Source organism: Nicotiana tomentosiformis, chromosome 7, assembly GCF_000390325.3.
Source record: "Nicotiana tomentosiformis chromosome 7, ASM39032v3, whole genome shotgun sequence".
NCBI lineage: Eukaryota > Viridiplantae > Streptophyta > Magnoliopsida > Solanales > Solanaceae > Nicotiana > Nicotiana tomentosiformis.
This window is the reverse complement of record NC_090818.1, coordinates 50,886,882-50,958,970: the sequence shown is the minus strand read 5'-3', so window position 1 is coordinate 50,958,970 and position 72,089 is coordinate 50,886,882. Positions and strand designations below refer to the sequence as shown.

Genomic DNA, 72,089 nt, shown 5'->3' with positions numbered 1-72,089 from the left:
CCAAGGCTGGGAATGCAGGTGCAAAGAATTGGCCGCATCTGCGAGCCCGCAGGTGCGAGGCCTTGAGCGTAGATGCGGAGATGAGGCGTTTGGACTGGTTTCGCAGATGCGCACCTGGGACCGCAGATGCGACTCCGTAGGTGTGAGGAAGGGGTTCGCAGATGCAAAATCTGTGTGATTAAGTGAGTTGCGCAGGTCGCACCGGTGTCCGCAGATGCGGAAGTACAGGTGCGAGAAAATGGCCGCAGGTGCGAAAAACCCTGGGTAGAATCCTTAAATAGAACCCTTAGCGAATTTTGGTCATTCTTCACAATTTCAACTCGGTTTTTGGAGCTTTTGGAGGGGTTTGAAGAGGGAATCAAGGGGATTTCGTTGAGGTAAGTTACTTGAGACCTAATACTTGTATATATGGCGAATTCCCGTTGTTTTAATCATGGTAATTAGTAAAAATGAGGGGTTAGGGCTTGGAAATTTTGGAAAAGTAATTTAAGGAGTTGAAGGACCAAACGATGTCGGATTTTGATGAATTTGGTATGGTTAGACTCGTGAGTGAATGAGCTTTCTAGTTTTGTAAAATTTGTTGGATTTTGAGATGTGGGCCCGGGGGTCGGGTTTGAGCCAATTTCGGATTTTGGTTTAATTTTTGTAGTTTTTCTTGTGGAATTCATTCCATTAGCGCGTATTGATGGTATTGTACTGATTGTGAATAGATTCGGAGCATTAGGAGGCCAAGTCCAGAGGCAAGAGCATTGCGGGTTAGAGATTTGACCGGTTTGAGGTAAGTAACGATTGTAAATCTAGTCCTGAGGGTATGAAACCCCGGATTTCGTATCATTCTATTATTTTGAAGTGACGCACATGCTAGGTGACGGGCGTGTGGGCGTGCACTGTTGGGGAGTTGTGACTTGGTCCGTCTCGTAGCAACTGTAAAGTTGCATACTTTGTTGAAACCATTTGATACTTATATGTTTTAGAAAGAATTTTTGTAAATTGGGTTGAATGCCATGTTTGGGCCTTGCGCCAATGCTGTTTGGACCCTTAGGGGTTGTTTCTTACCATCCTCTTATTATTTTTGATTGAAAATTCTATACTCAGTCATGTTTATACTTGTTTACTGCATAACTCAGTTTTATGGACTCTATTTTGATGCATATAAATGTTTTGGGCCGAATGCCCTGTTTTACTGAAATGCAGAAGTGGATTGATTTGTGAGGATGAGTGTGGATCGAGGTTGCCCGCCTGTAGCATACTTATGACTGAGTGAGGCCGAGAGCCTAATTTGTGAGGATGAGTGTGGATTGGGGTTGCCCGCCTGCAGCATACTTTATTATTATCGTACGTGAGTTGTCCGTACAGATTATAGCATTTGGGCTGAAGGAGCCCCTCCGGAGTCTGTACACACCCCCAGAGCATAGGTACCTACTGAGTGCGAGTACCGAGTGCCGAGTGCTGAGTGACTGGGAGGCATGAGTGATTGTGAGGTATGCCCGAGTGGCAAGAGTGATTGTGAGGTATGCCCGAGTGGCACGAATGACTGTGAGGTTTGCCCGAGGGGCTGTATATGAGTGATGTTTTGCCCGATGGGCTGTTTATGATTTTATCATTTTTGCTCACCTTTGCATTGAACCTTTGTTTGAAAAACTATTGGAAAAATATCTTTAAATGATTTTTACTAGAACTGGGTTTAAACGAGATGTTTGATTCAAATCTTGATTTTAAAAGCATGTGTTATTTTACTGAGATTTCCTGATATGAACGTTATATGCTTTATTGCTCGCCATTACTGCTCAGTCTTTATTTATTGTTGTTACTTACTGAGTTGGCGTACTCACGTTACTCCCTGCACCTTGTGTACAGATTCAGGTATAGCTAGATACGGTAGCGGTTATTGAGTGTTCTGGTTGCAGATTTTCTTGGAGATAGCAAGGTAGCTGTTTGGCGATCGCAACCCCTGCTCTTCTCCCTCTTATCTTCCTCTAGTTGTATTTAGCTATTTTCCGGGATGAGTTAGCCTTGATATTGTTAGACAGATTGTAGTATATGCTCATGACTAGTGACACCCCGATGTCGGGCTTTTCTTTTCCGCACTTCTGTTTTTCTTTTGATTTGAACTCTTTAAATGGAGGTTTTATGTTAAATAACCTTGAAATTATCTTCAAAATAAAAATATCGGTATGTGTTGGAAATGAGTCGGCTTGCCTAGTTCCACGATAGGCACCATCACGACAGGAGTTAGTTTTGGATCGTGACAGTTCTGCGGACCGCATATCAGTCATATAATTGGTGTCTAAAATGACCAAAAATCTACCTAAATCTGCGGTCACTATGCGGTCCATATAACTATTCTGCGGTCGCATAGTACACCGCATAACAGTTATGCGGTCGCATAGTCGACCGCATAATTGCTTCCAACTGACCCAATTAACTGCCTCACTCTATGGCCATTATGCGGTCCGCAGAGTGATTCTTCGATCGGAAAATGGATCGCAGAAATGCACTTTTCCGTCAAAAAATTTCCTTTACTTTTCCGTGCATTGTTCAACCCAAAAGGTCCGAGCCGCGGCGATATATATATATATATATATATATATATATATATATATATATATATATATATATGTATGTATGTCTTTTGGGCATATTTTTCCACGTATGTTGTTCATATGAATCAGTAGTTTATTTCCAGACATTAGGCATGACCTACACTTATTTTATGCTTATACCTTAGACATATGCTTCGGGGTGTTCGATAGGTAGCACTCGGGCACTCGTCACAGCCCCTCGGTTTGGGTCGTGAGATATAACCTCTCAAGCCATAAAATAATATCAAGAATAGTCGGGTTTCGAGTATTATCACGCATAATTTATGTCGAGGTCGTACGACCCGATCCAAAATACCGTGTGCACTGCCGATTGTCGAACGATACGAACTATAGATGCATCTATTATACTACCGAGGCGATCGGCCCGCTCCTATGAGAGTAGAGAAGTTTACCTCGCTCGCGGAAGTACTTACGAAGCGAGTGGACATAGATTTCTCAGAGTTATTATGTATTCCTCAATTCATCCCAAAAAATAAGAAATCTAAATTGAAAATTTGCAGCTTTAAAATCCCTAGTCTCAGCTCTATTTAAGACAATTAATATGCATAACAAACATAACAACACAATTAAAGCATGATGTGGATCTAAGACTATCCGGACATCTCATGGAATATAGCTATGCATGGACTCTCGTCACCTAGTGCGTACATAGCTCCCCACACAAGTAATACACATCAAAATACACCTAAGGGGATGAGTTCCCTCTTGCAAGGTTAAGCAAGAGACTTACCACGTTCTCAAGCTCACTTCCGGTCCACAAATCAGCTCTAAATCCACAACTTGGTGCCAAACAACCCGAAACTAGCCAAATATTATATAAATTAATCAATATATACTCAAAAGTTCATAATTTAACTATTAGGATAATTACCCAACCCAAATTGAAAGATTCCTAAAATTTACCCCCAGGCCCACGTGCCCGGACTCTGGAAATTTTCGAAGATAAATGTTACCATAACCTCACGAACTCAAATATATAATTTTTACCCAATTCCATTAACATTTTCGTGGTTAAATACCATTTTTATCAAAACCTAGGTTTTTTAACTAAACCCAAAAATTTTCATAATTTTACATGTTAAAATCTACCCACAATCTATGTATTAAATTTACATTGGGTATGAATTACTTACCTTCAATAGCTAGGTGAAAACCCCTCTTCAAAGAGCTCCAAAATCGGCCAAGGAAATGAAAAATGAGAGGAAATGGCCTAAGTCCCGTTTTTAAAACAAGACACTACCCAGGAATTCCTTCTTTGCGATCGCGGAAGAGGCCTCGCGATCGCGAAGGCAAATAGCCCAGGCTCCAAAAAATTACCCATCGCAAACGCGGAGGCTTGGCTGGCCTACCCTACGCGAACGCGTGGGCTTCTTTGCGAACGTGAACAATAACAATGGCCACCCAGCTCCAGCCTCCTCTACGCGAACGTATACCACTTCACACGAACGTGAAGGCCACAGGTCCCAGACCTTCGCAAACGTGGGCTGGCTATCACGAACGCGTAGCAAAATTTCTAGTCCCCTTCCTTCTTCGCTAACACGAAGGAAACCAGAAACAGTAGTGACAATATTTTGGACTTAGCTCCGGGCGGTCCGAAACTCACCCGAGCCACCCGGGGCCCCGTCCAAATGTATCAACAAATCCATAAACATGATACGGACCTGCTTGAACTCTCGAAGTGCATAAAACAACATCAAAACTAAGAATCGCATCCCGAAACCAAATTGAATCAAATTATGAACATCAAGTTTTCAACTTGCTCTGAACGTGCCGAATCGTACTTAGACTACTCCAAATGACACCAAATTTTACGTGCAAGTCTTAAATCACCATATGGAACTATTCCCAGACTTGGAATCCCAAACAGACCTCGATAAAATCAAAACCTACTCCAAACCAAACTTAAAAAACTTTAAAACCTTCAATGCTCCAGCTTTCAATATTAAGCTCTGAAATGCTCCTGGGTTATCCGAAACCTGATCCAAACATAAGACCAAGTTCAAAATCATCATACGATACCTATTGGGACCGTCAAATTCCGGTTCCGAGGTCGTTTACTCAAAATATTGGCTCATGTCAAACTTAATCATTTTAAGCCAATATTAAGGAACTAAGTATTCCGTTTTCAACCCGAATCCTTCCAAACCTGAACTAACCCTCCCCTCAAGTCTTAAAACAGTAAAAGCACATATGGGGAGTCTTATTTTGGGAAATGGGGATCTAGAAAGTAAAATGATCGGTCGGGTCGTTACAAGAATCATGGGGGTGTGGGCAGAGATACGTGGAGGGGGTGAGATATGTACGTTAGATACGTTATTATTTGTTATTAATTTTGTAATTTATTTGTCTGCAATGTATTACTATCTTTCTGGCTGCAGATAAAGTGTGGCAGAATTATTATTATTTTGTTTTCTTATCTCAAGCACCTCTCCTAAAAACCCATAAAGTTAGTCTTTCCATCTGAAAATGATTCCATGGTTTTATATCTTCATTATGTTTTCTTCCTTCTTCTACTTCAAATCAATTGATGAGCTCATAACTTCTCTTCCTGTACAGCCTCCAAATATTTTCATCAAACAATACTCTGGTTATATTGTTACAAATGCTCAACAGGGTAGAGCTCTATTTTGTTACTTTGTCGAAGCAGATTCAGAAAATGCAACATCACTTCCCCTTACTATGTGGCTCAATGGAGGTACATTTCTCTATTGACCTTGGTTTTTTGTTTGAAGAATTGAACAAAAAAGTTATTAATTTGATTGAATCCAAAACCTTAGGCCCTGGTTGTTCATATGTGGGTTATGGTGCTTTTATGGAGCATGGTCCTTTTAGGCCAGGGATTGATGGGAGTCTTATAAAAAACATATATTCCTGGAATTTGGGTAATGGTTCTTGTTTCATGAATGATCATATTGAAAAGGTTTTACACCCCAAAATCTGATAACAAAGATCGATTTTGATTGCTAAACATGAAACATAATCGAACATGCTATACGTGGACTCCCCTATTGGAGTAGGATTTTCATACTCAAATACAAGCTGAGACAACATAAATTGGGATGATATTGCAACTGGTACAACAGTTTTCCTGAAATAGCCAATAATATTGATAAGTCAATGCTACAAGATATCTTTGGTTTAATAAAGTTCAAACATATGAATTGCTCGACTCCTTCTTTCTCGGTTATTTCAAACTAGCTTTGTCACGACCCAAAATCACCTAAAGGCCGTGGTGGCGCCCAACGTCGCTGTCAGGCAAGCCAACAGTGAATTATCGACTTAATTACTCATCTTAAAAATTTTGAAATCATAAATCCCATTAAATAAATAAAATAAACATCGAATACTCGTAGGAGCCCGTGAATTCTCTTTATAAATTTCCGTATAAGTATAAATTACAAGGTAAAATGATAATAATTACTTGAACTACAATAATGAACATTCAGTAGGAACCCCCAAAACCCGGTGTCACAAGTGCATGAGCATCTACCGAGAAATATAATAAAATACAACATATGTCTGGAATACAAGTTAGACATGAGAATATAAATAACTCTGATGGAGACTCTATATGCGTAACATGGAATGTAGCTCACCATAAAGGCCCCGCAAAATCCGCGCCTCTATGCCCAAAAAACCACCAGAAAATAAAGAAATATATATATATATATATCTATATATATATATATACACACACACACACATGCACAAAAAGTGCAGCAAGTATAGCATGAGTACGTAAATCAACGCGTACCCAATAAGTACCTAGACTAACCACAAAAAGTACAGCAAGTGTAGTATGAGTGTGTAAATCCTCCTCTGAACAGTAAACACAAGCCCTCAATTATCGGCCACCTCCTCAACCGGAGTACGTATGAAAAATAGTCCCCACCAGATAGACCGTCACAACTCAAATCAGGAAAACTCATGGATACAGTGGCATCTTGCCAAATATCACACATGACGCTGCCGAGGTGAACGGCCCGATCCTATATTAGAATTTATAGAAATGCTGAGGCGAACGTACCGATCCTATAATAATGTGTGCACTGCCGAGGGTCGAACGGCATGAACCATAGATACATTTATTATACTGTCGTGGAGAACGGCCCGATCCCATGAGAATATGATACTGCCCAGGCGAACGGCCCGATCCTATGAGAATAAGAAGCTTTAATGGGTCCTTGACCCCACTCACGAAGATACGTATGAGTTATGAAATTTAGAGAAGTTTTTTAATGAAAAAGCACAACGCGAGAGGAATTCATAAGGGAAGCACAAATTATTCTGCGGATTATCAAGTAGCTCATCACATCTCTACAATAGCGAGTTTGTCATCCTATGCAAGTCTAATCTCAAGTCATAACGAGAAATAAAGGAATTAGACGAGCAAAGATAACTCAAATAGTACAATTATACCATGGCGTGAGCCTAAGTCTACCCGGACATAATCAGGAATTCTAGCATATGCACGGACACTTGTCACCTTATACGTGCGTAGCTCCCACAACATGTAGCACACAAGAATATAACACCTACGAGGTAAATTCCCCCTCACAGGGGTAGATAGGAGACTTACCTCGCTCTGAAGTTCCATAACCGGCTCCAACGCCTCTCTAACACCTCAAACCAAATGGCCATTGATCTGAAACTAGTCAAACAATCATGAAAACTAATAAAAATATGCCCCAACCTCGTAATTAATTAATTTATAACAATTCACAACTCCGTTCGAAGAGTCAACAAACCCTCCAGGCCCACATGCCCGGATTTTGAAACTTTTCTAAGATAAACTTTACCCATAACCTCACGAACTCAAATATATGATTTACTCCTAATTACATTTCCAAAATCGTGGTTAAAATCGAAAAATACCAATTTCTAGATTTTCTCTTGAAATCCCATAATTTCCATAATTTTTCATGTATTTACAATCCCAAATCCGTATATTTAACTCACAACTTGTAGAAATTACTTACCTCATGAATGACGATGAAAATGGTGCTTCGAAATCGCTCCAAGGCCGACTCCCATGGAAGAAACGAAATAAAAATGAGCCAAACCCACGTACTTAACAAGGCCCTCTGCCCAGCGATCATCGCACCTACAGACAAATTTGCGCGCCAGTGAGCTCGCTTTTGCGAGAAAAATCTCGCTCCTACGGAAGTCCATTACTAGCAGCCCATCGTACCTACAGAAATTCTTTCGCTCTTGCGCAATTGAAGGTGCGACAATGCCTCGCGCATCTGCGCATTTCCCCGCACCTACGGTAGTGGCGTCGCTTCTGCAAGCACACGCCCAGCTCACCCAAGTCCGAAATCATCATACGAACCTATTGGAACCTTCAAATCATGATTCCGATGTCGTTTACGTAGAAGTCAAACCTTGGTCAACTATTCCAACTTAAAGCTTCCGAATTTAGAATTTTCTTTCCAAATCAATTCTGAACTTCCCGAAATTCAATTCCGACCACACGTACAAGTCATAATACCTTAAGTGAAGCTACTTAAGGCCTCAAACTGCTAAACGACGCGTTAGAGCTCAAAACGACCAGTCGGGTCGTTACATTCTCCCCCTCTTAAACATACCTTCATCCTCGAACGTGCCAAGAACTATTATGGAGTTGTCCAAAATCAATGTTTAACACCTCGTGCACCTACCCGTGCCACCACAACCCATGTGGGCACATTAGCTCGAGCCAGACTGAAGATCCTCCCTTTTATTTAGTTAATAAGCCTTAGAACCAAATTCCAACATCCGGAATTCTCTGCAAGACCTGATTCTAACAAAAAACACATATCAATCCCTACACACTGTACCAAAACCTAATCATGCACCTATGCTGAGATCACACCATGCACCGCATAAGTCGTCTTCCCATAATGACATCCTCCGACCACAATAGCTGCAATTTCACGAATCTGATGCTCGCAATACACCTCACAACATATAAGCCATGTTCCAACTCTCACAATACTACCACGACGAAAGAGATACGTAGAAACTCATAACCACCCGTTAAATCAATAACTCACGAGTTCATCCGCTCGACAAGAACCACCACCTCATTATGAACTGAATAGTGACATTTTCCCTTTAATATACCTTTCATAAATTCGATCGCACCAATTTCAGGTCCAATAACCTCGTCTCACCCAGTACAAGTTACTCAGGCAGTAAGCCACCTCAAACACTGACCAAGATCTCATATAATGCCATGAATGCGCCAACAAGCTACAACCCGAATAAGACATATAAGGGAGAAAAAAATCTGGAAAAAGAACTACCCGACCCATGTAACGAATAAAACAGTTGAAGAGATGCTATGAACCTTTCTCAGAGAATGAGAAACAAATACACAAAAAATAAGTATAGGGAACTGTACTCAACATATCACTATTGCGGCGTGCAATCCGATCCACACATGATATCGTTGTAGCGTGCAACCCGATCCAAACAGCATACCTATGGCGGCGTGCCACCCGATCCACTCATAACAATCAATAAGGAAATACTCATCGAGCTAAAATGCCCATACCTACGGAATACCCGAATATCGGCCACAAGCACGCCAAGTGCATAAATACGACTCTGGGGAGATGGATAGCGCTATGCTCCACAAAACTCGAGCTTGACTATGGTGCAATAACGACAAGCTACACAAAACCACAACACACACGCGAATAATCAATCTGTCTCACAACCCACATGGCATAATTGAGTATTACAGAGAATAGTTGATGACAGGAATAACACCCAACACTCGAAGACTCCTCCATAAGCAGTACTATGCTGAATGAACACATCTTATCTGATGTAAATCTAATAACGGACCTCAAGCCGATTCCTCTTATCCCATACTGGCTAATAACCTTCCAAGGATCCACAATAACCCTATTCATGACACATATAAGTGGCCGTCCAATCCAGAACAAACTCCCACAGTCCACAACCAAAGGAATAGAGCTCATTTCAGGCATAAACTCTCACATTAGTGATAGTACCAGAATCTCCATACTTGGTTTCAATCCTTAACAATCAAGTGACTAACATGTCATACTTATAAAAAATTCCCCGTGGGGCACGCTCTCACGACCTTTCGCACCAGGTAGCAAAGTCTGCACCTCCATACCACGTACCGTACTAATTCTGTAACGCAAATCAAGAATCCGCAAATCAATACACAAAGCCTCTTACACAGGACATCGTTCATAGGTGACACTAAAGAAAATGTCAGCTTACTTTGAAGTCTTCCCCCCGCTCCTACGAGCTCGTGACATTCTTATCAGCACCAAACCTCGACCTTGGTCCTCAACTTCCAAATTTCCATACCGCCTGCTGCATTTACCATGCCGCTACACGAGAGTACAAGAATTCATCATAACCCCTGAACTATTAGTATAATAAATACTTCATTGGCTTAAAACCATTTACTTAACTCATTTCAGAAGAACCATTGCAGCACGCAACTGAATTCCCATAGCCGCATAAAATACAAACCCCAAATCGTGGTCTAAACCGACATAACTCTTCCGGGATCCAATTACACATAACAAGGCCATTTGAATCAAATACCTCCCCAAATCAATCAAATTATGGTGGTTGTCAAGCCCACACGTACAACCATAAACCACTTGTAAGCTTAACACGCCGAAGGAGCTGATCATTGTCACAATCATGCTGATTCAAACCATTACTAACCGACCCAACTTCTTCCCATTTAATCTTGACTTGCCTTAGAAATAATAATGGCTTCATTCAAAAACATAACAGACTCAATCAGCACTCATCCTGAGTGACTTGAATCACGAGACTACATCGTCTCAGTACCCATGAACCATCGCATACCCTCCTCTCCAACTGGTACACCCATTCTGAAAGACCTTCCGCGAATCCGAAATGGTTTCTCCCATTTCTCCAACACTGCCCCGCAAACCCGATGATAACATAGAAAATTCTCCAAGTATTCTTCACACTCTGCTGCAAAACCAGTCCTCAACCACATAATGAACCCAAAATCATTAAACACCGCACTTTAATTCTTGCACCCTCTAGAGCCATTATTGAGAGTCACCCATTCTGACATAGTCCCGAATATAATCAAACTCCATCGCTCCGTTAGCACATGAACAATCCTGAAGAAGCAACCAAATAAATTTCTTTCCTTGTACAACACATCCACAAGAAGCATAAACTCTGAGCCTTTCTAAAACCTGCAGCTGAATCGATAAGGCAAAATATAGCACACATTCATTAAGTCCTTTTCCCGAATTACCCCTGAGGTTTTCTTTTCTTAGTCATAAATAATCTACCAATGCACCGATAACCAGAAACCGCACAAGTAGACAACCACACGACCCAATCGTAAACGGTGGGCTCCCCCACTTAGCTTTAAGCTACCATCACATAAATGTAGAACCCACAAAGAATCCTCCTTCTCACTTACCATGATCTCGCACCGTTAACCTGCCAAATTTCTCTTAGTCTCTTGTTAAACTTTTCATGAACATTCCGAACTATCAGCCACAATCGCATATTCGACCTTCTACCGGGTAGTAAATAGAGCTCTTCGTAGAAACTTCATCGAAATCACGCAACCGCTACCTGCTCACAGTAGATAACCCACCTGTGGAATTCCATTTTGACATCTTCCAATGACTCTGCACTGGGTAAAACTACCACGAAGTCAGTAAACCCTCCTGAGCCCATGCTCGTCCACCAGCTGAACAAGTCTGTTCATTCCCATTGACATCAATTGAAAGTCCGACAATACATTCCAAACTCGAAGTCATGTTGCATCCCAAAAACGATAATCAAGTTTTCACACCCCTCTTCATTTCAAGCCAACTTTTTTTCAATCATTTAAAATCTTCCTCAGTATAGTAGCCACCGTCCCAAATGAAATTTATAAACTAAGTCATTGTCCACCATGATTCTCAAATCGCTTTAAACTTTTCTCAAGGCATGTGTCTATCCTACCACAGAATCCATATGATACTCTGCCACTCTCACTTCGGTTAAACCTTCTCCTTTAAGAAACTTTTCGACCTCTACTTTTCATACTTGACCTGCTAGCAATTCAACCACCGCGAGAGACCTCCTTCCATGTCCTTCCTCATCCTTCGCTGCCCAAATATTGCATCAAATCAAAATCCATCCCTGTAGCACCTGAACTAATAAATTGCTTCCCACTCTAAGCCTCCTCGAAGGTCATCTTTCTCGAGCCATCAGAATTCGAAACACCGATTTGATTCCGAAACCGCTACACACCACCATCTCTGACTATCGCCTCTTAAACACAATTTCACCGCACCCTGCCCCGAAGGTAAATCAAGAAGACCATAACACCGGCGAGCCTTAATGCGTTCAACAAAGACGACGACACCACATCACAATCGAGAATCCCACCACACTTGAAAATATCAAGTCTCGTTACTCTATCAACCAAATCCTGAACATCCATAGTCTGATTGCCTCTTCTCCGCTGGAATTAAATGCCGAACTTCTAAACCATAAACTGAAAAATCCTTCTTCCGAGTCATTCACTGTCTCGACACATAAATAAGCACCCTACCATCACACCAACACTGTGCGATAACCACTCATGAACATCATAGAAATCCTTGCATAGCCTCAAACCCATAGGCAATACTAATACAGGGCTAAAACGACAGAACACCCTTCCACAGGACGACGACAATAGCTCATTCAATACACAGGGAGATACATCATGCACTACATCTTTAGTACCACTGCAACTTTTTGATGCCCCATTGATAACAAGCGCTCAACATCGTGTAAGAGTGAGTGGGAAGGAAATTAAGACATAAGCCTCGATGTAGTCAAATCGCACGACGAGGAATCAAGAAGGGAAGTGCTCCTAACAGCCATGTAGCCTCTCGAAGATAAGTACAGACGTCTCCGTACTGATCCGCAAGACTCTACTAGACTTGCTCATGACTCGTGATACCCACGTGAACCTAGAACTCTGATACCAAGCTGTCACGACCCAAAATTTCATAAACGTTGTGGTGGCACCTAACGTCGTTGTCAGGCAAGACAACGGCGAATTATCGACTTAATTACTCATCTTAAAAAATTTGAAATCATAAATCCCATTAAATAAATAAATAAAATATCGGGTACTCGTAGGAGCCCATGAATTCTCTTTATAAACTTCCGTATAAGTATAAATTACAAGGTAAAATGATAATAATTACGTGAACTACAATAATGAACATCCAATAGGAATCCCCAAAATCCGGTGTCACAAGTGCATGAGCATCTACCGAGAAATATAATAAAATACAATATCTGTATGGAATACAAGTTAGACAGGAGAATGTAAATAACTCTGATGAAAACTCTATATGGAATGCAGCTCACCATAAAGTCCCCACAATAGCCGCGCCTCTGCGCCCAAAAAACCACCATATATATACACACATGCACAAAAGTGCAACAAGTGTAACATGAGTACGTAAATCAACGCATACCCAGTAAGCATCTAGCCTAACTCCGGAGAATTAGTGACGAGGGGTCGACATCGACACTTACTAGTGGTCCAATAAATCAAGTACAATAGGAAGTAAGCAAGTGTGAGGCCTGGTAAAACAATGTAAATAAATTTAAGCACGTGGTACGATCCTCCTCTTAACAGTAAACGCAAGCCATCAATTATTGGTCACCTCCTCTACCAAAGTGTATATGGAAAATGGTCCCCACCAGATAGATCGTCACAACTCAAATCAGAAAAAATCACGGATATGGTGGCTTCTTGCCAAATATTACGCACAACGCTGCCGAGACGAACGACCCGATCCCATAAGAATATTTATAAAAATGCTGAGGCGTACGACCCGATCCCACAATAATGTGTGTGCCGCCGAGAGTCGAACGACACGAACCATAGATGCATATATTATACTACCATGGAGAATGGTCTGCTCCCATGAGAACATGATACTACCGAGGCGAACGACCCGATCCCATTAGAATAAGAAGTTTTAACGGGTCCTTGACCCTACTCATGAAGATACGTGTGAGTTATGAAATTTAGAGAAGCTTTTTAATGAAAACGCATAACACGAGAGGAATTCATAAGGGAGGCACAAATTATTCCGCGGATTATCAAGTAGCTCGTCACATCTCTACAATAGCGAGTCTGTCACACTATGCAAGTCTAATCTCAAGTCATAACGCGAAATAAAGGAATTAGAGGAGCAAAGATAACTCAAATAGTACAATTATAGCATGGCGTGAACCTAAGTCTACCCGGACATAATAAGGAATTCTAGCATACGCGCGGACACCCGTCACCTCATAGTGCGTAGCTCCCACAACATGTAACACATAAGAATATAATACCTACGTGGTAAATTTTCCCTTACAGGGTTAGCTAAGAGGCTTACCTAGCCCGAAGTTCCATAATTGGCTCCAATGCCTCTCTAACACCTCAAACCAAATGCTCATCGATACAAAACTAGTCAAACAGTAATGAAAACCAATAAAAATATGCCCCAACCTCTTAATTAATTAATTTATAACAATTTTCAACTCTACTCGAAGAGTTAACAAAGCCAACCCTCGGGCTCGCATGCCCGGATTTCGAAATATTTTGAAGATAAACTTTACTCATGACCTCACAAACTCAAATATATGATTTACTCCTAATTCCATTTTCAAAACCGTGGTTAAAATTCAAAAATATCAATTTCTAGGTTTTTTCTTGAAATCACACAATTTTTCCAATTTTTCATGTATTTACAAGCCCAAATCCGTATATTTAACTCACAACTTGTAGAAATTACTTACCTCATGAATGGCGATGAAAATGACGCTTCAAAATCGCTCCAAGACCGACTCCCATGGAAGAAACGAAATAAAAATGAGAACCTGAACCTGAACCTGGGTACAATTAACTTTGCTTCTCATGGGTACAGGAGAACAGATTGCAGAAGTTTAAGCTGCCAGAACCTGAACCTGTTCTTTGCATTGGTGAAATCCTACCAATGGAGCTCTTAGACAGAGTTCAAAGAAAAGAAATATATGGTCTATATTATATTATATATGGTCAGTAGTTCCCTCTTTTGGTTTATTGACCTCAGAAAATGACGTTTATTTCCTGCTATTACGACAATCATAGTCTACCATATGGTAGTCGTATATCTAAATGAGGACATGGGTTCAAAGGGGAATTAAATTTTAATATATGATTTTGGTGTTTCTAAGATAATATAATCTTTATTGATTCCCCTTTTCATAGTGTGTTACGTACGTTCAAGTTATTGGAAGACCATTCTTGCCTTTCAGATACTCGATGAATCCGGGAAGGGGACCCTAAAGTATTACCCAGAAGAAAACCTGTGTCAGTCACGTACCAAATTTTCTTAAGGAGAGTCAAGTAGTCCTCGGCTTCATAGTTTCGGTGCAAACTTCACTTGTCCTCGGCTTCATGTTACAGAAGTGAGTAACATTTAAAAACAATATTAACAACGATACTAAATAATTGTTGGGCCCGGGCTTAGCCCCGGCTAACCTTCACTAGTATATGAATATAGAGAGAGAAGATTTGTTGGCAATGGTAAAAAACACCAATATTTTTGCAAACACAAATATCCAAAACTTAACATCAGATTGATTTTTTATACTTGAAAATATAATTCTAGTTAAATATTTAAAACTTGTGATGAGTTATATTAATAATTTTAATTTAACCAAAATTAAATTATTCCTTTTAATTGAAGACAAATATTAAGTTTTTGAATTAACAAATTAAGAAATGAATCAAATTCAATTTCTTTTCAAATTCATCATATAAGTAAACTTCTTTTTCAGTTGACAAAATTTTTATATACACAAATTAGATTTTCTTTTTATAGGAAGACCATTGGTGGTGAAAACAAATCATAAAATAATGCAAAATCGACTATATATAGTACTAAACATCAAATGCAAAATCCTTTAATCTCTCGAATAAATTCATAAATACAATTTCATATATGAAAAGGTAAAAACAAAAAAGGTAGATCAATTAAGATGTAGCGGTTGAATTTTCCTTTTTTTTCGATAGTAATTTATTTTTTTTAACTGTTAAAAATAATTCTATGTCATTTCTTAGCGATTAAAGAAATAGAAGAAATTACATTTTGCTCGTGAGCAAAAACAAGACGTCTTGTGTCAGTTGAATGAAATGATTAAGAACTTATATGAGATAAAATTTCTTTCTTTATTGAGTTAGTTAAATATGATCAACAACTATTATTTTTAAAAAGTTATATTTTTTAATTTTAACTTTTATTTTATAGCTCAACCACAATTTTAATATAATATTATGTAAATTTTGAAAATATTATATTTATTGGAATAGGGTAACACGTGTATACTAAGACTATGTTCATATCAACAATGCATGCAAACATCTAAAATACCAAACATGGATCTAAAATCAAGTCAAAAAAATGCTTCTGGAAAAAAAACTATTTTTTTCTACTTCTTCAAACCGCTTCTGTTTCTACTCAAAAATATTTTTTTTCTTTTAAAAGTTTGGCAAAATACTTCAACTTTGAAAAACAAACATATTTTTTTGGATAAAAATGCTTATATTTTTGGAGAAACTTGGCCAAACATGTTATTTAACTCTTAAGGACCAACAATAATTTTTTATCTTACGACGTCGGTTAAATTAAGTAAGGGCAAAATTGGAATTGAAAATAGCAGCTAGGGTTTTGAGCTATAGGCTGATAAAACCCAGTAAGGTTACATTTCTCAGCCGCTTGCAAGAGCCCTCCATTTTTTGTTCGTCGCATTTGGGAAAACCTAAACCCTAGGGCCCTCCATCGCCGGCAACAATGGGTAAATGAAATCAATTTTTTCACTCCCTTACAATTCATCTTATTTCTTCAATGTTTTTTTAAGGAGCAATTTATTATGGTATTATATAGGTATCTCTCGTGATTCTATGCACAAGAGACGGGCCACTGGAGGCAAGAAGAAGGCTTGGAGGAAGAAGAGAAAGTATGTACCCCTAACTATCTTATTTATTCAATGTGCTTTTTATTTTTATTTTATATGAGTAATTAATGTGCTAAAATTGATGATTACCTTGTGATCTGCAAATTTTGGCATGTTTAAGGATTTAGCGTTTATCGGCAGATTGTAGCAATACCTCACCTAGTGCTTTGTTACTGCGTTTTGGATTGAATATATGAAAATTCTATATGCATCCGATTGTCGAGTTTAGGCTAATGGGGTTTCCCTGTTTTTGTCATTACAAGGATTTAGTCTAATTTATAGGCTTAACCAAGAGCAAGGTGGGGAGATCTTGGAGAGAAGGATGCCGAGGGTCATTTGGAAACAGCCTCTCAACCCCAGGGTAGGGGTAAGGTCTGCGTACACACTACCCTCCCCAGACCCCACTAGTGGGATTATACTGGGTTGTTGTTGTTGTTGTTGTTGTATAGGCTTAACCAAGAAGAAAAAAATGTGGAACAGGAAGTTTAAAATAAAGAAAAAAAAGGTAATGTAAATGAAGAAGAGAAGGAAAAACGTGGAAAAGGTGATGAATTGATCCATGCCTTACCAGGATGAGTCTAACTGAAAATGAGAATGAAGGAGAGCGAAGCTGCTCACTTTCTCCGGCTAATAACGTGTGATAACTAATTAGCTAACATTAAGGATATGACTGAAACATGAATGACTGATGTGTACTATTGGTCATGTACAACCAAAAATTTCAGTGTACTTCCATTGGTCTATTCTAAGTCTCTCTCTCGACCCCAACTCCATTTGATTTTTGATTTACATGATTGATATATATGACGAAATTATGTTTTTTGCTGTTACTTTTTTTAGATTGACTTTGTATCTCTTGTTCCTGTGAAGGTACGAGCTTGGCAGACAGCCAGCAAATACAAAGTTGGTTCCTAATGCTAAGACTGTTAGAAGAATAAGAGTCCGAGGAGGTAATGTGAAGTGGCGTGCTTTGAGGTTGGATACTGGGAATTACTCTTGGGGAAGTGAGGCTATTACAAGGAAGACTCGTCTATTGGATGTGGTGTATAATGCTTCTAACAATGAGTTGGTTAGGACTCAAACCCTGGTGAAGAGTGCGATTGTTCAGGTTGATGCAGCTCCATTTAAACAGTGGTATCTCCAGCACTATGGAGTTGATATTGGTCGCAAGAAGAAGACTGCTGCTTCCAAGAAGGAAGGAGAGGTATTTGAATGTCTTTTCTCAACTTTAGCACTCTCCTAATCTATGTGCTATTTTTTTACTCAATGATTGCATAATCAGTTTTTGCTGCTTTATTTGTCTTGAGTATATTATGTATGGACATTCTAATTGTTAAGAGGGTTGTGTCTTTGCTTTTGGCGTTTAACTGTTTGTGCTGTAGGTGGTTCTGATAAAGGATTTCTTGAACTTGTATTTGTTATCATTAGATTGCAGCTTTAGCTACGCAAGTTTCAACATAAGTCTTTCTCTGTTTTGATTATTTCTATTTGATTGATTTACAGGAGGCCGAGGCTGTTCCAGAGGAGAAGAAGAGTAACCATGTCCAAAGAAAGCTGCAAAAGCGGCAACAGGATCGCAAGATTGACCCACATATTGAGGAACAATTTGCTAGTGGGCGTCTATTGGCTGCAATCTCATCACGACCTGGCCAGTGTGGTCGTGCCGATGGGTAAGAACTCTCTTCTGATTCGGTGTGATATTTAGGTGAAAATAGCCAATTCCAAATGAATGATAACGTCCCGGTAAATTGTATTAGCTACTCTTAGCTTTGGAATGAGAGGAATAGGAGATGTTTTGATGGATTAGCAACTCTAAACCACTTCCTTAAGGCTAAATGTCTTTTGCTTTTGTACAGTTGGAGTACCTTAACACCTGTAAACTCCCATGACAATTTTTTGGACTTTGTTAATTCTTTAATAGGACTCTTTGTACTGGAGCTAACAAATCTTTTGTATCTATATTTCTGCATCTTCTTGATGCCATTTATAATCTCTTACTTTATCAAAAAAAGATTTACTATAACATCTGCCCAATGAGGTTCATGATTATTTCTGTTTTCCAGAAGGAATTAGATGGTGCTAGAAGGATTATTTCCGTTTACCAGGAAGATTTATACTTTTTCTTCATTGAACTTTGACAGTTACATCTTGGAGGGTAAGGAACTTGAGTTTTACATGAAGAAACTCCAGAGAAAGAAAGGAAAGGGTGCCAGTGGTGCTGCTTAGAGTTGCACCTCCATTTTTTCATATTATGATAAGTTCAGAACAAATTAGATTGGTCGTTATTCCCTATTCATTGGAAGGGAATGATAACTTCTTGTATCGGATTTAGATTCAAGTTTCTTTTGCATATGGCTATCTAAAAATTTTGAGAACTGCCTACTTTATCAAAAGAAGAAATTTGAGAACAGCCTTCTCACTCGATGACCGTTTTTTCTAATGGCATCATTTAACTGTTTCTGTACTTTCAATCCTTTGATGATTTTGTTTATTGTACTTTCAATCCTTATCTCTCGCATTAAATACCTACCTTCAAAAAGGTTATGGGGATCGCAGGGTTTCCTATGGTCTAAAGTTCAGTTTTTTCTCATCTAAAGTCATTTTTGAGTTGATTTCATGACCGGACTGAAATCATCGTGCCGTGCCATCACAAATTTGTAGGCTTTCATATTCCAGAGTTAGCGTAGCTGTCTTTTAATTTTATCTGGAAGGGAAAAATATTCCTTGAGAATAAAGTGTGGTAGCTGATGTTCTCGGACATAAGTAGTGATGACAAAATGGTTAAAAGAAAACGGTTGTTAACCCCTATTATTCATTAAAAAATGGGTTGGATAATGAATTTTTTAAAACAGGTTCAGATATGGATAACAATCATATTATCCACTCGAAAATGGATAAATAATGAGTTTTAACTTTTACATTTGTAAAGTTTCAAATGGATGGTTTCTCAAGTTTATGAGATTAGGAATTCTCTCAAAAGTGATTATATTTAAAAAGTCATGGATAATATGGATATCCATATTATATGTTGGTTAATTCATTTTTTATCCGTATTAAATATGTATCGGATAATTTATCCGTTTTTGCATTACCTGTTTTTGACCCACCTATATCCGACCCAACCCGTCCGTTGCCATCCCTAGACATGAGCATGCTAAAACGAGCATTGATGTACTTCTCATACGTGATGCAGTATAAGCAAAAACAAGATACCACGTAAGGCAAATAGCAGAATCCCTACTCCAAATATGTTAACAAATGGAGTAAGAATATTTAAGTCCATACTCGAATGGGTTCTTCAACATACCATGATGGCATGATGTAGTTCATCTTTTCAATTACAACATCTCTCATTTGTAGTTTGTTAGGGCATAAATCTAGAACAATTGTCTCAACTTAGACAAAAAGCAGCAAACGACGAATATTCTTCCACAGGTAGGAGGGGTATGACAATTCAACCAAAGCGTGGTGGTCAATTTGATCAATTAAAAATTTACACATACATCAAGTCTGAATATGTTCTTAACCCCCCCCCCCCCCCCCCGGTCTTTAGTTTAGTCGGAATGGATTAACCTAATAGGTGAAGTAAGACACATGTTTTTTATATGTATATTTATCACTTAATTATGAATAAACACTACTAGAAAACTGTCAAAAAACGTCCAGGAATACCGACTGAAATTGGTTGGAATCGGAGAAAAACCGACTGATTTCCGACCGACTTTAATTCGTCGAAAAAACAGTGGTTGCTAACGTGTGGCGACCGAAGACGGTCACAATTTCTGACCAAAGGCAGTCGGTTAATTCAACCAAAGTTTGACCACTTTATCTGACAAATTTTGTTGAAAAGATAAATATATTGATCGATATCGGTCGGTAATTCTTAAATTATTTTTTATTTAATTTTTAAAATAGCGACCGATATCGGTCGGAATTATTATAACCAAATAATTTTACAATTATTTTTAAATTTTACTATACCGACCGATATCGGTCGGAATTGTTAAAATATAAGTAAATAAAAAATACTATTTCCGACCGAAGTCGGTCGGTAATTTTAATTTTTTGCAGATTGCATATTGAAATTACCGATCAAAGTCGGTCAGTAATTATGATTTTCTGGATTTTTAATATGAGCATTCTGACCGAAATCGATCGGTTTTCTAAAAATAAATGGTATAATATGGCTGTTTTTAAGCTACACCACCTGACAATTACAACCAATAACCATCCTATAATGGCAGCATTACATTGTTGCCATTTAAGCACAATTAAACGCTATAATAACGCCAACAACAACAATAATTAAACAACAATGCCAACAATAACAATAATTAAACAACGCCAACAACAACAACAATTAACCACCAACGCCAACAACAACAATACAAATGTTCAATAATAACACAATATCAACAATACAATATCAACAATACAATCATCATTCAAAACTATTCCAACTAAATATTCGCAAGTTAAAGACTTTGTTTAGCAATACACACCATTCAAGGAGTGTTTTGTATTGCATCATCTCTATCTCCACTGCTAGAAGTTTCATCGTCGGCACAGTTCGAAGGATCACGATGAAAAGGATTAGCATCTAGGGAAGACTCACGAGACCGGGGAATCGGGAAAGGGTATTAAATTGCCGGTCATTCTTTTCTAGCTGACCTTGAAGGCTACCAAATTGTTTATCTCTCCTTTTCTTCTCTAGCCTTTGCCTCTTCAAGCTCTTTTGACAACTTTGCTATCTTCTTCTCCATAGCCGAGAGATTCGACCTATCAAGTGTCTCGCCCTGGGCAGAAGTCCTTAAACCTTGCAATCCAACCATGTAGCGCTGAAATGATCTCTCTGGAAGGCCATATGTTATCCCCTTTCTAGGACCACCGATAACATCCAAACAAATCTTTTATGCTTCTTCGTCTGAAATGGAAGATGGGTCGCCCTGCTCATTCGGTAGCAATCTCTGACTGTACTCCTCCACAGTAGTCTTATAGCGACCCTTTATTTAGAAGATAGAAAATTATTAACTCTATAATATTATAAACATTAATTTTACATTATAGTAGTTATGAAACTTACATATGTAGTCTTTATCTGATCCTCGACCCATCTACTTGGATTTGTCAGTGCTTGTCTAACTCTGTGAGAGGAAAACTATCCCTAGGTGATGTATTTTATATGCGCTACTTATTGCGAGGGTTACGTACGCACGAGGTAACGAGAGTCCGTATGTAGCTAGATTCATATTATGTCCGAATAGACTTAGGTTCCCGCCATGCTATAACTGTACTATTTGAGTTGTCCCTTGCCTATTAAATTCCTTTATTTTACGTTACGACTTGAGAGTAGACTTGCGTAGGGTGATAGACTTGCTATTGTAGAGATTTGGCGAGCTTCATGATTAGCCGCGAAATAATTGTGTTCCTCTTACGAATTTCTCCCGCGCTATGCGTTTTAATCGAAAGATTTTCCTTAAAATTTATAACTCACACGTTTATTCGTGAGTGAGGTCAAGGACCCGTTAAAGCTCTTTATTCTAATGGGATCGGGCCATTCGCCTCGGTAGAATTTTGTACCACACTCTCATGGAAGCAGGTCGTTCGCCTCGGTAATATAATATATGCATTTATGGTTTGTGTCGTTCGACCCTCGGCAGTGCATACATTATGATAGGATCGGTCCGTATGCCTCGACATTTCTATAAAATACTCTTATGGAATCATGCGTAGTATTTGACAAGAAGCCAGTGAATCTGTGAGTTTTCCATATCTGAATTGTGACGACCTATCTAGTGATGTCCATTATATATATATGATCTGGTTGATGAGGTAACTACTAATTGAGAACTTGAGTGTATTGTTGAGAGGAGGATTGTACCACGTATTTATACTTGTTTATTTCGTTTATTTACTCGGCCTCACATCTATATACTTCTTACTGTACATGATTTATTGGACCACTAGTAAGTGTCGATGTCCCCCCTCGTCACTACTTCTCTAGGGTTAGGCTAGATACTTACTGGGTACGCGTTGATTTACGTACTCATGCTGCACTTGCTGCACTTATTGTGCAGGTCTATATATGTTTTCGGTGGTCCTCTAGGTGCAGAGGCGCATCTATTGCAGAGACTTTACGGTAAACTGCATTCCATGTTACGATCCGCAGCATATATAGTCTCCATCAGAGTTATTTATATTCTCCCGTCTAACTTGTATTCTAGACGGATATTGTATTTTATTGTACTCCTTAGTATATGCTCATGCACTTGTGATACCGGGTTTTGGGGGTTCTTACTGGTTGTTTATTATTGTAGTTCATATAAATATCATCATTTTACTCGGTAAATTCTATTTTATACTATTTAATTAATAAAATTATGATTTTAAAAGTAATAAAAATGAGTAATTAAGTTGATCAATCACTGTTGGCTTGCCTGACGGCGGCGTTAGGCGCCATCACGACCTATAGTGGATTTTGGGTCGTGACAACAACTCTCTTCCCGCTGGAAACCCACTTAAAACAAGATTTTTCATAAAATTTACAATTTTCTAAATCTGCATTACCCTTATAATACAACATGCAACCATCTGCACAACAATCGATTCTCATAGACGAGAGTCCTAACTCATAAACCAATCTTTTAGCCTTATAGACATCTTCAGGTATGTTGAAAGTTAGGTCAACTAGTTCACTCATAAGGCCAATGAAAGAATCCATTCCCGCTTGAGAAATATTGGTATTTGATTTGATACTTAATAATCTAACCACAATAGACAACTGAGAGTGCATACTCCCTTCATATAGTGAACGACTATCGGCCTCTAACTGTTCATAAAAATATCTTGCCTCTTCGTTAGGAGCTTGTTCAACACTTTCATGGAGTTCAAACTTGAAGTGCATCCCAAAAGCATCCGCAACTATTTCATGATATCTAGGATGTTGAACGTTATTCCCCACCGACCTACTACTTTCATCAACAACTATATTATGAAATACACCATCACTACCATCAACCTCTCCATGACTAGTCCATACAAAATAATTATCCATAAATCTCTTTCTATAAAGATGAGTCTTAACATCCTCTGATCCCAAAAAATGCAAATACTTGCACTTCAAACAAGGACGCTTAATCATCCCTCCAAACTGAAATGGTTCAAGTGACATTTCATGCCTAATAAATTCATTAACTCCTTCTATAAGTTCCTCCCTAAAAAACCGACGATTAGGATAATTCCTATTATACATTCAACTATGATATTCCATCTACAAGAATAAATAAATTGCATATTATATTAATCAAGTATTCAAATTAATTTATAGTTTAAGTTACATAATAAACTTTAGTAACAATATAGTAAATTTAAATAATTTGAGTGCTTATTAATTTGAATACAATATTATTCTAATCCTATCATTAATTATAACTAGACTCGCTAGAATAATAAATTAGTTAAGTCATTCAATTAGACTAATTCAATTAGACTAACTCAATTAGATTAATTGATATTGTCGTTATAAATTAATTTATACCTTAAATTAATTTATACATTAAATAATTTAAATGCATAAATTTAAGTTCTATTAAGATCCATAAGTTCATAATTTAAGGTTCCCTAAATCCTAGTTTATATAATTTATACACCACAATTAACTAGTTTATATAATTTATACACCACTATTAGTGCATAATCAATTAGAGTTATAATGTAGTTAACTTTAATTATAATGTACTTAATTCTAAATCTAATGTAGTTCAAACCAAAAACCCTAAAAAAAAATATAATTTTAGGTAGTTCAAAACTTAATCTACATCTAATGTAGTCTAAAAATCCTATTTAGTTACATAAATCCTAAATAGATAAAACCCTAAAAAAACTGCATAAAATTATATTCCAAAAATTAAAAAATTAAAAATTAAAAAGTTAATAAGGTAGATTACTAGCCTTGAAAGAGAATGACATTGGTGGTGGAGCCGCGGAAGGGAATGGCAGTGGTGGTGGCGGCGGCTCAAGGTATGGCATTGACGACTGGGGGCGTCAACGTGAGAGAGAAGAGGAGGGGCTTCGATTTTGGGGATGGGTGACTTGATTTTGGGTGGGATTTGGCCGAAAATCAGTGGGGAAGGGAGATGGAAGAGAGAGAGGGAAAAGAGGAAAATGGGAAAGAAACCCATATGGGGTTGTCTAATTAACAGATTACCGACCGACTTCGGTCGAAAATTTTGGTCGGTATTGTTAAGAAAATATTTGACCGTTTGACCTCACAAATACCGACCGAATTGTGTCGGAAACTAATTTTTAAAAAATTTAATAATATTTTTTTATTAAATACTTATCAACATCTTACAAAAGTTGTACCATACAAAAAATTTTGTTCTTAGTATTTTGCACACTCAATATATGCTTTCTTTCTTAATTTGTACCTTAGTCATTTTTTTTTAATTAACTTGCACTCGATGCCGGTTGATTTTTGTGTTCAAATATTTTAATAAAATAATATATAATTAGATTTATAAATAGCACTACATCTTAAGTTTTACCTTAGCATTACATCAATGATACACTTTATAATCTATTTACTTAGACACTAAGTGAATCATAGCATGTTGGATACAAAGACTATATCAATTGCACTCGATCAGTTATATATATATAGTGTTTATCATCCGTGTACTTTCGTATAAATTACACTTCATATTATGTATACGTGTAACATATTATAATAAAGTGTATGATTTTATTTCATTTATGATAATTTACACTTACACATATATGACAAGCGTTGATACTTTATTTTCAACTGTTCATTACATTGCTCGAATGCTTGATCGATGAATAAATAAGAAAAGAAATCTTGAAGTTTAAGTGAACATTTTAAATATTTTATTTATCATGTACCTGCATTATTAATTTTAAGTTTAAGTGACTAGATGCTCCGGTATAATGAGTGACTAGATAATCCAAGATGTGTACAATCGACCGAGTCTTGAATATTTTATTCTCGATCACCTTATTAGTACTTTGCTCGGATACTTCATCAATGGATCAATTGAAAATTAAATTATATTCGATTAAAACTTACTATAACACATTTAAAAATAAAATATACAGTTCTATAAGATGTAGCACTATATTATTACTTAAGTTGCAGCAACAACAACATATACTCGATCAAATCACACGATTGAGGAATATATATGTTGTTGTTGCTACAATTTAAGTATTAATATAGCACTACATCTTATAAAACTACACATTTTATTTTTAATGCGTTATAATAAGTTTTAATTGAATATAATTGAATTTTCAATTGATCCACTGATGAAGTATCCGAGCAAAGTAATAATAAGGTGATCGAGAATAAAACATTCAAGACTCTCTCTATGTGTGTGTGTGTGTGTGTGTGTGTGTGTGTGTGTGTGTGTGTATATATATATATATATATAATTTATAAGTGGTTGACCATTTTTTATCACTAATACCGACCGAAATCGGTCAGTAACTTCATAATAATTTTTAAAAATTATTTTTGTTATGAAAAATAAACAATTGACCTTAGGCGGAAAAAAATAAATTAAAATTTTTTGACCAATTTCGATCGATATACTTGAATTTTTTTAATTAAACTTTTTTTGGTAGATAATATGCAAGTCTGACCTGGTTTTGGTCAAAGATTGACCATTTTTCGATCGACATCGATCGAAATTTTTATATATGTTAGACATAGTAGTATTTCTTTATTGTGGGACAAATTTTTCTGACCGATATTGGTCGTTATCTTTGTGTGAAATTTTTTATTTGACTTTTGCGACCAATTTACATATTTTTCGACCGATGTTGGTCGGTTTCTTCTTCCGACCAATTTTGGTCGGTAGACGTTTTTTGGCAGTTTTCTAGTAGTGAAAAAAGGCAGCAGCCCGATGCACAAACTCAATTATAAATAAATTATATATTTTCTTACTTTAATTTTCAATTGCTAAGGTCAAATTACTTGATTTAATATAAATATCAGGCAGATGCAAATATTTAGATATAGAATATCATAATGGAACCTTGTTTTGTTGGTTTCCTTTTTTTTTTTTTTTTGGGTAATGAGAAATCTCGTTTCCCACTCTTGCTCCCTTACTCCCTCCGTTTTAATTTATGTAAACTTGTTTGGCTGGGCATGTAGTTTAAGAATAAATGAAGACTTTTGGAATTTGTGATCCTAAACAAGTCAAAAAGGGCCCTAGAGTATTTATGTGGTTATAAAAGCTTCTCAAGAAAAAATAAAGACTTTTGAAATTTGTGGTCCTAAACAAGTCAAAAAGAGGCCCAGAGTATTTGTGTGGTTATAAAGCTTCTCATTAAGGGCATAATTGTAAGTTTAAGCAAAATTGTTTCTAAATTTAAAAAGGGGTTATTCTTTTTGGAATGCACCAAAAATTAAATAGATTTACATAAATTGAAACGGAAGGAGCATATTTTACCCAACTTAAAAAATAATGGACTCGGCCCTGTGGTGGGAGCTGAGGAGAAGGCAAAGGGAGTACGGCAGCATCACGATGGTATTGCATCATCATTTGCTAAACTTTGAAAGAAGAAAAGGTGTCCAAAATTCATGTGGAAATTGGACCATAATCTTTGACTAAAACATTTGTAGTAATCCAACTATACATCCAAAATCTGACTAATTAATAATACTAGTCTCCCAAATCCACATTTTACAAGGCTATTATGTGTTCTCGTCATGCTTTTGCTCTTATGACGCCAACTATGAGTGGACCACCCCCTCTTGATATTCAGGAAGAGAACACAAGTATAATTGGTAATGTAGGAAAGAGGCTAATGATCATAACGTACAAGCTTTTATTCTAGTTGATTGGACCCATTTGATTTCCCTAACTGCCATTTTTTTCCCCAAACATTGCAAAAACCTCTTCATTTATCTTTCTTTAATTTTCAAGAAAAATTACTCTCAGCCGAGAGTCTATCAAAAATAGTTTTTCGATCTTCATAAGGTAGGATAAAGTTGCTTACATACTACTCTCTCCATACCTCATTTATAAAATTACACTCGATTAATTGATGTAATTTTGAAGAGAAAAAGGGTGTTGGATGTGGAAATGGGGTAATAGGATGGAAAATATAGGAGATTGTCACATATACACATAAGTCGCTGTTGGTTGGAATGCTCTAAAATTACTCCACTTATATTATAGTTCATAAATTCATTTTCGTAGCATTAATCTCAAATTTCGGTAAATCCATCACCAAGAACATATTTTCGGGGGTCTATTTTAACCCCTTCTTTGGTCTTTTGAATTTAATATATTTGCTTACATCAAGTTACACTTTAATCTGTCAATCTTTTTCAAAAGTCAAGTCCAACAACAACAACAACAACAACATATTCAGTATTATCTCACACTGTGGAATCTGGAGAGGGTAAGTGTGTATATAGACCTTACCTCTATCTTGTGAGGATAGAGATGTTGTTTCAAAAGTCAAGTCCGTCAAAAGAATTTTAAAACGAAGAAAAGAAAGAAAAATGAGTATACATGTCTCACTGAGTTTCTTAATTCTGTGATCTCAGATGAACTCTCCCACACCCATCCAAAAAGTAAATAACGAAATAAAAAAAAGAGATTTAATCACAACTTGGAATTTAGGTTAAATCTAAAGGTGAAATGATAACACTATGTTAAAAGTGTTTTTTTTCTTCAAAAAAGGTGCGCTTTTCCTCAAATTTGAGGTGTTTGGCCAAGCTTGTTTTTTGAAAAAAAAATATTTTTGGCTAGAAGCATAAACAGTTTTGAAGAAGCAGAAAAAAGTAATTTCTCTCCAGAAGCAAAAGCAGAAGCAGTTTTGACTTTTCTTCCTACCAAAAATATCCTTTGCAAAATATTATATATACCAAAATAACCTTACTTAGTTTAAACTATTAAGTAATATAAAATGACTTTTGGGATGAACTTTCATATTTATTGGATGATTTTTTGATATATTTAAATTATCTTGAAAGAATAAGTTCTTTTCAATTTTATTTTTATATTTTACTTAAATAAAATAAAAAACTTAATTATTATCTTTAATAATAAATATTTGTAATTATTTATCTACTTATATAATATTAACTATTAAGCAAATCTTTTCATGTACTTATTTGTAATTTGACACATAAAAATACTTTTTGAAAAGTTTAGCCAAATACAAATTATTGTTCAAAAGTACTTTTTAAATTGATTAGCCAAACACAAACTGTTTTTCTCCAAAAATATTTTTTTTAAAAAGCACTCATCAAAATAAACTGATTTTTCCAATTTAGTCAAACAGGCTATAAGACATTATTGTTTCGGCTTCTAAAATATATTTATGCAACTCACTCTTGTCTTGTGCTTTTGTTGTTTTAATGATAATATAATAGAGTTTACGATTTGTGCGCTTTTATTTAGGTTAAATTGACATACCAAAGTAGATAGCTAATTTTTTCTATTAAATCTAGTATGACATCTTGAAATGTATGAATATTGTTTTAAAGGTTTAAGAGCATCAACCGTAATTTTTACACCATCAGTACCTTATTTTTCAAGTTTTACATACATAATGGAGGAGTCAGAAAATTTGATAATGGATTCCAAAAAATCCAAACATGTCATAGGGAGGATTTAAATATTTATTTCTCTTATGTCAAAGAGATTCAAAATTCTTTTTATGTAAATTTTTTATTTTTACCCCTTAATTGCATGTGGCATCGACTGATCATAATTCATATCTGCTTGTTATAAATAATTATAAAGTATTACAAGTAACTTAACCTGATTAATGTCTAATAATGTTAAATTCTATGTTTGTTGCACTTGCATGCAATTTAAAATGAGTAATAGATAGTATGTTTATTTTGGAATGGAAAGCTGAAAACTGGGGGCGAGCTCATTTCAAGCTTATGAGTTCGATTTTCTAGGCCTTTTAATTATTGATTTATAACTAATTAATAAATTTTGTAAGACGAATATAGAGTTTGAATCCGAGTTACTGGGTTCGCCGAACGATATGTTTGAATAATAGGGAAGTAAAAATGGGACCACTAAAGGATGTGGTGCAGTGGATGGGGATGTTTCTCCCTTAACCAGAGGTCTCGAGTTCGAGCCCTGGGTATGGAAAAATCTTTGGTAGGGAACGTTACCTCCCGAATGGGCCCAGCGCGAATACGGATATAGTCGGACTCCAATGCGGGTACCGGATACCGGATGGGAAACCAAAAAAAAAGGGAAGTAAAAATGGGGAGACATCACGAAAACGCTATGCTGACGTGAGAATCGAATAGAAAAAAGAAAGAAAGAAAGAAAGAAAGAAAGAAAAGCAAAGGGTGCCTGCATCTCAAGTAAAGGAAACTCCCTCTTCCTTTCATATTTTTGACAATTCGCTAACTTGTTATAACGAACGGAACACCTCCTTAAACCATCCCTATAAATTGCTAGCTAGCAAAAACCTCTCCAGAGTCCAGTCACCTCACAAACAAAGACAAGTTTTCTAATTTGCATTTTAGACAAGACAGAGATATGTCATTGGTAAGAGAATCGCGCTCTATTACTAGAAAATTTTTAGCAAGGCCTCAGCAGGAAGGTCTTGGTGCTGTTGTTAGAAGAAGCATTGGAAGGTACTCCGATCGATCCTTTTTGTTATGTTTTTAGACCGAACATATCTAAAGTTCAAACTAGCTTGATTAAGTTCAATCTTTAACATTTTTATACAATACTGGATACAGTTGAATCGTACTGCATTTGCCTTTGAACTTTTCATAGTAATTAACGTATCTTCTATTTCCTCTCTCAGGTTTGAGTTGAGATACTTTGATCCTTTCCTTGTTTTGGATGAATTCTCAGGTATGTTTAAATTCTTCGATTCACTTTTTTTGGCATTTTATCCATACGTTTGTTACCTAAAATCTTTCTCTATTTTTTGTCTAATAATTAAAATTACAGTTTCTGCACCAGCTGGTTTTCCTGATCATCCACACAGAGGTAGCATTCTAATCATTTGTTCTGATTATTTTCTTCAGCCTAAAATTTGCAATTTTTCACGGCAAATTAATGTCTTTGGATTCTCATCACTTTTTTCTCTATTTTTACAGGCTTTGAAACAGTCACCTACATGTTGCAGGTATTTAATTGACAATCTTCTGTATCTTTCTCATTACTTGCTTTTGCCCTTTAATGAAAATAATAATAAAATAATTATATGCGATAACTATGCTATTATAAGTCTCTTTCAAATGCTATTTGTGTACATTGTCAATGGCTGCTCCACTTAAACCATTCAAAGGAAAGGACTATATTAGTTTCCACATCCACATTTTAGAAACGGAGTAGTTGAATAGATGTGATTGTCCAACTTAGAAGAAAGCAACATATGCATATATATATTACATACTTGTTTAGGATTATTGAAAAAATAAATATCTTAATTACTCCCCTGCGCTGCTTATGCACGGTCAAATAAGAAAAAAAGTATTCTTGGTCATGACTAGTGGCTTCAAATTTCATTCTAATTATTAGGCATTTAACTTATATTCATTGTAAGTGTAAATATATTTTGTGGATGTCAATATAATTTAATTAACCTATTGTAATAACTTACTGTCAATGTGACTAGTTCCACAAATTATTGATAGTCTGATAATGAAAAAAACTCTTACATTATCGGCGATAACAATTAGACTCAATGTGTCACTATATGCAAAAAAGAAAGTAGTTACTTTAAACTGTTAAATACAAGCACATGTTTTTTGTTTTTTTGGTGTGTGTGTATCCTAATATTCATGATCTAGACTTATTTAGGTAAACAACTTTTATATGTTAATCATAGTAGTTGAAAAGCAAGTTATTAAAATCTTATTAATACAACAGGGAGCTGTGACGCATGAAGATTTTGAGGGGCGAAAAGGTAGAATAGAAGCAGGTGATTTGCAGTGGATGACTGCTGGAAAGGGAGTTGTTCATTCAGAAATGCCTGCACCTCACGGAACTCAAAAGGGTTTACAATTGTGGATTAATCTCTCCTCCCAACACAAAATGTAAGTGATTTTTTTTTTTCTATTCATTGGAATAGATTGTCATTTTTTGTGATCATTAAAGTAACACAATTTTACCCAACTATAGCATTAAATTCATAAAGTTGTTTTTCAACAAATTAAAATAACTGTACTAACACCAATGACCGGAATATCAAATTCCACCTAAAGAAATTAAATGAGAGAATATAATGAAATCCACTTTGCTAATATTTTGATTATCCATTTTTAATAACAGGATAGAGCCAAGGTATCAAGAGATATCAAGCGAGAACATAGCAGAAGCTGCAAGAGATGGGATAAAAGTGAGAGTTATAGCAGGGGAAGCATTAGGAGTGAAATCAGCTATATACACAAGAACTCCAACAATGTATTTGGATTTCACTCTAAAACCAGGATCCCATCTTCAACAACCAATTCCTAAATCATATAACGCATTTGTATATATCTTAGAAGGTGAAGGTACTTTTGGCCAAGATTCAACAACTTCACCTATATCTGCACATTATTTGCTGCTTCTAAGTGGATTTGGTGATGGACTTGTGGCATGGAATAAGGGCTCAAAAATACTAAGGTTTATATTAGTAGGTGGAGAACCATTGGGTGAACCAGTAGCACAATTGGGACCTTTTGTGATGAATACACAAGAAGAAATTGACCAAACGATTGAAGATTTTGAGAATTATACTAATGGTTTTGAGAAAGCTAAGGACTGGAGATCTGAAGCCAGAATTGAACTTGGTTATTAATTACTACTAGTAGTACACACTACTTTTTATCGTTCATTCTTTTGTTTGTTGTTATCTTCTTTTCCTTGTTTTCATGCATATCTTTAGGTATAAACAAAGTTCTTTTGACATGAGAGGGAAACAGATGGTGTCATGTTGCCTATGTTTCCAAACGAAGAACCCCATGTTTTTTGTGCTAATAATTATGCTCATATTTGCATGTCCCCGATGAACAATAATGCTTATAGAAAGAATTACCTAACGTTTTTCGGCTTTCAAATTTAATCTTTGTTCATACCAAGTTTATTAACTGTTATGTCACGCTCTCGGGTGTTTACAGGTATGTCACTCTTATAATAAGAAATAGATAAACAGATTTAACCAAAAAAAATTTAAAGCAACGTGGGGAAGATTTCTTTTTCTTTTTCATATTAATATTAATAATATTAATGCAACTTACAGCCCCACCTTGCCTCAAAAGGAAAAAAGAATATGAATTAAACATAACGTTCCCAAGTAACAGAGTTATGCACACTTAAATGCTTCTTTGTGGAAAACATTTATTCTACCCAAAGATCATTGATTGATACTTTATGGGAACGTTAATTTATTTGCTCTTTATGAGGCTTGGCACAATCTTAGGTGGACTGGATGGCAAGTGGTATGGTCAGATATTAGCATTACTTTACTCCATTAGCTATAGTCACTATCCCACGACATGCAACTTGAGAATGGGACGGGAATGGCGAAATTTAATGTTTTGACTAAGAGTGTGTTTGGTACAAAGGAGAATATTCTTCATAAAAAATAAATAATTTTTTTACTTATTTGTTAGTGTTTGGTTAATAACAATAAATATTGTCCCAACAGTATTTATATATATGGGACAGGGTGGGTGGGGTTGGATGTCGGGGTTGGAGAATCTAACATTTCTTGAATATGAGTGCATCACTAAAAAAGTAAAAATAAAATATTAAGTGGGAATTGATTCATGTTTATCTAGGTAAATAATCAAATATTCAACCAAGCATACTATTCAGTCTTTTTGGACTATATGAGTCAACAGATAATATTAGACCAATTCTAGAAAATACGTACATAAAATACCTAGTTTGATGGAGAGACTATGATTTCACGTGTCCTATAATTTGGGTTATAAATCCACACCTACTGGAGAGGTTGGGTTGGGGGTGTTGGGTGGGGCCGAGGGAGGGGGCGATGGCGGTGAGGCAGGGCCGAGGATGAGAGGTGGGTCAGGATTCGAGACCCGTGGCTGGATGGGGCGAGTGGTGTCAGGAGTGATGGTGATTCTAGGTGGCGAGTTGATTTTTTTTTTGGGGGGGGGAGGGGGAGGCAAGAGTTTATATAAATACTATTCTTTTTCTTTGTAGGGGAAGGAGAATTATTTTTCTTAAATTGGAGAAAATAAATTCATAAGATAATTATTTTCTCAAATATTTAAGCAAATCAAACATAAGAAAAAGTTTGAAAATATTTTTTGGAAAATCATTTTCTCCGTACCAAATACACCACAAATGGAAAATAAGGTTGTTTGGATAAAACAGAGAAAGAAGGTATTTAACAAACCTCCTTTCTTTGTTTGGTGAGTAGGAAAAGTATAGAAAAAGTTAGATATAAATTTAATTCTAGTCCCACTATTCTATCTTATTTTTCTGATATTTTTTTCTTGTGCGTTTGTTGAGATTAGTGTAAATGGTGTTACATAACACATGTTGGTCAATAGTATTTTAGTTAGTAGTATTAGTTCATTTTTTGTATTGAGCCTCGAAGCTCACTTTGTATTTATTTCGGGGGGAAAAAATATAATTAGTCAATATTCAAGAAAAAATTTCAGAATCCTAGCAGGAATTAGTAATTAACAAACTAGCACCTAATTAATTATAGTTCTGACCAAAACATATAATGCTGGACCAAAAATCAAGTTTTCACATGTGTGAACAGATTCTAATCAAACAAAGGACCGAAAATCAGTCCTATTAATTACCTAAAATTAGTCCTATTAATACACATCTTTACCAAAAAGTTTGATCAGATTATACAGTACAACTCATTTAATTACCTCCAACACACATCTCTCTTCTAAAATTAATGTCACAACCAAAAAGCATATATGTACGAATCCTCCAAAGGAAAGTTTTACTTATTTTAATTTTTTAGTTGTTATTTTCGTATATAGTAATAAAATATAATTAGATTAATGAAATATTATAAGTATTTTATGGATATGTAACTTAAAGTTATTTCCATAGTAAATGTGTTTTGTTTCAATATCCTAATAGTATATTTATACAATTATATGTTATTGTTTGTACATAATGTACATCAACTATAAATTTAAAATATATCACATATACGGAGTATATATTTTAAATGTCAAATATACTTAAAATATATATTGATCTCATCAAGTATATATAATTATACATTAAATATATATAATACATATATTTAATATGTATATTTGTTTATGCGTTATGTATACAAAATTATACGTTGCATTGACATAAAACGAGTTCGGTATAGGCAAATATACATAATATATTCATTACATATGTATATATTTAAAATTATATTGTAAGAAAAATATCATATATGTATATATACACCTTCGAACATGGAATAAAAATGTGAATTTACTTAGACTGTGTTTGATATAATAATGAAAAAGGGGATTCTAAGAGCGAAAACTTTAATAAAAATAGTAAGTATAGATTAATGATGGAAGAGAAATACGGATAAATTAATATGGTTAAAAATTAATTCCTTAAATTGTGGACTATGTTTAAAAATTTGAAGAGTACTAAATGTACATGATTTTGAAAAAATATTGTAATTGTAAATGAATGTGCTCTTTTTGAAATAAAACAAAATTAATGATCTTTATTTAAATATTATTTAATAAGTAACTGACAATGTAAGAAACTCTTTATTCAGATGAATAGTAGTTTAGAGGTGAATTGAGGTTAATAGTTTGGGCCAGACGGGTCCGTATATATATATAGAGAGGCCCACATATGTTGTAAACCGGACGATTATTTTCATTCTAACAAGTAATAAGAAAGCCCCAATTTCTCTCTGAGTTCTCTTAACCCTAACCATGGAATCTTCAATCTCTATCTCGATTATTAGTCTTAACATGGTATCAGAGCTAAGATCCAATTAGGGCTCGTGATTTCCTCTCGTCCGATGTTACCCTCGAGGTTTTTCGTTGGAGTTTTCGTTCCCGATTCTCTTCACTGTGGTTGACCAATTTTTGACGGAATTTTCCACATTTTTCGTCAATTTTTGCATTTTGTTGCTGATTCCTCTCACGTTATGCTTTATCTCATCGACCACACTGTTTTTCTTCAGCTAATTTTGATTTTCCTCAAATTCAAGCCAAAGCTAGGGTTTGGTGGTCGTTATTTCATCAACGGACTATCGAATTTTATTCAATAAACAAGGTTGTTGTTCTTTCCGGTTCGCGAAGAAAATTGGTAACTTTCCTTGCTTGTAGATTGCATGCATAGTATCGGTTGATATTCCTTTCTTTATATTTTGAGAAAATGCCAAACGACAATTCCTCTTCCCCTATCCTGTCTACTTCTAGACCTGCATCTTCTCGCTCTGTTTTCCATGAGGATGACTATACCCATCCTTGTCATTCTCTGTATGTCCATCCTTTTGATGAACTAGGAACCTCTTTAGTCTCAGTGCCATTTGATGGTACTGGGTATGAGAGTTAGAGACACACTATTTTAGTAGCCCTCTTTGTCAGAAACAAACTAGACTTTGTCAATGGAGTCTTTGTTAAACCTCCTTATACTTCTCCCCCGGCGAGACAATGGCAGAGATGCAATGATTTGGTGGTTTCATGGTTAACCGATTCCTTGTCTAAGGACATAGCTCGTAGTGTTGAGTATTATGAGCTTGCCAAGGATATTTGGGGGGGAGTTGGAAGAGAGATATGGTCAAGCTGATGCTGTCAGAATTTTTGAACTTAAAAAGGAGTTAGCCCATATCCCACAAGGCTCTCTTGACATTGCATCCTATTTCAATAAGATCAAGCAACTCTGGGATAAGATTGTTGCATTATCAGTTATTAGAATCAGGACATGTAGTAATTGTGGTGCTAAGTCTGATTATCAGAAGGATGAGGATGTCCAAAAAGTCTACCAGTTTCTGATAGGTTTAAATGATACATACATACATATTAGGAGCAACATTTTCATGATTCAACCATTTCCCTCTATAAGCATTGTTTACAACATCTTACTCTCGGATGAGAAACAGAGACAAGTTTCCAGTTCTCCTCAGTTTCTTCCTAGATCTGCTTCATTTAATGCTGGTGTATCCAAATAAGTCTACCCTTCCAGAGTCAATTTTGATTTCTCTAAGCCCCCAACCTGTAAATACTGCAAGAAACCAGGTCATACTATTGATAAATGCTATAAGTTTTATGGTTATCCTCCCAACTTCAAGTTTACTAAGGGGACTGTGTTACGCCCTATATTTTCGTAAATAAAACTGCATCGTGAGCAAACTAATGTAGGACCCAAAGAAATGAGATCATCTTTGAAAATATATAAAATAAGTTAATCATGTTACCTTGGAAGTTACAAATATTGAAGATCATGAACAACAAGTACAAAGAGGGTTGGAAGGTTTAGAAGCTAAAGGAATTAAAAAATATAATGTTTCGTCGAAAGCCGACAAATTGGGAATGTTATAGCATGTACTTTTGGGATGAGACCAGGGTGTTTTATATGATAAGGAGGTTATGTTACGAGTTATGTTATTTGTATGATAGTCGTGTATTATGTTTTGAAGTCAAGCGAGTGGTGGAACAAAAGTCGATGAAAGTCATCACAAGTTACGTTCATAAGTTTTACTGAAACTTTTGGTCAAATATAACTGAAATTTTCTCCCAATATACTTAGAGTTATGGGGTTTTCCACCTATCACATTAAAGATCTATGAGTCTACTTTCCAACGCATTAAACCGTTTGTCAATACGATATCTGAGTAGGGAGATATGGGTATTTTTGCGAGACAGCGCAGACTGTCACCTACTTGCTTAAACGAGAATCCAAAACTGGGCCTGTTCGGGTCGTCCAAAAATAGGCCTGTCCGGGTCATTCAAAGAGGCCTTTTTAAAGTCCTATCCCCTTCATATATTAGTCTGATAATAGGGCAAAATAACTAGACTCATTCTCTGCAAAACTCCTCCCAAATATTCCCCCCAAACCCCAATTGATTTTCTCCCCCTTTCAAGTTCTAATCGGAGGTAAAGCCTAGAGTTTGAAGAACCAAGATAGGAGTCAAGTGATCCAACAAATAAGGTAAGTTTACTGCTCTCTTTCATCCATTTTTTTTCTGTTGTAGATGTATAGTAAGTCGTTCTATATTTGTAAGAACTCACGGGACGGTGATCGGAAGCCGTGAGTTCGAGTTATTCACTTGTAGCGGACTGTTTTGTGGACTGTTTTGTGGACTGTTTTGTGGTGCTGTTGGGCTGCATGTTTTACTACTGTTTTGTGGAGTTTTGGAGGAGGAAGGGTGTGAAGAAACACCTCATAAATGCAGTATGTTGGGCTGGTCGTTCGTTGTAACATTTTCGGGTTGTTGACACTACTACGGTGGTCGTTTTGTGTATGAAGAGATTGGGGTGTGTTGGGCTGTTTTGTAGTATTGTGTGGTGTGCATAAGGTTGGAAAATAATGTATATATGTTGTTATTGTTGTTTTTGGTGTTGTTGGTGTTATCTTGAATTTGGAAGAAGTAAGGATTATAGGGAAAATGTTGTCCGTTTTAATACAAAATAAGCATGTCGTTCGTTGTGCGATAGTTATACGTTTCATAACTTAATGATAGTATTATTATCGTTGTTGTAGATTAAGGTGAGAAGAGGCAAGTTCAACTTGGTGATTGAAAAGAGTGTGATAAGGTTTGTTAAGGCTAAGCCTTCCTTCATTTTGGCATGATCTCGTAGCTACATGTGTTAGTAATGAGATATTAAGAGAAGTTCGTATTCATGAATTTATTCACATTATTCTAGTCTCATAAGTTATAATATTATTCCTTATAGAGACTCTATATTCAATTTAGTATTGTCTTCTTCCAGTCAAGAGAGCAGCAAGCGTATATATACAGTATTACAGTATTTTCATTACCATCAAGCTATAATCGATGGGCAGGCCCCTATTGGGCAACCTCTGATCAGATGGAAAGTTATATACCGAGCCTACTGTGGCCGAGCGCCTACGAGCGAGCCCAGCATGGTCGAGATACATAGCCTAGTATGGCCGAGCGCCTATGAGCGAGCCTACTACGGCAGAGCAGTTATATATACCGAGCCTTATAATGCCGGACAATTATTTTACTTACTATATTGAAGGAGTTGAGTCAGTATCAACAGGTAAGTATATCTCCAGATCATCTTTGACTCCCAATTACTTTCAATTATTATATTATCAGTTCAGTTTCAACTTTCAGTTATGTTATCGCCTTATATACTCGGTACATTATTTTGTACTGACGTCCCTTTTCTGGGGACGCTGCATTTCATGCATGCAGGTTCAGATAGACAGACGGGTATACCTCCTCAGTAGGTGTTTCCAGAGTTCAGCCTGATCGGTAAGCTCCACATCCTTCGGAGTTATCGGGTCTAGGTTTTCATGTACATCTTCTGTATGTATGTATATATATTATGGGTAGGTCGGGGCCCTATTCCGATCACAATATATCTATCAGTAGAGGCTTGTAGACATATCCTGTCAGTTAGTGCATTATGTTGGGCTTGTAGGCCTGGTATGTATATTTTGGTGGTTTGTCAGTTGTAGTAGTTATGACGGCCTTGTCGGCCCAACTTTATATTGATGTTTAGTCAGCGCTAGTTTCCATTCAGTTTTATATTTTGCTTCGCAAATTGTCTTGCAAGGTGGCCCCTTGGCCAGATTATGACATTATATATAAGAGAGTCCCTTAGTCGCAATTTGGTACACTAGGTTAGTTGAGGCACCGGGTGCCAGTCTCGCTTCCAGGTCGAGGTGTGACAAACTTGGTATCAGAGCAGTTCTATCCTAGGGAGTCTACAAGCCGTGTCTCGTAGGATCTTGTTTATAGATGTGTTGTGCACCACATTATATAAGCAGGGAGCTACAGGGCATTTAGGAGTTGGTTACCCTTTTTTCAAATCTAAATCGTGCCATAGAACTGATTTATAGGAAATTTGAGTTAAACTTACTTGTTCGTGTTTTCATACACAGATGACGGTGACTAGGAAGACTACGGCTAGCCAGAGGGGAGATACAATAACAGGTAAGGGGACCAGCAGGGTACCCCCAGTAGATGGGTCCCAGTCTGAGGCCCAAGGCGAGACCCCTACTCAACCATTACCGGCTCCTCTACCACCTGAGGAGATTCCTAGGGATACCGCACATCCAGTTCCCCCTCCACTTCCACCAGATCAGGACTTGAGGAGTGCGGTGCATTTATTGACACAATTGGTAGCTACCCAGCAACAAGCTAGGGCATCAGCTAGTGTAGGATCTTCTGAGGGGTCTGGGAGTTCAAGGGTCCGAGAGTTTATTGCTTTGAGTCCCCCAGAGTTTACAGGGTCAGATCAGAGGGAGGACCGGCAGGATTTCATAGATAAGCTTCACAGGATCTTTCGGGTTATGCATGCCACAGAGAAAGAAGCAGTTGAGCTAGCAACTTTTCGACTCCGAGATATAGCCATCCTTTGGTACGAGGGATGGGAGAGGTCCAGGGCACGTGATGCACCTCCAACTAGTTGGGAGAATTTTTCAGATGCCTTCCTTGACCAGTACTTACCGCAGGAGATCCGACAGGCTCGGGTCGATCAGTTTCTAGCCCTTAAGCAGGGCAATATGAGTGTTCGAGAGTATAGTCTCCGTTTTGACTCATTAGCCAGATATGCACCATCCATAGTTGCTACTATGCGTGACAGGATCCACAGGTTTATAGCAGGGTTAGCCCCAGAATTGACCGAGGCATGTGCCTCCGCTGCATTGCATGATAATATAGATATATCACGGATTCAGGCATTCGCTCAAAATATAGAAAGGGGTAGGCGTCGACAATATGGTACAGAGAGGACTGAGCAAGGGCAGCGTAAGAGGATGCGATTTCCTAGGTTTCAGGAGCAGTCTCAGGGTAGTTATAGGCCCCAGTACTTCGGACGGCCACCTAGGCCTCCGCCACCTCAGTTGCAGGGTTATAGGTATGACCACTATACTCAGTCAGGACCAGGTGAAAGCTCGCGGGCGTCAGTTTTGCAACAACAACGAGGTTCAAGGCAGACATGGTCATTTCCGCCGCGGTGTGACATCTGTGGTAGAGGACACTTGGGCCAATACCGAGCAGGTTCTGATGCTTGTTATACATGTGGGCGTCTGGGGCATATGATGCGAGATTGCCCAAACAGAGATTCTGGGGGTATGGCACAACCAGCAAGTGCAACGACAGGATCATCTATGTCTGTGCATCCTTCTGGGCGCGAGTCTCAATCTTTGGCTGGTAGAGGTCAAGGCAGAGGTAGAGGTTCCAGTTCAGGTGTTAATCAGAACCGTATTTATGCTTTAGTGGGTCGACATGACCAGGAGTCTTCACCAGACGTTGTGACAGGTATATTGACCATTTGCTCTCACGATGCTTATGCCTTGATAAACCCAGGATCTACTTTATCATATATTACCCCATTTGTCGCGAGGAAATTTGGTATAGTGCCTAAAATTCTAAGTGATCCTTTTGCGGTATCTACACCGGTTAGAGAATCGATTATTGCTAGACGGGTTTACCGAGGTTGTACGGTGATAGTTTGTAGTCGTCAGACCTCAGCCGACCTAGTTGAGTTAGAGATGATGGATTTTGATGCTATCATGGGCATGGACTGGTTGTCAGCTTGCTATGCTACAGTTGATTGCCGAGCAAAGGTAGTTAGATTTCATTTTCCAGGTGAGGTAGTCCTTGAATGGGTAGGTAATACAGCGGCACCCAGAGGTAGGTTTATTTCCTATCTGAAGGCGAGGAAAATGATTACAAAAGGGTGCATTTATCATATTGTGCGAGTTAGAGATGCAGATGCTGAGATATCTACACTTCAGTCTATTCCCGTAGTCAATGAGTATGCAGATGTGTTTCCAGATGAACTTCCAGGTATTCCTCCAGAGCGAGAGATTGATTTTAGCATCGATTTGCTTCCAGGAACTCAACCAATATCCATCCCCCCGTATAGAATGGCACCTGCCGAATTAAAGGAGTTGAAGGAGCAGTTAAAAGATTTGCTGGAGAAAGGTTTCATCAGGCCCAGTACCTCACCTTGGGGTGCACCGGTACTCTTTGTGCGGAAGAAAGACGGCTCGTTGAGGATGTGTATCGATTATAGGCAGCTGAACAAGGTAACTATTAAGAATAAGTATCCACTTCCAAGGATTGATGATTTGTTTGATCAGTTGTAGGGGGCTAGATTCTTTTCAAAGATAGATTTGAGATCGGGATACCACCAGGTCAGAGTTCGGGAGAAAGATATTTCAAAGACAGCCTTCAGGACCCGATATGGCCACTTCGAGTTCCTTGTCATGTCCTTCGGGTTAACGAATGCTCCCGCCGTATTTATGGACTTGATGAATAGCCTATTCCGTCCATTTTTAGATCTGTTAGTGATAGTATTTATTGATGATATTCTGGTCTATTCAAGTTCAGATGATGAGCATGTGGACCACTTGTGAGCGGTACTCCAAACCCTCCGTGATCGTAAGTTGTATGCTAAGTTTTCTAAATGTGAGTTCTGGTTGAAGTTTGTAGCATTCTTGGGGCATATTGTATCCGATGAAGGTATAAAGGTAGACACTCAAAAGATTGAGGCCATGAAATCTTGGCCTAGACCTACCACTCCGACAGAGGTTCGTAGCTTTCTAGGCTTAGCAGGATACTACCGGAGATTCGTAGAGGGTTTTTCTTCCCTTTCGGCACCATTGACGAAGTTGACGCAGAAATCAACTAAGTTTCAGTCGACTGAGGCTTGCGAGCGGAGTTTCCAAGAGCTTAAGAACAGGTTGACCTCAACGCCAGTTCTAATACTTCCAGAGGGTCCAGAGGGTTATGTCGTGTATTGTGATGCCTCAGGTGTTGGGTTAGGATATGTCCTGATGCAACATGGGAAGGTAATTGCTTATGCTTCAAGGCAATTAAGAAAGCACGAGAAGAATTATCCAACCCACGATCTCGAGTTAGCTGCGATTGTCCATGCACTTAAGATATGGCGGCATTATTTATATAGTGTTCATGTTGATGTATTTACCGATCATAAAAGTCTGCAATATATATTCAAGCAAAAAGAGTTGAATTTGCGACAGAGGCGATGGCTTGAGTTATTGAAAGATTATGATGTTAATATTCTCTACCATCCAGGGAAAGCTAATGTTGTAGCAGACGCCTTAAGTCGCCGATCTATGGGTAGCTTAGCACATGTAAAGGCCGAGAAAAGACAATTAACTAGAGAGATTCATCAATTGGCTTGTTTGGGGGTTCGGTTAGTAGATTTCGACGATGGTGGAGTTGTACTCCAAAACACTGCAAAATCATCTCTCATAGCTGAAGTCAAGGAAAGGCAATATGATGACCCAGAGTTGGTCGAGTTGAGAGAGCGAGTTCCGCAGCAGAAGAATCCATTGTTAGAGCTCAAGGGAGATGGAGTTCTCAGATATAGGGGTCGTTTGTGTGTTCCAGATGTAGCAGGGCTACGAGACAGGATTATGTCAGAGGCACATTATTCGTGGTACTCCATTCATCCTGGGTCGACGAAGATGTATCATGACATTAAGGATGTGTACTGGTGGAACGATATGAAGAACAACATTGCTGAGTTTGTCGCCCAGTGTCCTAGTTGCCAGCAGGTGAAAATAGAGCATCAGAAGCCCGGAGGGCTAATGCAGACTATAGAGATCCCGACATGGAAATGGGAGGCGATAAACATGGACTTTGTTATGGATTTACCTCGTTCTCATCGTAAGTTCGATTCTATATGGGTGATAGTCGATAGGCTCATTAAATCAGCTCATTTTCTACCTGTCAGATCTACATATACAACAGAAGATTATGCAAAGTTATATATTAAGGAGATAGTGCGGCTACACGGAGTACCAGTATCTATTATATCTGACCGTGGGGCTCAATTTACAGCATATTTTTGGAGGTCATTTCAGAAAGGTCTAGGGACTCAGGTGAATCTCAGCACAACTTTTCATCCACAGACTGATGGGCAAGCCGAGCGCACAATTCAGACGCTCGAGGATATGTTACGAGCATGTGTGTTGGATTTTAAAAGAAGTTGGGATGAACATCTACCTCTTGTCGAGTTTGCATATAATAACAATTACCACTCTAGTATTCGGATGGCTCCGTACGAGGATTTGTATGGGTGTAAGTGCAGATCTCCTATAGGGTGGTTTGATGTTGGAGAATCTGGGTTATATGGGCCAGACCTAGTTCAGCAGGTCGTAGAGAAAGTAAAGCTCATCCGGGAGCGACTGTTGACAGCTCAGAGTCACCAGAAGTCATATTCTGACATACGGCGACGAGACTTAGAGTTTGAGATTAATGACTGGGTATTCTTAAAGGTATCCCCTATGAAGGGCGTGATGAGGTTTGGCAAGAAAGGCAAGCTTAGCCCACGGTATATTGGGCCTTACAAGATTATTCGGAGAGTGGGCCAAGTAGCTTATGAGTTAGAATTGCCTTCAGAATTGGAGTTAGTCCATACGGTTTTTCACGTATCGATGCTACAGAAGTGCATTGGAGATCCTACCAGAGTGGTATCTACAGATGATGTACAAATTACGGAGGACTTGTCATACAAGGAAATTCTAGTTGCCATCTTAGACCGACAAATTCGCAAGCTACGAAATAAGGAGGTAGCCTCCGTGAAGGTTTTATGGAGAAGCAATAATGTGGAAGAGATGACATGGGAAGCGGAGGAAGAAATGAAGTATAAATACCCCCATCTATTTCAAACTAAAGATATAGCTCGAGATGGGATGCTACAGCACAACTCTATTCAGGCTAGTAGGTCATCAGGTAAGCTCTTATTTTCTGACTTTCAGTATTTATGATTTACGATTCTTTGAGGCAAAGTATTGTTATTTATAGACATTGGCCATGTGTGGCATGCATAGTATGTTTTATGGTTGCATGCAAGTTGGTTATAGTCTAGTGTACGGAGGAAACTCTGGCAAAATTTTTCCGAAGTCTCTAGAAGTAAACATTCGAGGATGAATATTCCCAAGGGGGAATGATGTTACACCCTATATTTTCGTAAATAAAACTGCGTCGTGAGCAAACTAATGTAGAACCCAAAGAAATGAGATCATCTTTGAAAATATATAAAACAAGTTAATCATGTTACCTTGGAAGTTACAAATATTGAAGATCATGAACAACAAGTACAAAGAGGGTTGGAAGGTTTAGAAGCTAAAGGAATTGAAAAAAATAATGTTTCGTCGAAAGCCGACAAATTGGGAATGTTATAGCATGTACTTTTGGGATGAGACCAGGGTGTTTTACATAATAAGGAGGTTATGTTACGAGTTATGTTATTTGTATGATAGCCATGTGTTATGTTTTGAAGTCAAGCGAGTGGTGGAACAAAAGTCGATGAAAGTCATCACAAGTTACGTTCATATGTTTTACTGAAACTTTAGGTCAAATGTAACTGAAATTTTCTCCCAATATACTTAGAGTTATGGGGTGTTCCACCCATCAAATTAAATATCTATGAGTCTACTTTCCAACGCATTAAACCGTTTGTCAATACGATATCTGAGTAGAGAGATATGGGCATTTTTGCGAGACTGCGCAGACTGTCACCTACTTGCTTAAACGAGAATCCAAAACTGGACCTGTTCGGGTCGTCCAAAAATGGGCCAGTTCGGGTCGTTCAAAGAGGACTTTTTAAAGTCCTATCCCCTTCATATATTAGTCTGATAATAGGGCAAAATAACCAGACTCATTCTCTGCAAAACTCCTCCCAAATATTTCCCCCAAACCCCAATTGATTTTCTCCCCCTTTCAAGTTCTAATCGGAGGTAAAGCCTAGAGTTTGAAGAACCAAGATAGGAGTCAAGTTATCCAACAAATAAGGTAAGTTTACTTCTCTCTTTCATCCATTTTTTTTTTCTGTTGTAGATGTATAGTAAGTCGTTCTATATTTGTAAGAACTCACGGGACGGTGATCGGAAGCCGTGAGTTCGAGTTATTCACTTGTAAGGGACTATTTTGTGGACTGTTTTGTGGACTGTTTTGTGGTGCTGTTGGGCTGCGTGTTTTACTACTGTTTTGTGGAGTTTTGGAGGAGGAAGGGTGTGTAAAAACACCACATAAATGCAGGATGTTGGGCTAGTCGTTCGTCGTAATATTTTCGGGTTGTTGACACTACTACGGTGGTCGTTTTGTGTATGAAGAGATTGGGGTGTGTTGGGCTGTTTTGTAGTATTGTGTGTTGTACATAAGGTTGGAAAATAATGTATATATGTTTTTATTGTTGTTTTTGGTGTTGTTGGTGTTATCTTGAATTTGGAGGAAGTAAGGATTATAGGGGAAATGCTGTCCGTTTTAATACAAAATAAGCATGTCGTTCGTTGTGCGATAGTTATACGTTTCATAACTTAATGATAGTATTATTATCGTTGTTGTAAATTAAGGTGAGAACAGGCGAGTTCAACTTGGTGATTGAAAAGAGTGTGATAAAGTATGTTAAGACTAAGCCTTCCTTCATTTTGGCATGATCTCGTAGCTACATGTGTTAGTAATGAGACATAAAGAGAAGTTCATATTCATGAATTTATTCACACTATTCTAGTCTCATAAGTTACAATATTATTCCTTATCGAGACTCTATATTCAATTTTAGTATTGTCTTCTTCCAGTCAAGAGAGCAGCAAGCCTATATATACAGTATTACAGTATTTTCATTACCATCGAGCTATAATCGATGGGCAGGCCCCTATTGGGCAACCTCTGATCAGATGGAAAGTTATATACCGAGCCTACTGTGGCCGAGCGCCTATGAGCGAGCCCAGCATGGTCGAGATACATAGCCTAGTATGGCCGAGCGCCTATGAGCGAGCCTACTACGATAGAGCAATTATATATACCGAGCCTTATAATGCCGGACAATTATTTTACTTACTATATTGAAGGAGTTGAGTCAGTATCAACAGGTAAGTATATCTCCAGATCATCTTTGACTCCCAATTACTTTCAATTATTATATTATCAGTTCAGTTTCAACTTTCAGTTATGTTATCGCCTTATATACTCGGTACATTATTTTGTACTGACGTTCCTTTTCTGGGGACGCTGCATTTCATGCATGCAGGTTCAGATAGACAGACGGGTATACCTCCTCAGTAGGTGTTTCTAGAGTTCAGCCTGACCGGTAAGCTCCACATCCTTCGGAGTTATCGGGTCTAGGTTTTCATGTATATCTTCTATATGTATGTATATATATTATGGGTAGGTCGGGGCCCTGTTCCGATCACAATATATCTATCAGTAGAGGCTTGTAGACATATCCTGTCAGTTAGTGCATTATGTTGGGCTTGTAGGCCTGGTATGTATATTTTGGTGGTTTGTCAGTTGTAGTAGTTATGACGGCCTTGTCGGCCCAACTTTATGTTGATGTTTAGTCAGCGCTAGTTTTCATTCAGTTTTATATTTTGCTTCGCAAATTGTCTTGCAAGGTGGCCCCTTGGCCAAATTATGACATTATATGTTCAGAGTCCCTTAGTTGCAATTTGGTACACTAGGTTAGTTGAGGCACCAGGTGCCAGTCTCGCTTCCAGGTCGAGGCGTGACAGACTGCCCCAAGGAAAACTGCTGCTCATGTTGAGTTAGAGCATGGTTCCTCTTCCAATATTGTTGTTCTTGATATGGGGTCTCAGTCTGATACTTCTTCTGAGGTTGTCTATGACACAGTGGTGCCTGGTCTTACTAAAGATCAGTATTCACAATTGATGATGATACTTCAACAAACTTACATCTCTGACTCATCCTCCATCCCAAATCTCATGGCTTTTGCCAATTTTGCTGGTAAGCTGCTATCTAAGAGTGTTTTGCTCAAATATTTTATGCTTTCTCAAGTAGATAGTTTTATTTGGATCATATATTCTGGAGCCTCTGATCACATGACCTCCCACAAAGACTTGCTTTTCAACTTACAACCCTTACTAATCCTTTGTTTTGTATCCTTACCTAATGGTTATAAGGTCAAAGTCTGCCTTGTCAGATCTTTGACTTTATTTCCTAACTTCACAATTCATCACATACTCTATGTTCCTTCTGTCACGACCTATTTTTTAAACAAACCGTGACCGGCACCCGATCACTAAAATTGACCGAGTGAACCATATGCGCTTATCAAATCTATTATAACTTCAAACTTTAATATGCAACAAGGCAATACTTTAACCAAATACTTTCAATTAATTTAAATACCTAAAATAAACCAACTCCAAAATATTATTGTAGTAACCACCGAAATACTGCTAAGTTATTATAAAAAATATTTGAATCTTAACCCACTGACTGTGTCTATGAAGCCTCTACTGATAAATTGACACACTGCTCAGGACATGAGATTGCCTGGCTAGTTATCCAAGTAAACAAAGAAATAACTAAATAAAAATGACTCAAAGGAATACTCCACGAATAAAAGCGGAGCTCACCAATAACAGTGGAAGAGAGGGAAGTCCTAACATATAGCCTGCTCGCCTACAAAATTGGTTCCTACATTGTACCGCAGACCAACGTAGGTTCCCAAAATATAACGTCAGTACCATCCATTTTACTCAGTGAGTCTCAACGACAGGGGACAAAACTTTAATAAAATATATATTACAAGCAAAGATTCTAAAAGCATGAAAAATATAAAGCTTCTAAGAACAATTCTAAAATAATTGCATAATAGCAGTTTATAAATATTCTAAAAGAAATTCTTTTTTGTTTCTTTCTTATATAAAAAAAATACTTCACTTTATACTTCGGGAGATCCAACTATCCTGACTTATTTCTGTCTTAGTCACCGTGTGATCGGCATGGGTTCGATCCCAACCTGATCGAATGGGCCCAATCCACGAGGTATCACTCGCTTCATGTTTCTCAACGCTCATGTATCATACATTAGCATGGTTAGGAAAATCCTCAGCAACGAGACCCTCGGCTCGTGTGCTCCCTACTTTGGCACAAGTAGTTTCAGGAAGTCAACGCCTTGATCAGGACCCTCGGCCTGGACGATGACCCCTTCTCAGAATAGAGGATACTCCCCAAAAAATACTTTAATAATAAATTATTTTGTGTGACCTTGCTAGGATCTAATCAACTTCTCAATTTTCTTGACCATTCAAGACTAAATCTTTTCTGGAACATCCTATACATACTCGTACTGGTATCTTTAAATGTAAAGCATGGCATAAGCATGAAATAAACATTCAAAAGTATTTCTAAAGATTCTTTCTTCTTCATGAATTTTCAACATGAAAATGACATATAAGAATAATACAAAAATCTGAAAATTTATGCACATATATTAGAATAAATCATCTAAACTTTAGCTAGAATAATTCTAAGTTAATAGGTACTCACGCGCTCCAATTAAGCACATATTAACTCTTTTAAGCAATTCATCAAACACCGTGTATGCATGCCTTTGTGAGTTAAACCACTTTAGTAAAGGGTTATATCAACTTACCTCAAAACTCCTCGAGCCAATATGTAGGCCCCAGTCCAATTTATACCCATCAAACAATCGATTCTACAACAACCAGTGCACTTTAATTAATTTTAAAGTTTTACACCTAAACATGGAATTTAATGTTGATACAGAGAAAGCAGGGAATTAACTATTCAATTCGTACCTACTACTATTGTAGGATAATTGACAATAGAGAATTTTGTATACCTGAGTGCAATAATTAGTGACTTGTAAAGAACTCTAGAACTATTGTTATGTTTTATTTAAGGCATTAAGCCTTCCAATAGCCCACTTTATGGGCTTTAGTCACGTGTACTTTTTTTGTTTTTTTATTTATTTTTTATTTAACTAGTATTTAATTATACCAACTTTTAATAATTAATAATATTAAAATTTTTAATATTCCCCTAATTGTATATCCAATTATTTTTAAATAGAGAAGTAACTCAAAAATCAATCATCGGGGTTTAAATTCGTAATAGAAGTATACTTTTTATGCACTCAAGGCAAGATTAAAAAAAATAAATTCTATATTTAGCGTGTCTTGAAACTTTTATAGCTTTGAGGAGTGTTACAATCTTTCTTCCTTATAAATATTTGTCCCCGAATGTTGCTAGGGCCTTATTCTTAAGCTAACAATCATTCCTTAAGCCCTTGAACTTCTTAAGTTTTCTTAGCACTACTCACTTTCCCAAGGGACTCTAAATTTTGGATAACTCCCTAAATTTTCAAAAATTTCGACAGAGTCTCCCATGTAAATTGGACTATCAAAAAAATTATCCCTGTCACCAATACCACAACTACACCGACAACAACCAAATATACCATAACATGCCATTCATAGGCACCATACACAGCTCATAAACTAATTACTCACACTCCAGCAAGGAGGTACCACAATAACCAACCAAAATCTAAAGCACAACACTTCAGCAAAAGTAAATCACTTTAATGAATTAAATATACTCTGATATTGTACTAAATTATTTAATAACTAAATATACTCTGACAGAAACTAAATTACTTCAGCAACTAAGTATAATCTAGTAAGGACATAAACACTTGCTAACTTGTATTTAATAAATGAAATCTAAATGTCATGCCAAACCTAGGTTCACATACCTTGTTCCTCAAATAAATAAGGATACTTCTTCCTCATATCTTCCTCGACCTCCCACGTAGCCTCTTTTGAATCATGATTACTCCACAAAACTTTTACCGATGCTATATCTTTTGTTCTCAACTTTCTTACTTGCCTATCGAGAATTTCTATAAGTACCTCTTCATAAGTCAAGCCTTCTTTAATTTCTATGGCGTTGGCAGGTATTATATGCGACTCATCATGAATGTATTTTCTAAGCATAGACACATGAAAGATAGGATGAACAGGGGACAACTCAACGGGCAACGCTAGCTCATAAGCCATGTTTCCCTTCTTTTCTATAATTTCTTAAGGTCTGATAAATCTAGGACTAAGTTTCCCTTTCTTACCAAACCTCATAACTCCTTTCATTAGTGAAACTTTCAAAAACACCTTATCACCAACCATGAACTCTAAGTCACGATGCCTCTTGTCAGAATAATACTTTTGATGACTCTGAGCCGCTTTTAGTCTTTCTCTGATTAGCTGGATTTTCTCTAAGGCCTCACAAACAAACTTTGGACCAATCAACGGCACCTTTGCTGGTTCAAACTAACCCACTAGAGACCTACATCTTCACACATACAACGTTTTATAAGGAGCCATACCAATGCTGGCCTGATAGCTATTATTGTAAGCAACTTCTATCAGTGGCAAGTGATCATCCTAATTACCTCCAAAATCTATAACACATGCTCACAACATATCTTCAAGAGTCTGAATGGTCCTTTTTGCCTGACCATCGGTTTATGGATGGAAAACGGTGCTCAAATTGACCTCGGTACCTAATATTTTTCTGAAATGCCTGCCAAAAATGCGCCGTGAACCTGGAGTACCATGTAATCGGACTATTTCTTTGATGTACAACTGCGCATACTGCTCTGCAGAATCTGTCGTCTTTACTGGTAGGAAATGAGTAGACTTTGTCAGTCGGTCTACAATAACCTAAATTGAATCATGCTTACGGTATGTGCGAGGCAGACCTACTACGAAATCCATATTAATTATCTCTCATTTCCACTGTGGTATCTCTATATATTAAGCTAGGCCACCAGGCCTCTGATGCTCGGCTTTGACTTGCTGGCAATTCAAATATTTGGCCACATGATATGCTACTTGCTTCTTTATTCCTTTCCACCAATACAACTCTTTCAAGTCTAGATATATTTTGGTAGCACATGGGTGGATAAAGTACCTCGAACTGTGAGCTTCTTCCATTATGGCCTTCCTAAGCCTATCTATATCAGGCACACATAACCGATCATTCAACTTCAAAACTCCATCACTTCCTAGAGTGAAAACAATGATTTCTTTGTTTCTGACTCCTTATTTTAACTTCATTAAGTACGGATTTTCGTCTTGCTTAGCCTTAACATGCGCAACAAGAGAGGATTGCGCTAAGGCATAAGCAGTTATACCTCCTTCTTCGGTCTCATCCAATCTATTTCCATCATTTTCTAGTTTTTAAATTTCTCAACCCAAAGTTCGCCTTTGTACTGCAAGATGGGCCAGGGCACCCATTGACTTCCTACTAAGTGCATCTGCTACCACATTAGCTTTGCTCGGGTGATAAAGGATATTGATGTCATAATCCTTAAATAGCTCGAGCCACCTTCTCTGTCTCAAATTTAATTCTTTCTGCTTGAAAATGTACTGGAGGCTTTTGTGATCTATAAACACTTTAGAATGCTTGCCATAAAGGTAGTATCGCCATATCGTTAATGCAAACACCACTGTCGCAAGCTCCAAGTCGTATGTGGGGTAGTTCTTCTCATGACTCTTTAACTGCCAGGAAGCATAAGCAATAACTTTTCCATCTTGCATAAGAACACAATCAAGATCAACTCTGGAGGCATCACAATAAACTTTGAACACACCCAAACTTGTCGGCAAGGTTAACACAGGTGCAGTGGTCAACCTCTTCTTTAACTCTTGAAAACTCTGCTCACAAGAGTCTGACCACTGGAACTTAACTGCTTTCTGAGTCAACTTAGTTAATGGAGCTGCAAGTGAGGAAAATCCCTCTACAAACCTTCTATAGTAGCCATCTAACCCCAAGAAACTCTGATTTCGGTTGGTGTTGTCGGCCTTGGACAGTTCTTGACTGCTTCTATCTTCTGAGGGTCTAATTTTATGCCTTCACTAGATACCAAGTGGCCTAAGAATGCCACTGACTGCAACCAGAACTCACATTTTGAAAACTTGGCATAAATTTCATTCTCCTTCAAGGCCTGCAAGGCTATCTTGAGGTGCTTTGCATGCTCTTCCTCGCCTTTAGAATATACCAGAATATCGTCTATAAACACGATAATAGAGGCATCAAATAATGGTTTGAAAACTTTGTTCACGAGGTCCATGAATGTAGCTGGAGCATTTGTCAACCCGAAGGATATCACTAGAAATTCATAGTGCCCGTAGCGAGTCCTAAAGGCTATTTAAGATATATCTTCTTCTCTATTTCTCAATTGGTGATACCCTGACCTCAAGTCCATTTTTGAAATTACTTTGTACCCCTGAAGTTGATCAAATAAATCATCAATTCTTGGCGGTAGGTACTTATTGTTAATGGTAACTTTATTCAACTGCTGATAGTCGACACACATTCTGAGAGACCCATCTTTTTTTTTTACAAACAGGACAGGGGCACCCTATGATGAAACACTCAGCCTGATGAAGCCCTTGTCAAGAAGGTCTTTCAATAGTTCTATCAACTCATTAAGTTCTGTTGGGGCCATCCTATAAGGAGGTATAGATATGGGCTGAGTGTCTGGTACGAGATTGATGCCAAAGTCTATGATTCTTTCAGGAGGAAGTCCGGGAAGGTCATCTGGGATAACTTCTGGAAATTCTCTAACAACTGGCACAGACTGAAGAGCTGGGAGTTTTGATACTGGATTAATGATGTGAGCCAAATAGGCGATACACCCCTTACCGATCATTCGTTGTGCCTTAAGGTAAGAAATAAACTTACCTACAAGCGATACTGAACTACCCTTCCACTCTAAGACTTCTTCATTTGGAAATTAGAACTGGCTATATTGGCACGACAATCTAACATTGCATAGCAAGAAGACAACCAATCCATACCCATGATCACATTGAAATCCACCATTTCTAACTCTATGAGATCAGCCTCGGTGCTGCGACCTTGGACTGAAACTATACAACCTCTATAGACTCTTATGGCTTTCACTGACTCGCTAACTAGAGTGGATACTAGGAATGGCTCACTAAGCTGTTCAGGTTCTAGCCCGAGATTAATTGCAAAATATGGAGTCACGTACGAAAACGTTGAACCTGGACCAATTATGGTATAAGAATTATGTGAGCAGACTAGAAGTATACATGTAATAACTTCTACATATGCCTCTGCGCTCTGACGATAAAGTGTAGCAAATAAACGGGGTTGTCCCCCTCCTTGAGTAACTCGATCTGCACCTCTGCCTGCCCCATGCTCGTTATGATTATGATAACCACAAGCCTGAGGTGGTGCAACTGTAGTAGCTAAGGAATTAGAAGGATGAGTTAATCCCCACTGAAATTACATCGCAACTTTGGGCAGTTGGCCTTTATATGACCAATGTCTCCGCAATGATAGCAACCGTGAAACCCGAGCTTGCACTGGCCTGAATGTTGCTGCTTACATGTACCACAAAGACCTTGTTATTGTGAATGTTTCTCATCATGACTCTGGCTATGTGAGGATGACGTCCTAAAATTCTGATTCTGGCGAGACTGGTTTCCATAACTCTGAGTGCGTCTGAAGGAAGACCCATCACCTGACTGATGACTGGACTGAGCTGGTGCCAATGACTCCTTATTGGAGGAACCCCTTCCACCTCCGCTGGATGTACCATTAAACCCGCTCGTTGTCTGGGCTTTCTTGTTATGCTCTTTTTCTTCTCTCCTTTGTTGTTTGTCTTTTTCTAAGTGCTTGGCGAATCCCACAACAGAGGAGAAAGTTGTCATTCCTACCACTGCAACTGATGTCGTATCCTTAATGTGGTAAGCCAAACCGCCAACAAACCTGTGAATCTTTGCTTTTTCTGTCTTAACCATGTGAGGAGCATGCTTAGCCAAACTTATGAATTCCATGTAGTACTCTTGCACACTTTTATTCCCTTACTTAAGCTGCTCGAACTCTGTAGACTTAGCTTCCCTATCCTCTTCTGGTATAAAATTATCCATGAATGCCTCTTCAAATTCTTCCCAAGTAGGCAGACCATCATCTTCATCTTTTTCCTTTTCCCACATCTCAAACCAAGCGCTAGCCACATCTCTAAGCTGGTAAGCAGTCAGCTCCACAATTTCATCATCAAATGCCTTCATCGCTCGGAGGGTATTCTTGACACCCTTCAGCCACAACATTGGATCTTTATCAACTATAGTACCACGGAACAATGGAGGAATCGGCTTTAAAAATTCATTGACTCTTGAGGACTCAGAATTATTTTGTCTATTTGATTGAGGTGGAATCTCATCTCTTCTCGCGTTCTGATTAGCCATGAAGACTTTAAACATCTCCATAGCACTGTTGACAATATTAAACATCTAACCCACCTCTAGAGATATAGTTGCATGAGCCGGAACTGTTGTTGGGGGGTGGCACTAGATCCTGAGGTACTTGCTCATCATGCTCCACCTCTTCTTCATGTTCAACCCGGGGTACTTGAACCCCATTTGTAGATTTACCTTTCCTTTTCTGAGTTGAAGCCTTCTTAGTTCTACTTTGAGCCATAATAGTAGCAATAGTTTCTTGAGCAGCATCCTGAGTGTCCGTGTCATAGTTGCGAGTATGAGCCATTTGTGTGAGTTATGGAGAAACGAACACATTAGATAATTTCTTACAGGTAGACTCTACTGCACGATCTAAAGTATGAAAAAAATGAGACTTTTCCTAAATTTTTGTAGCCTCCTACTTATAAGTATGGTGTGCTTCATACCCATAAATAAGACTCTATTTACACGGCTTCATAGACCTCTTGGACTCCATAAACCTGAGGCTCCGATACCAAGTTTGTCTCGACCCATTTTCTGAACAAGCCGTGACCGGCACCCGATCACTAAACTTGACCGAGTGAACCATATGCGCTTATCAAATCTATTATAAATTCAAACTTTATATGCAATAAGGCAATACTTTAACCAAATACTTTTAATTAATTTAAATACCTAAAATAAACCAACTCCAAAACTTTATCATAGTAACCACTGAAATACTGCTAAGTTATTATCAAAAACATCTGAATCTTAACCCACCGACTGTGTCTATGAAGCCTCTACTGATAAACTAACGTACTGCTCAGGATATGAGATTGTCTGGCTAGTTATCCAAGTTAACAAAGAAATAACTAAATAAAGATGACTCAAAGGAATACTCCACGAACAAAAGCGGAGCTCATCAATAGCAGTGGAAGAGAGGGAAGTCTTAACTTGTAGCTTGTTCGCCTGCAAAACCGGTTCCTACATTGTACCGCAGACCAATGTAGATTCCTAAAAGAGAACGTCAGTACCATCCATTGTACTCAGTGAGTCTCAACGACAGAGGATGAAACTTTAATAAAATATACATTACGAGCAAAGACTATAAATACATGGAAAACATAAAGCTTCTAAGAATAATTCTAAAATAATTGCATAGTAGCAGTTTATGAATATTCTAAAAGAAATTCTTTTCTGTTTCTTTCTTATATAAAAATAATACTTCACTTTATACTTTAGGGGTTCCAACTATCATGACGTATTTTTGTCTTAGTCACCGTGTGATCGCCACGGGTTCAATCCCAGCATGATCAAATAGGCCCAATCCACGAGGTGCTACTCGCTTCATGGTTCTCAACGCTCATGTATCATACATTAGCCTGGCTAGGCAAATTCTCAGCAACGAGACCCTCGTCTCGTGTGCTCCCAACTTTGGTACAAATAGTTTCAGGAAGTCAACGCCTTGATCAGGACCCTCGGCCTAGACGATGATCCCTTCTCAGAATAGAGGATACTCCCCAAAAAAATACTTTAATAATAAATTATTCTATGTGACCTCGTTAGGATCTAATCAACTTCTCAACTTTCTTGACCATTCAAGACTAAATCTTTTCTGGAACATCCTATACATACCCGTACCGGTATCTTTAAATGTAAAGCATGGCATAAGCATGAAATAAACATTCAAAAGTATTTCTAAAGATTCTTGCTTCTTCATGAATTTTTAACATGAAAATGACATATAAGAATAATACAAAAATCTGAAAATTTATGCACATATATCAGAATAAATCATCTAAACTTTAGCTAGAATAATTCTAAGCTAATAGGTACTCACGCGCTCCAATTAAGCACATATTAACTCTTTTAAGCAATTCATCAAACACCTTGTATGCATATTTTTTGTGAGTTAAACCACTTTAGTAAAGGGTTATATCAACTCACCTCAAAACTCCTTGAGCTAATACGTAGGCCCAGTCCAATTTATACTCGTCAAACAATCGATTCTACAATAACCAGTGCATTTTAATTAATTTTAAAGTTTCACACCTAAATATGGAATTTAATGTTGATACAGAGAAAGAAGAGAATTAACTATTCGATTCTTACCTACTACTACTGTAGGATAATTGACAATAGGGAATTTTGTATACCTGAGTGCAATAATTAGTGACTTGTAAAGAACTCTGGAACTCTGTTTCGTATAAAGCTTTACGCCTTTGTTCTGCGTGAGACACGAGTAACAGAACTAGTGTTCTATTTTGTTTAAGGCATTAAGCCTTCCAATAGCCCATCTTATGGGCTTTAGTCACGTGCATTTTTTTTTTTTAATTTAACTAGTATTTAATTATACCCACTTTTAATAATTAATAATATTAAAAATTTTAATATTCCCCTAATTGTATATCCAATTATTTTTAAATAGAGAAGTAACTCAAAAGTCAATCACGAGGGTAAATCCGTAATAGAAGTATAATTTTTATGCACTCAAGGCAAGATTAAAAAAAATAAATTCTATATTTAGCGTGTCTTAAAACTTTTATAGCTTTGAGGAGTGTTACACCTTCTTTCCAATACAATTTAATTTATGTACATAAGTTGATGGATCAATTCAATGGGATTGTTCTGTTTACCAAAACTATTTGTGCTATACATGCCCCTTCACTAAAGATGCCTCTGGTTCTTGGTATACTAGATCACAATCTCTACAAGTTCATTCTGCTCCCCATTGCTTCTTCTACATGTGCTACTTCTTCTGTCATTCCCACTTCTTTTGTTTCTTCTCCTATTATGCATGATGTCTTTGTCTTTCCTTCTGAGATTAGTGCAAATGTAACTAGTGCTGGTTCTGATAAGAGACATGTACATACTGATGTAAATTTGAACAATTTTAATAAAATGGATGTGGTTTGGCACTATAGACTTGGGTACATTTCATTTTCTAGAATGAAACATATTCCCGCACTTGCCTTACATTTTTCTCCCAAACAACCATTTTCTTGCCCAATTTGTCCCTTAACAAGACAAACTGGACTGCCATTTCCTGATAGCAACATACAGACTACAAAGCCTTTTTAGTTAATATACATTGATACCTAGGGTCATTATCATTCCCCCGCTTATAACGGGTCAAAGTATTTTTTTGACCATTAGAGACGATTTATTCAGAGCCACTTGGACCCACTTAATGGGTGCTAAAATTAATGCATTTGATCTCTTAAAAACCTTCATAGCCATGACTGAAACACATTTCCAATTAAAGGTTCAGACTGTAAGAAGTGATAATACTCTAGAATTGGGATCAAGCATTGTTGGTTCTACATACTTCTCTGAAAAACAGATCATACATCAAACATCATGTCCTCACACCCTACAACAGAATGGGGTTGTAGAAACAAAGCACATACATCTCTTAGAAACTACTAGGGCCCTTCTCTTTCAGTCTGGACTCCCCATTAGATTTTAGGGAGACTGGATTCTCACTACCACTTATTTGATAAATAGGTTCCCTTCCAATTTGTTAAAAGACAAAAATCCCTATGAAATCCTCTATAACAAACTTCTTGTTTACTGTAATCTTAGAGCTTTTGGGTGTCTATGTTATTCTACTATTCCAAAACCTCATAGAGACACACTTCAACCAAGGGAAATTCCTTGTGTCTTCTTAGGATATCCCTTTGCTAAGAAGGGATACAAATTGTATGATTTGGAACACAAAACTTGTTTTATTTCCAGAGATGTTATTTTTCATGAACATATATTCCGCTTTATTCAAACAACATCAAAGCACTCTCTTATGTATAATATGCCTCTTTCTACTTGTTTTAACCATTCTTCTCACCCTGATTATTCTGAGCCGACATCATCATACCATACTTCTCTTGATTCATCCCCATCTACTACTGTTTCCTGCCAAGAATTTAACTCTTTTCCTTTTGTTTTCCTCAGTGCTACCTTGTCTTCCCCTTCTCCTTCCTTTCCACCCCATTCCACCTCTTCCCCTGCTTCTACTGAAGTAGTTTCTGTAGTTAGAAGGTCTTCGAGACCTCATAATCCTCCCTCCTATCTCCAAAACTATATTTGTCACCTTCCTTAATTCCCAAGGACCTAAATCTGCTAACTCCACTTATGTTTCTACTTTTAATGAGCATAATATTTTTTAGCCTAACACTTACTCACAAGCAGCATCCAGTTCTAAGTGGCAGTATGCCATGAAAAAGGAATTTGAGGCCTTAGAGGCTAATGGCACTTGGGACATTATTGAGATACCCTTAGGTAAGAAGCCTATTGGTTGTAAATGGGTGTATAAGGTTAAATACAAAGTTGATGGGACCATAGAAAGATACGAGGTTAGGCTTGTGATTAGGGAGGACACTCAGGTTGAAGGATAGAGTTTCATGAAATATTTTTACCTGTTGTAAAGATGTCTACTGTTAAAACTTTAATGGATGTGGGTGTTAAAAAGAAATGGCCTTATTCCAGTTAGATTTCAACAATGCCTTTCTGCATGGGGATTTGGATGAGGAAGCCTTTATGAAACATCCACCTGGGTTGTCTATTTCTTCTTCTTCTTCTTCTTCAGCTCCTCTAGTTTGCAAGCTCAAAAAATCCTTATATGGACTAAGGCAAGCTTCTAGACAGTGGTATACCAAGTTGTCCAATGCTTTGTATTCTAGGGGCTATGTGCATTCCTTAAATAATTATTCTCTGTTTACTTGAGGTTATGGAGAGTCTTTTGTCATTTTGGTGGTGTATGTGGATGACATAATCATCACTGGGACTGATCTAGCTGAAGTGTCTGCTGTGAAAGCCTTTTTCCATGACCAGTTTAAAATTAAGGATTTAGGCAACCTCAATTACTTCTTGGGGATTGAAGTGATGCATACTGAATTTGGGGTCTTACTTCATCAAAAGAAATTTATTCATGATCTTCTCAAGGAGTTCCATTGTTCTGATTGTTCATCTGTGGTGTTCCCTCTTGAAATGCATGAAAAACTAAAGGCCACTGAAGGTGTTATGTTGCCTAACCCTGAGAGTTATAGATGTTTGATTGGGAAGCTGAATTTTCTCACTCACACCAGGCCTGACATCTCCTTTGCAGTGCAACACTTAAGCCAGCTCATGCAGCAACCCTGCCTTCCTCACATGCAAGCAGTTGTGCACTTGCTTAGATACCTTAAAGGTACCTCTGATTTTGATATATTTCTAAATGATTCTCCTGGTTTCTCTTTGAGTGTTTACTGTGACAGTGATTGGGGGGCCTATCCAGATAGCATGAAGCCTCTGTCTGGGTTTTGTATCTTGTTGGGAGAAAGTTTAGTGGGTTGGAAATCAAATAAACAGTTTGTAGTTTCTTTATCCTCTGTAGAGGCTAAGTACAGGTCGATGAGCAAAGCTACTGCTGAAATTACATAGATTTTCCGGCTCCTTTCTGATCTTGGTATTCAAGTTCCTTGTCCAATTTAGTTTTTCTGTGATAGTCAAGCAGCTATACACATTTCCAAGAACTCAATCTTTCACAAGCGAACTAAACATATCGAATTTGATTGCCATTTCGTCAGGAGCGAGCTCACTGAAGGACTGATTCAGTTGTTTCATACCTCTAGTACCACTCAATTTGCTGATATGTTCACTAAGCCCTTGATAGGGGTTGTTCATCATGTCCACCTTCGCAAATTGGGGGTTATCTCACTCTCCAACTTGCCGCGGGGGAGGGGGGAGGGGGAGAGGTATTGAAATTAGTTGCAAATTGTGTTACATAACACCTGTTGGTTAGTAGTATTTTAGTTAGTAGTATTAGTTTGTTATTTGTATTGGGCCCCGAAGCCCACTTTATATTTATTCAGATGAGTAGTAGTTTAAAGGTGAGTTGAGGTTAATAGTTTGGGCCATACGGGTCCGTATATATAGAGAAGCCCACATATATTGTAAATCGAACGATTATTTACATTCTAACAAGTAATAAGAAAGCCCCAATTTCTCTCAGAGTTCTCTTAACCCTAACCATGGAATCTTCAATCTCTATCTCGATTCTTAGTCTTAACAACTTTTTTCTTTTCTTGCGCTAATTTGCAATTTTGATTGTTGGAGGAACAAAAGTACGTAACTTACGAATAGAGGCGGAGTCACGTTTTGAAGTTTATGGCTTTGATATTTTAATATTCTTAAGTTACTCAATTATAAATTTATAGTTTTTATTCTTATGACAAATATAGAGCTTGAACCAAACATATTAAGTTACGCCGAACTCGTAACTCAAAGGCTGGCGTAATACTGATAGTAGTATTGTCTAATATATTTGTACTGCTTGGGATCAAAGTGTACTACATTTTCGTTTAGCAAAGCTAATTCAACAAAACTGAGAAATTAATTTAGATTGAAATTGATATTTAGAAAATAAATGAGATACAAATTGCAACTTTCCATCTCAAAGTTCACTAAAAATGAAGTACAAATTTGAGTAATCAACTATTTTATTTGATAATCGACGTAGGAATAAGCATCCTTTTGCATACAAGATGGAATTTATTAATTAGCGGTTTTGTCGAGAAATTATCAAAAACAACATATCGTATAAATAGCAAACGTATAGTTATAGAAATGGTGGAGAATTATTATTGAAAATCTAAATATTTGCGGTAACTACGGATTGATAACTTATTGGTACATAATTTAAGTTATATACAACAACATTATAAATTTTTCAATTGTATCGTGTAATAGTTTTTAAAGAATATTATACCTCCTTATTTAGAATTAAATTAATTTATTTTTAAAATTCTCATTTGATTCTAATTTGCAGTCATATATTTATGCCTTAGTTTAGAAAAACACAAATTTTAAATTTTTTTATTTATTTCTTAAACTAAATACTCAATCAAATAAATTGGTACGAACCGAGTGTTTGTATAAAACTCAATTTAATCACCTTAGTAAAATTATTAGTACTGCATACAAATAAGGATATAATATAACGGATCAAATACCGTAAAGTGTAATTACAACTCAAATAATCACAGTTTACTAACGTCGTTAAAACCTCTGTACTAAGAAAACTACATACTCCTAGTACACACGAAAACAACCAGTCAGAGAGAGAAGAAGATGAACAAGAAAAAGCTGAAATTTCTTGTTTCTCTCTTCGCTCTCAACTCAATCACTCTCTATCTCTACTTCTCTTCCCACTCTGATCACTTCCGTCACAAATCCCCCCAAAACCACTTTCCTAATACCCAAAACCACTATTCCTTGTCGGAAAACCACCATCATAATTTCCACTCTTCTGTCACTTCCCAATATACCAAGCCTTGGCCAATTTTGCCCTCCTACCTCCCTTGGTCTCAGAATCCTAATGTTTCTTGGAGATCGTGCGAGGGTTACTTCGGTAATGGGTTTACTCTCAAAGTTGATCTTCTCAAAACTTCGCCGGAGCTTCACCGGAAATTCGGCGAAAACACCGTATCCGGCGACGGCGGATGGTTTAGGTGTTTTTTCAGTGAGACTTTGCAGAGTTCGATTTGCGAGGGAGGTGCTATACGAATGAATCCGGACGAGATTTTGATGTCTCGTGGAGGCGAGAAATTGGAGTCGGTTATTGGTAGGAGTGAAGATGATGAGCTGCCCGTGTTCAAAAATGGAGCTTTTCAGATTAAAGTTACTGATAAACTGAAAATTGGGAAAAAATTAGTGGATGAAAAAATCTTGAATAAATACTTACCGGAAGGTGCAATTTCAAGGCACACTATGCGTGAATTAATTGACTCTATTCAGTTAGTTGGCGCCGATGAATTTCACTGTTCTGAGGTTAGATTTTGAAATTTTGCTTGATCTTTAAATTAAAGGTTTGAACTTTGTGAATGTTGGCAGATATGGAATACAATAATGGATTTTGTTTGATCTGTTTAATGAAGATTGTCTAGAACCTCATTGTTATAAATATGGTTTGTTTGCTTCATTAATTAAAGAGCATTCCTTAAAATCTCGACTAGATGCCAGATAACACCAGTTAGTTGACTTTTGGATTATGGATTTTTTTTCATTTAATCAGATAAGATAGTCATTCTTAAATGTTTCACTAAAGAATTTGTCATGATTTCAGTGTATATCTTTAAGTGTATTTGGAATTTTGGATTTGGATCTAGTACTGAATGGGTAACTGCACTTGTACTCCCCAGTCATCTGGGGAGGAGCAACAGATTAAATTCAAGGGTTGAAAAGTAATACAGAGTCAGAAATTAACCACAAGTTGGAAAATGGTAAATGTATGTGGTCTAAGATGATTACTCCTATAACTTTTGATGTCTAACATGGAGAAAGTTAGTTGATTTATGCTCTTTACTTTTCCCTTTATTGATTTTGGTTTTCAAATTCTATCAATTCCTTTGTTTGATTGCTACTCAGATTGAACCTTAGACGGAGTAGCAATAGAAAAGTGAAGAAAAGCCATTTTTTCTCCTTTCATCTCTTTATTTCTGTTTTACACACAGAATATGGTAGCATCTGTCTGAACTAGTTAATTTTATTCCTTAAAATTTGCATAACTAATTCGAGTAAATGCCTTTTGAAGCTTTAGTTGTACAACTGGTTGTTGCATTTTGAGGACTATCGACTTGATTTGACAGTGTCTGATACATGGCTTGTAAGTTATGAAAACTTATATCTAGGAAGAAATCCCAACCAGAGATAGGGAGCTGTCGCTTGGTTATGAGCTACTGGCTCAAAGTTCGAGTTTGACCAGTTAATTTTAGATCTTCGGAGTCTAATCAAATTCTGAAGCAGTATTGTGCACTAATAAGAGGAACACATCAAGGATGTAGCACTGCCAGGTTATGTTACCTTATTTACTAATGATTGAGAACCAGCTTAAATGATGACAAATGGTCTTAGATTTGTTTTTTACATTGCTCATGACTTTGGGATATTTCTGGATCAACATTTTCCAGTTCTTTATGTACTTATCAAAAAATTATCCCTGCTAGAGCCTAGATGTTAGTGTTCAAGCAACCATGCTAGCTTTTAAGGAAGCTCCTTCTTTGATTCATGCCATCTTTCCGTAATCGATGCCTTACGTTACTGTCATTTTTCTAATTTTCATTTCAGTGGATTGAGGAGCCGTCACTTTTGATTACACGATTTGAGTATGCAAACCTTTTCCACACAGTTACCGATTGGTATAGTGCATACGTGGCATCCAGGGTTACTGGCTTGCCCAGTCGGCCACATTTGGTTTTTGTAGATGGCCATTGTGAGGTATGTTTGAAAGTATTGATAACGATGGCATGCATTGTACTGTGTTATGGATGAAAGAAATGAAATCAGCAATTATTTTCTAGCAGGCAATGCTCTTGAGATGCTTGTGTCAAATTGGTCAGACTTAATCCTGAGTTTCCATTTGTTTCAGCTTTCTGTTTGACTGACTACAATAATTGTCCCAATACCTAGTTGTTCCGGTTGGCTCATTCTTACTTCTATTTACGTGTCACTGTTTCTCTGAATGTTCCCTTTGTGGTGAAAAGTGCTTTTGCTATGAAGAAAAACTAGCAAAGATTTCATTTCTGGGACAATTTATTTTTACCTTACATCACGTCTCATAAAATTGCTTCCTATTGCATACTTTAATTCTTGGAGAGATGCTTTAATGTGAAGAAAGTTCTTTCACTCCACTTTTAATTCTTGGAGAGATGCTTTAATGTGAAGAAAGTTCTTTCACTCCACTACTGTAAGCTTGCTGCATGAATTTTACTTGGCCATATTGGGGGCGTGTTTTGATTTATCTTCAAATTCATTTTCTTCATGTAATTCTTTTGAGTAATTTTTTTTTCTGTTTTCTGTTTGGGAAAAAATTCAGACACAATTGGAGGAAACATGGAAAGCACTCTTTTCAAGCCTCACTTATGCTAAGAACTTTAGTGGCCCAGTTTGTTTCCGTCACGCCGTTCTCTCGCCTTTGGGATATGAAACTGCCCTGTTTAAGGGACTGACAGAAACTATAGATTGTAATGGAGCTTCTGCCCATGATTTGTGGCAAAATCCTGATGATAAGAGAACTGCACGGTTGTCCGAGTTTGGGGAGATGATCAGGGCAGCCTTTGGATTTCCTGTGGATAGACAGAACATCCCAAGGACAGTCACAGGCCCTAATGTCCTCTTTGTTAGACGTGAGGATTATTTAGCTCACCCACGTCATGGTGGAAAGGTACAGTCTAGGCTTAGCAATGAAGAGCAAGTATTTGATTCCATAAAGAGCTGGGCCTTGAACCACTCGGAGTGCAAATTAAATGTAATTAACGGATTGTTTGCCCACATGTCCATGAAAGAGCAAGTTCGAGCAATCCAAGATGCATCTGTCATTGTTGGTGCTCATGGAGCAGGTCTAACTCACATAGTTTCTGCAGCACCAAAAGCTGTAATACTAGAAATTATAAGCAGCGAATATAGGCGCCCCCATTTTGCTCTGATTGCACAATGGAAAGGATTGGAGTACCATCCCATATATTTGGAGGGGTCTTATGCGGATCCTCCAGTTGTGATCGACAAGCTCAGCAGCATTTTGAGGAGTCTTGGGTGCTAAGTCCGCTCGACAGTTTGAATAGTTCGGCTTTTCTCTAAAAGACGGGGAAGGATAGAGGAATTCGGGGTTCTGGAACTTGGAGCCTGGGAATTGTGATAAATATGTTTCACACGCAGTTCTGTAGTCAATGGTTGCAATCTAGGTCCTCAATCTGGTGTTGATAAGCTTGGCAATTTCCAGCAGCTACTAATTTATTAGCCCGCTCTGACTCGGTTATGGACTACCAGAGCAATCATATCAAATGGAAGCATGGAATCCTGATTGTGGAATGGTGAGCTCATTGAAGAGCATATTCTTTATGGTGTTGAAGATTACAATTCACAATTAACACGTGTATGTGAAAGATTAGGTTGGTACACTTACTTACAATTCATTGTCAATTGTTTTTCATTATTCTCATTAATGATCATAGGATAAGAACATGAGAAAACCATCCATGTTCTGTGTTGTTTTCCCATCAATCCGGCCACCCTCTTCCCTCCTTATGTAGAGATGATTTCAACAGAGTTTGTTTTGTAGTTGTAACACTTGCACTCCCAGTTACAGTTTTGCATTCAACACATTCATCCCATCAGATGTCAAGTTTAAAGGCATAAGACATTTGACATATTGAAGAAGCAGATTAACACGAACGTCAGTATGATGCTTCAGTGAAGATATGGTTGTAACTTGTAACCAAACAAAAGAAATGAGACTTTGAACAGAGATTTTGTCATATTTTAAGCTCTGTCTCTGTTATTCTCTTACACTGCCGCTAAATAGTGTTCAGGTTTTTGAGACGTTAGTGAGGACATTCAACATTCCTTTACAGATAGTATTTTCTTCTTCTTTATGTACTTGTGCTTGAATTTCACTTTAACTCTATCCTGTTATGCTTCATTTATAATACGATAATAACAATAATACAATCTCTCACTGCAATGGTGACATTAAGTTTTAAAAAAAAATAGAGTCGCCCAAGTGTTAAATAAAGAGGTTGTACCTCAAGATTTTATGATAAAACTTTGAGGACGAACAACGAAATAAGGACCAACTGGTCAAAGTAACACTAGTTAGCTAGATATTTAATCACATGTTTAAATCCTAATTTTGACATCTTTTTTGAATTCTTTTGTATAAGTTGCTAGTTCTACCATCAATGTTATACTGATATTGTAAAATAAATTATTCTATCAGTATATAGCTTAAATCCAATTTTATAAAGCATCCATACTTTCATAAAAAAAATTGGATCAATGCATGCGCTTTAACAGCGTTTTTATTTTGTTTTATCTTTTTCTCTTCTGTTTTGTATAGTTTGTAACTTTCTGTATACCAGTTCTTGGTACGTCAGAATAATGATTACTTTTGTTAGATGTCCGAGAGATTTCATTAATTTGTGGTCTATTAAAACTAGATATTATATGCCGGTGCAAGTGCAAGGCACGGATCCGACATTTGAGTATCGGTATTATCTGTTCTTACCTGCAAATACATGCATAGAATAAAAGCTACATCATTAATTCAATTATGTAGTTTGCGACAAGTATGAAAAAATATATAAAGAAACAGCTTTATAAACTTTGAATGGAAGAATGAGAGCAAAATAGTATGCATTCATTCTTGCTAGCTAGCATAAGAATGATCCGAACAGGACTATGATTTTACAAGCCTGAATCCTGAAACTTTAACATCAAACTTTTCCCGATAAATATGATGGTTTATATCATAATGTATTATAGTAATTGATTTGATTCCTTCATACGGATGCATAATCCCTAGAATAGCAAAGGAAATATGTAGTCGATTGATCAACCGTAGACCCCATTGGCTATCATATCATCATTCTCCGCCTCTAAGTTACACTTGCTCTTCCCTCTCTACGACATGCATTTCTAGCAAAATTCCAGAACTCGGTACTAAATCATAAGTAAGACTCATGCTTGGAACTTAATGAAACATAAATATTTGGACAACTCATAACCCCTAATCTTTCTTTGAGTAATACTGTCATAATGATGCTACTGGACCATCTCAGTTATTGGTACTTCATTCACTGAATGCATCTTTTCTTTTCCAGCAATCTGTATGTAGGATGGAATTTAACTTTGTTAAGTGAAGATGCAACATTAGTCCAAATATATAAGAATGAAGAAATAAAATGAAATGTTAAGAGGCTAATAAAATATTTGTAAAATCCAAAGAAGCTGTGAAATATGTACTGCAGAAAAAAAGAACTAAAGAATGACATACAAGAGTCAACAGATAGCTAAGAACTTAGCATTTCTGAGAGTAATTTTTCTTCATCTCATTGTTCAAGATATTAAGTGAATTAACATATTATTGAATCTAATGACCCATAACAATTTCGTATCAAATATTATAAAATATTCCCACATAGAGCTTTACATTAATAACTCAAGACGCTGTGCAAGTTGATTATATTCATTTAAAAACCATTTGAGTACGTATAATGTGACACAAGTTAACAAAATATCAAATGCAATTAAGGTCGATAAATAATTGAAGTGAAAGAATCTTCTAGTAATGTCTAAAAGAATCACGAAGACACACTTCACTTCCCCAGTTCACAAAAATATAAATAACTCTATACGATTCATACACTGGTAAGAACCGCCAACCTTACTCTCTGATAATCGAGTTCTGTATTTTGATATCAAATGTCATCAGTAGATAACCAGTTCTCATTGTTTACATTCTTTTGCTATTTAAATAATTTGCCAACCTTACTCTCTGGCAAGCCAAAGCGCTCTCTGATCATGATCACCTGCAGCCAGGGGCGAAGCATCGCCGGAAAATTATACTACGCATAAGGTAAAATATTACTTGTTATTGATTAAAAATAGACTTTGAACATCCTTACATAGCCCACTGGCAAAGGTTTGAATATCCTTATTGAATTTCCTGACTTCGCCACTGCCTACAGTTAGCGGAGAGGTGAAACCACATTCTTGAGTCGTCCTTAAAGAAAATCCAAGAATCTACTAACTAGTATATTCTAATCCATGACCATATTTATTTCATGTATAATTTAGGACACAGCTCTATATATTATTAAACAAATAATAAACCTCCTTGATAGATGATATAACATAATGAATATAACATATTTTAACATCATTCCACACTTCAAATCTTCTAACATGAGGACCTTAAAAGTATAACACATATCACTCTTCATACACTAAATAGACTTACCAAACTACTGATCCCCCACACCCCTGAATTCAATAGAGAGTGAAGAAGAACCATGAAGCAAGAATTCCTTAAATATGAGAAGTTGGGAACAGAAATTGCTAATCATGAATAGAATTAAGAGAAAAAAAAAATAGATGAGCAGAAGAAATGGACTAAAGGAAAACGTTTAACAATGAGACTAAAAGTACGTCGAAACATAAATATTAATACATCATGCAAGTGTAAGGCTGCGTACGATATATACACCCTAGTAATCCGGTCTTTTCCCGTACCTCGCGTGTAGCGGGAGTTTAGACCACCGAGCTGCTTTTTTATGGTGGAATAGATCCCCAAATTAGTATCAGAACAAAAGTTATGGTAGTTTAGTTGGCTTCTTTAAAATAGTAAAATCATAATTCGTTGAAAGTTAGACACGGAAATTTCTATATGAAATGTCATAAAATGAAAAAGAAGAACTTGTGAGGCAATAAAAAAAAAAGGACACATCTTTAGACAATTCAAAAGATTAAAAAACTTAGTAAGCACCAAGTCAATATATGGAAGAAAGTTTTTTTTCATTCCATTAGATGACAATGGCTTCTCCCATGGAGTCTGGCATTCTTGCGCGCCCAGTTAGTTAGAACTTAGAACTGAACAAAAAATCTATTGTGCATTTAGAGACCTTGCAATTGTCTGAAAATCCTAATTTCAAACTCCATTCCTTGATTAAAAGATAAAATAAATGAACTACCTACATCATGTGTCGTGTCTTCCTAATCAACTGCATGGTAAAGGCTGCTGGTATGGTTCTTCAATTCGATTTTTCAGAAATCATTCAGAAATTCCAAACCAAATAAATACGCATACCCTCAGCTTTTTGGGTAAAGTATAAAATCAAAGAAATTTACTGCTAAAATTTGAAAAGTCAATTTTGCCATAAAATTACAGAATACGAAACCAAAATAATATTCTCTTTCAAGGTACGATCACACTAATTAATTAATCACGAATAGAAGCTAGCTTAAAAACCAAGATTTTCGAAAACCATAATGCATGGTAAATCAAAATTTGCTTTGATTCGATTATTACGTAACAAATCGAATTAAGTAATAGTAACTCATTAAGTGGCAATAGATAAATGTGGATCAGTTTTTGAAATATATAAAGTGAGAATTAGAGAGGAGAACATTCTAGAATCTAGAGACAGATGTATGAACTCACTGAGTAAATGATGAATTGGATTCTCACCAGTGTTGGAGTAGGACGTGTTTATACCACTTTAATACGCAGCGGCCAAACCAATTTCAAGCATAATTCTTGCACTTCAGCCAAGTTTAAAATCAATCACTAAAAAATTCATAGAAAGATGGCTGGAGAATGGAATAAACGACATTACGACGGAGCAACCAAGTAAAAGATAAATAAGAATGCTGATGTAGTTTCTATTCATATGGTCTTAGATGAGACAGAAATATTCATGAAAGAAGCAAATGTAAATAGATTCAGATTTAGAAAGAGAAGAATAAGAACATCCTAGAATCTCTTTATTTGTTTGATGATGCAAGAATGGGATGAAGCGGCGGAGACTTTGGACCCGTTTGGGTTTTATTTGTCTTGGCCATAGATTTTGGCAAAATTCAAGCCAAAATATCACAATACATTTTTTTAAAAAATGCTCCAAACTTTTATATTTTATAAAAGAGTTCATCATTTATTATTTTGTAACAATGTTATTTCGTTTTTTCGGTCACCTGATAGTGTATCATGTAGTTTATTATAAAAATGATAATTTTGTATCAAATTTATTTATGTTCAGGACTATAGTTTGCGATAATATAATGAATGTTATTGATAATGGTATTGTTGGGTATTTGTCATAGTTTTTAAAATTTGTGGGTATAAGTCATATTTCATGTTTTTCCAAAATAAATTTGGAAAATATATTTTGAAAACTGATGTCCAAACACATTTTCATCTTCAAATCAAACTTCACCCAAATCAGATTTTTCAAAACAAATTTAGGAATCTATGGCCAAACGCTTTTAGGCTTGAATATAAAGCCAATGATAGGTTAACTGAAAATACCAACCAATTATTGGTCTACCATAATGCCTTTTCTATATAATAGGAAATTTGATTGTTACAGACATTTTTAGAATGGTGGGATAAATAAAGAGGCCATGTATTACATTTTCAAAGTGGTGGGATAAATAAAATTCGTTCATCCTTAATTAAAGTTCTCCTATTCGTGCTCTAAAATGAAAAAATATCTTATACAAAGCGTTATCGAAAGAAAATGTAGTATAAAGATGTGTGCTACTGAAAAAAAGAAAAAACAAAAAAGTGGAAAGATATTTAATCAAGAGCAAAATAGTACTTGTGAAAATATCACAAATATTTTTACTTTTTACTTAACCAATAAATATTATATAATCTAGGAATATGGTGAATTCCTCTCTAACTTTTAAGTAAGAAGGAGCCATAACTTAATTGGTAAAGTTGTTGTCATGTGATCAAGGGGTCACGAGTTCAAGCCGTGAAAACAGGTTCTTGTAGAAATACAGGGTAAGTCTGCATACAATAGACCATTATGGTTTGACCCTTTCCCGGACCCCGCACATAGCGGGAGCTTAATGTATCGGGTTGCCCTCTAACTTTTAAGTAAAGATTTCGATTTGAGCTCTTTGACATAGGAGAAATTCCTAGAATATAATAATTTTCCTATAGGCCTTACATAATTCGAATCTAGATTAGTCGAACATGGATGGTTAAACAAAAGTAAAAACTATTAGTAACACATTTACAACAAAAAAAAATAACAAAATAAGTGAATATGTTGTTAACAAATTATTCAAACAGAAACATAAATTGCATATTGAACTCGTATACTTAAAAAAATAGAAATGTTGTATTACTACGACATACAAAGTCGAAAGATTACCTCACACATAATATATATATGAAAGTTACCTTATATACATTGTTGACACTTAATTATTTATTAATTAATAGTAAATATTTTTACCTTAATTTACTATTTAATTATATTAGATTAATATAATATGATTTAGTATAAACGCCAAATATAAATTCAAAGTCGGAAAGAAAGTCCTTTGAAACTATACAAGACTAAAAGACCATAATCTGAATCGTAATTTTCTAGTAACTACCCAAAACCAAAAAAAAGAAAAGGAAAAAAAAAATAACGGAGAACATTGAATGGCATTTTTGGGCATATAGAAAAAAGTAGCAATGTTTTATTAGAGAGAGAAAAAAAAAAAGGAAAAAAAGGGGAAAATTTTATTAGAGAGAAAAAGGCAAAAACGGAAAAAGAAAAGTTGCAGAAAGCAATATACAAGTTTATCGGAAGAGGAGGAGGAGGGTGGTGAAATTTTCCGGTGGCTGACGTCCAATGTGGAATCCCAAATTCTCCTGTTATTGTGATTTTTCCAAATTAAGTACTTATCCTTTTTCTTTTACCTTTTCTTCTTAGATGATGTTTTCCAAAATTTCCAATCGTACTAGGAAAAGCAATCTTCTTTATTC

At 36.9% G+C, this 72,089-nt stretch overlaps 6 protein-coding genes and 1 long non-coding RNA gene across 9 annotated transcripts in view; 6 read left to right on the top strand and 1 right to left on the bottom strand.

Annotated features, from left to right (window-relative positions):
- The first annotated feature begins 16,272 nt into the window (after window positions 1-16,272).
- On the top strand, window positions 16,273-19,040 carry LOC104111815 (small ribosomal subunit protein eS8-like). The gene is made up of 5 exons (XM_009621578.4): window positions 16,273-16,457; window positions 16,547-16,619; window positions 17,487-17,820; window positions 18,120-18,286; window positions 18,758-19,040. Exons 1-5 carry the CDS (start codon window positions 16,454-16,456, stop codon window positions 18,840-18,842), a joined length of 663 nt encoding a protein of 220 aa, XP_009619873.1. The 5' UTR covers window positions 16,273-16,453; the 3' UTR covers window positions 18,843-19,040.
- Window positions 19,041-30,012: 10,972 nt separating this feature from the next.
- On the top strand, window positions 30,013-32,682 carry LOC104111814 (pirin-like protein At1g50590). Its single transcript, XM_009621577.4, has 6 exons — window positions 30,013-30,261; window positions 30,438-30,487; window positions 30,587-30,625; window positions 30,736-30,764; window positions 31,511-31,677; window positions 31,913-32,682. Exons 1-6 carry the CDS (start codon window positions 30,164-30,166, stop codon window positions 32,421-32,423), a joined length of 894 nt encoding a protein of 297 aa, XP_009619872.1. The 5' UTR covers window positions 30,013-30,163; the 3' UTR covers window positions 32,424-32,682.
- Window positions 32,683-36,326: 3,644 nt separating this feature from the next.
- LOC138895587 (uncharacterized) lies at window positions 36,327-36,764 on the top strand. Its single transcript, XM_070180295.1, has one exon. It carries the CDS (start codon window positions 36,327-36,329, stop codon window positions 36,762-36,764), a length of 438 nt encoding a protein of 145 aa, XP_070036396.1.
- A 20,702-nt stretch (window positions 36,765-57,466) lies between these two features.
- Window positions 57,467-60,211, top strand: LOC117281596 (uncharacterized mitochondrial protein AtMg00810-like). Its single transcript, XM_070180294.1, has 3 exons — window positions 57,467-57,658; window positions 58,960-59,071; window positions 59,517-60,211. The coding sequence occupies exons 1-3, from the start codon at window positions 57,467-57,469 to the stop codon at window positions 60,209-60,211; spliced, it is 999 nt and encodes a 332-aa protein (XP_070036395.1).
- Window positions 60,212-61,838: 1,627 nt separating this feature from the next.
- On the top strand, window positions 61,839-66,083 carry LOC104116748 (beta-1,2-xylosyltransferase). The gene is made up of 3 exons (XM_009627676.4): window positions 61,839-62,599; window positions 63,896-64,045; window positions 64,644-66,083. The coding sequence occupies exons 1-3, from the start codon at window positions 61,901-61,903 to the stop codon at window positions 65,364-65,366; spliced, it is 1,572 nt and encodes a 523-aa protein (XP_009625971.1). The 5' UTR covers window positions 61,839-61,900; the 3' UTR covers window positions 65,367-66,083.
- A 937-nt stretch (window positions 66,084-67,020) lies between these two features.
- LOC138896488 (uncharacterized) lies at window positions 67,021-70,209 on the bottom strand. The gene is made up of 2 exons (XR_011409693.1): window positions 69,792-70,209; window positions 67,021-67,429 (listed from the first exon to the last, which is right to left on the bottom strand). It is a non-coding gene; the product is annotated as an uncharacterized lncRNA (long non-coding RNA).
- Window positions 70,210-71,805: 1,596 nt separating this feature from the next.
- LOC104116750 (putative MO25-like protein At5g47540) overlaps window positions 71,806-72,089 on the top strand; it is a 5,870-nt gene continuing 5,586 nt past the window's right edge. The window contains exon 1 of one of the 3 annotated variants that reach the window (XM_070181525.1): window positions 71,806-72,089. This exon is cut by the window's right edge and continues 372 nt beyond it. The gene's annotated coding sequence lies outside the window, so the exon portion shown is untranslated. The other 2 variants (XM_009627677.4, XM_009627678.4) reach the window with 2 other exon arrangements.

Excerpts from the sequence above, each read along its gene's own strand:
- LOC104111815 (XM_009621578.4), top strand. Across the intron at positions 17,821-18,119 it reads CTTCCAAGAAGGAAGGAGAG|GAGGCCGAGGCTGTTCCAGA; the intron begins GTATTTGAATGT and ends ATTGATTTACAG. Across the intron at positions 18,287-18,757 it reads CAGTGTGGTCGTGCCGATGG|TTACATCTTGGAGGGTAAGG; the intron begins GTAAGAACTCTC and ends GAACTTTGACAG.
- LOC104111814 (XM_009621577.4), top strand. The coding sequence starts at position 30,164 with ATGTCATTGGTAAGAGAATCGCGCTCTATTACTAGAAAATTTTTAGCA. Across the intron at positions 30,488-30,586 it reads TGTTTTGGATGAATTCTCAG|TTTCTGCACCAGCTGGTTTT; the intron begins GTATGTTTAAAT and ends TTAAAATTACAG. Across the intron at positions 30,626-30,735 it reads TCCTGATCATCCACACAGAG|GCTTTGAAACAGTCACCTAC; the intron begins GTAGCATTCTAA and ends CTATTTTTACAG.
- LOC138895587 (XM_070180295.1), top strand. The coding sequence starts at position 36,327 with ATGAGCTTGCCAAGGATATTTGGGGGGGAGTTGGAAGAGAGATATGGT.
- LOC117281596 (XM_070180294.1), top strand. The coding sequence starts at position 57,467 with ATGCCTCTGGTTCTTGGTATACTAGATCACAATCTCTACAAGTTCATT. Across the intron at positions 57,659-58,959 it reads CTGGTTCTGATAAGAGACAT|CCTAACACTTACTCACAAGC; the intron begins GTACATACTGAT and ends AATATTTTTTAG. Across the intron at positions 59,072-59,516 it reads CATTATTGAGATACCCTTAG|GTTATGGAGAGTCTTTTGTC; the intron begins GTAAGAAGCCTA and ends TGTTTACTTGAG.
- LOC104116748 (XM_009627676.4), top strand. The coding sequence starts at position 61,901 with ATGAACAAGAAAAAGCTGAAATTTCTTGTTTCTCTCTTCGCTCTCAAC. Across the intron at positions 62,600-63,895 it reads ATGAATTTCACTGTTCTGAG|TGGATTGAGGAGCCGTCACT; the intron begins GTTAGATTTTGA and ends TTTTCATTTCAG. Across the intron at positions 64,046-64,643 it reads TTGTAGATGGCCATTGTGAG|ACACAATTGGAGGAAACATG; the intron begins GTATGTTTGAAA and ends GAAAAAATTCAG.